This window comes from Brachyhypopomus gauderio, unplaced genomic scaffold, assembly GCF_052324685.1.
Source record: "Brachyhypopomus gauderio isolate BG-103 unplaced genomic scaffold, BGAUD_0.2 sc68, whole genome shotgun sequence".
Lineage (NCBI taxonomy): Eukaryota > Metazoa > Chordata > Actinopteri > Gymnotiformes > Hypopomidae > Brachyhypopomus > Brachyhypopomus gauderio.
In genome coordinates this window covers 794,371-865,669 of record NW_027506889.1, presented here as the reverse complement: position 1 = coordinate 865,669, position 71,299 = coordinate 794,371, and the positions used below count along the sequence as shown (strand labels likewise).

The window sequence follows — 71,299 nt, the reverse complement described above, 5'->3', positions numbered from 1 at the left end:
CCCAGGACACGACGGACAGACAAACAGTGTGCAAGTCAGACCCATAACTCACACCTTTTTAGCTTAAAGTCAGCAGCAGCACCACCAACTGCAAGTATGTGTGAACATGTTACAATAATGGAAGTTATTATCTAGAAACAAGGAGATTAATAAATGAAAAACCAGTGAGACTGGTTGACATATATCTGCAGTATTTGAGGTAATGTACACTGGGCACCTAAATAGAAAATAAAACGAATAAGCACACAGAGAGGCACATGAGGAGGAACAGAGTGGATGGTTGGGTCTGTCAGTACTACCTTTGTTGCTGAAGTCGTCAATCATGACTATCTCTGCCAGGTATCTACGGGGGGTCCTCTTGATGACACTGTGGACAGTCCTCATCAGGGTGGACCAACCTTCGTTGTGGAACACGATGATCACGCTGGAGGTCAGCAGGTTGTCGTCATAGTGCCAGTACTTACATCTGTGCACAGAGAACACGGGCAGCACAGCCAGATCTCATGACCCAGACTCAGAAATGTACACTATGCACTACTACTACATGAGAATTTATACATTTTGCGACAATGGTCGTATTTGTGTGTGTGTGTGTGTGTGTGTGTGTGTGTGTGTGCACATATGCTTATGCCTTGCATAAGAGCACCCATATCACAACTGAGCACAACTGTTTCTGCAGTAACAGGATCCAGGCACGGATATATGTGCACACCCCCCCACTCACACACACACACGCGCACACACACACACACACACACCCCAGCATGCAAACACATGCACACGCAGAGCTTTAGTGATCAAGAACCTGCTGCTCTTGTAACATAATATGTGCACGCACACACACACACGCACACCTCCCTACCGAGGAGGCCATCTGTGCCACAGGAAGACATCAGCCGGGTTCAGTATTTCCTGCCTGTAGCAGTTAGCAATGTCCAGTACATTTCCTCACTACATTCTGCTGTTTGACCAAGCAGTAAGCAGGCAATACTCTCTTAAGCCTGTTTTAATAGCCGTGTACAGATCATGGACAGAGATGGCAGTAAAACCTCAGGGCTATAGTAGCCCATGGCTATTTTTAGCCTGTTTGAGCTCTAACACATCACACCCAAATGTTTCTCACTCAGCAAACAGAGAGATCTCTCTCTCTCTCAAAAGCAAAGAGAGATCACATACAGGATCAGCAAAGAGAGGTAGATCACACACACACAGAGAGAGAGAGAGAGAGAGAGAGAGAGAGAGAGAGAGAGAGAGAGAGAGAGAGAGAGAAACAGTAAAAGTGGTGCTGGGGAGCTGAGGGAATTTGCTGGGGGAGGAATATAATGAGCAGCTTTAGGCGGGGGTGGGGGGCGGGGGGTGGATAGAGACTGACGTTTCTTGTTTACAGAGCTACTTGAGAGATTCCCTGAAGAGCTGGAGTCGTGGTGAGTGGGCCTGCCAGTGACTGCATTAATACTCAGTACAGGGCCTACTTGGAAAAGCTCTCCAAAGCAGTTTGCATATATTCCCTGTGTGTTTGAGCAAATATAAGTGTGTATACACACATTTGCAAATTCTCTGTCAAAACCACTCAGGCACAGGGGAAAGAAGCCCAGGACAGATGCATGTGAATGTAAACGGCCTTGTGAATGTGAGCATATACTATACATAAACACACTGGCAGAGTCAATATTCCCACTCGGATGCGGTGTAGGACCACGCTGTGAGTCCACCACCTCACTCATCCACTGTTCATGTACAGGCTCTTACAGGGAAGTGTCTGAGTGACTCAGGGCTCCAGAATGAGGTACAGCCTCCGATTAATCATCTGATGAAACGGCACCTTACACAGGGCTTTGGGACACAGCGTTTTGATTTCATACCGTTAGCAATACCTGGAATATCACACCCCTGTACAACGCCACACCTCTCCACATTGAACACACCTCTGTCACACACCTCCACAACAACACATCCTCAATACCCAGGTGAGAGAACCACAGAAATATGATTATGAGTTTGGGACTAAAGGGTAAGAAGTGTGGTTACAGCCTTTGTGGTGCTTAACGGGAACACAACTGAGAGCCTTGAACAAAGCACTATGAAGAGACACCAGAACAAATGTTTAAAATAAAAAACAAACAAGGTATAGACAGAGGACAACGGAAAACAGTTCATGCGGTTATACTCCAACTGTGTCCAGCCATGTGCTCCATAGATTATCTGCATGGATCAAAAATCACCAGGTTATTTGGGTATAATACCCCATCATTGCCCATCAAAACTCTTCTGTCTAAACGTGCATGGTAATGTGTGTTCCCATCTTCTCCTAGTCCATGGTGTTTGGGTATTGTGTTTACTGATTTGTACTCGTAGAAACACAGAAGTGACACTAATCACAAATCACTGTGCTGGGATTGGTGCCCCATCCATACCTCCAGGTAGACTAGAACTGAACAGGAATGGAAGTAAGGCAGATGTTCTCATCGGCGCAGGACTGCACCCTGTGGATCTGTAGGCGTGAGTCAGAGATAGTAGTTACAACGCACAGTCAGCCAGTCAGGCTGCAGAACTGGTAGAGCAACTGGCTCACATGGGTAAGGTGGATGAGAGTCCCACGTCAGCCATGAAACACTTTGAGGTTAGGCCTCCATCCAAACAGAGGTGTGCCCCAGTGGACAGAAGACACTATTAATAATGAAAAATGGCTGTCTGGTGTGATAGATAGAAGACCAGACACAAGAACAAAGAACAGGTGAGACTGAGACAGAACAGAAGAGAATGATTCTGCTATCAGAAGAAACATGGCGTCCTTGTCTAGTGTACACTCCACAGGAGCTTTAGATGCAGAAAGGTTAACAAACTTGCTAAAATCCAGCCGAACAAAAGCTGTTCACAAACTCTGCATGTGTGTGAATGCATAAGTGTAAATCAGCGAAGGAAACAAAAAGATATTAGAAAGAGAGAGAGAAAATGGGTTTGTGTGTACATGTGAACAAGTGTGAATGAAAGAAATCAACAGTAAGATGAGAGAATGAGTGTGTGTGTATCTACAGGAGAAGGCTTTGTTTTGAGTGAGGTCAGTAATCTTCCTGCCCAAGTTGTGGCCTTGAAGAGCACCACAGGAATTTTAATGGAGTCCCAGTACATTCCTCAAGACAGCATGCATTATGACTACACCCCAGCCCCCTCCATCACCCCCCCCCCACACACACACACGTCTGTATCTTCTCCATGAGGCCCAAATCACAGCTCTCTTCCTGCTTGCTAGCTAGTGTCACTGTGAAAGGCCAGACAGTTGTTCCCAGGACAGGCTGGTGAAAACAAACCTTCCCTCAGCCAACAAGGCCGTTACCACTACGCAAATCTGAGGAATATCTGGGCCAATCTGACTCAAATTATGTTCTCTGTTGCATAATACATTCCTGTTGGACCACTGACTAGAAAAGTAAGAAAGAAAAGAAATGCAAAAAATATTTTTCACAGCATATTGCTTAGTGCTTAAAGGTAAGTGGCCTATCATAATTGAGATTCCCATTATATAAATGGACATTATTATTTATATTATTATTATTATTATTATTATTATTATTATTATTATTATTATTATTATAGCTAAAGGCAGAGTATACAGGTTAAGACTTTAAGCTGCATGAGCAAAATTAACCTTTAGGCTGCAGTTTGTGAGCACAATTACCCTTATACTCCAGAAAGGAACCTTTTTGAAAACACTGCCATCTTCTGGCAAAGTCAAATGTCCATTCAGGCATTTTCAACCAAGTGACGCACTAGCAGCAGCTGAGCCTGCATGTGTGAGGCCTGGAACAGGTGCAGCGGTGGGTTAGTGGGAAAGGTCTACAGTGGCTGGTGCAGGTCTCCGTGTCAATCCAAGAGCATGAGTCTAGCTTGTAGCCCTTTGTGCTGGGTAGGTAGAGACCCCTGGCTGTGTGACAAACATGAAGCCACATTTCAGAGGCCCCACTCATACAGTACAACATAGTTCACTTACAGCACTGCTAAACTACACATAAAATGCGAAAATCTGCATTACAGTAATATGCTGGCCCATATTTTACACCAAGTATAATTATACATCATAACATTTAAGTGGACTGCCAACAGCAAGCCAATACTGCTAATTTTCCCACTTAACAAGGAGAAAAGTCCAACATATGGGGAAATCATATCCCCTTCTACATATAAGGAAAACATGCTTTTCTGCAGTTCTACATATGCAGTTATATTTTGCTGTTGTTCAGAATATAAAGAGGATTTGCAACAATAAAGAAACCAGATGAAAGTGCAGCTAATAGTCTAACTGCTCAATTAAAAAACCTGTAGGGGTAGTGATGTACAGCAAACAGACGAGGGATGCAAACAGTAAAATGCATTAGACAGCTGAGCCCTTTACAAACCACTGTATTAGACTCCTAAGTGGATTTCACACTGACAGTTTAATACAAATCCCAACATGGCTCGTGTCCAATACTAGTGATATAAAAGCTATTTACCTCTAAGTCACGGGTACTACTTGCTCAGGAAGGACAAGACCCCGCTCCATGGCCACACTGAAGCAGTAAAGGCACCGTGCTGCATCCATGGATGAGCAGTGTGAACAGAGAATTATGCAAGCACAAAAATGGAAATAATTGCAAATATAATGCACATGGGGCGCTAGCTTGTCATTCAGCCATGACATCGAATGAGCAGAACCTGTACAACTGGTCTGATATTATGACAGACACATTTATGAGGGATTAGACCCATGGGAAATCCAAGACGTGAGCCACCGCACTGCATTTACATGTCTGCACAAACTCTGCCTGGCCTTTATGGTCTTCTCAAGTCACTGAATGCAACAGACTCCCTCAAGGAGAGAAAACCTGTATTGACAAGCAGCATGGAGAAATACCAAGGCTACTGCACTTTCATGAAAGGACTTTGTACAAGGTCCATGAAAGGAACTTCTTTGCAAAACAGGTGCGGTCACTTTGTTTGCTGTTATACAGTTGTACCGACAGGCATGTGATTACTACAAAGGAAAGCAAAAAAATGCAGCACAAAATCAGCTCATACAAGGCATACTTATCTAAAAGGAGTTTTCATTGATTTTTACAGAGGGTCACGTTCATACAGAAGAGACCTCCAGCAGACCCAGTGTGACGTACTCCAAACAAAGAAGGCTTGAAGAGCACCAAAAGAAATCAGGCTTTGCTGTAATAGTCATTATGCTCAGAGAACATTAATCAGTGAATTACAAAGCCTACTAATCCAGCACTGGCGATGACCTAAGCAAAACACAGATGGCAGTTACTCTATGAATAATTTAGTGAGTACAACTGTTTGTGGCACATTATGAGTTACTGTATAACTGATTTCTTCCTCTTAAAATTCCGCCAGTTTCAGTAATGCAGTAATTCAGTAATGTAAAATGTCCTGAATTCACAATGTTCATTTATATCAAAAATTATCTACGTGACTGGGTAACAGGAGTGACGTCCTCAAATGGAATGAAACCACTTCTCCTCTGACAGTGCTCAGCTGTGACAAGCTGGAGATCAGGTTCTGAATCAGCCACTCGCTTGGACCTGCATGCTTTCATGTGTAAGGATATGAACACATGCCACATACTGGCCTCAGCAGCATCAGTATGACTCTTAAACACAGTGGATCCACACCAGTGCGACCTGCCATGAGCAGGATCAGAATTGCTGCATTTAGACCAGTAAAATTTAACCACAGTTCACTGTGTTGGTGTTTCTGAAACCCGGCTTTAAATATGGCATCCTTTAAACTCGTGCTACTTCATCAAAATCAACCAATAGCTGAAAGGATGTTCTGTCTCTGACAGGTGTGTACACTAGAACGGGTCCAACAATGTAAATTTTAAATAGTCTGGCTAGCTGGAAGCCAGCCCTCCCCAACCCACACACACACACACACACACACACACTACTCACTCTTCATGACGCAGGTCGCCAACTGTCCTGTCCAGTGAGATCATTTCACTGGCCACCATGTTGAAGCCGAACTCTTTAATGCTGGCCTGAACTGCGTCCTTGTACTCGGCCTGCAGCACAAAGGGCTTGCTGCCCTCACCCGGACCACCTGGGATCCCCTCTGGCTCTGGCTCCTTGGGTTCAAAGTTACCCAGGACCCCTCTTCGCAGCACTGGATCGGAGTAGACATTGGAATGGGGCTTGAATGTCACATATTGCTTTTGTATGATGTTCTGCTGATCCTGGGCCTTGAACTTGGGATTCAGCCTGTCGACCCCATGTTTCTGACGGATGGACTCCAGATCCACCTCCAGGCCTTCAACGTGGGGCCATGGGACGACAGGCTTGAAGTGATCTTCTACATCATTGTCAACATTGGGTGGGAGGTTTTGTGCACGTCTTGCTTCCTGAAATTACAGGAACATGGACATTGTGAAAAGCCTTGTCTGTTTCAGAGGCAACACAACATGTAACTAAATGAAAGCTTATATGATACCCTCCAGGGGTACAAAGTTACAAAGTGTCGAATTCACACTAAAATAACAAAAAAGTTTTAGTTCTTTGTAGACCGCTTAACGAATCAGATCAGAAACACACACAAAAAACTGATGAAAGTCATGTAACCAGTTCCAAGGAGTGCTACTATTGTTTGACACATGCCATGAATAACGACGTGATGTCAAACCTCCGCCACGTGTCAGAATAACACCGGCAAAACGCTGGACGTCGCACAAGATCGATGTTTAATCTTTCTAATAGTTTAATGTTAAACTTTCTATGTGATCTCCTACTTTACATACGACTCATACTTTTTAAGAAAAAAAAAAAAAAGAAACTAAACAATGGCAGTGATCACGGAAGTGATGCAGTAGATTCAAACTCGAGATTAATTAATAAAATGTATCAAATATGTATTTAAAATATGTTTTTATTTGTATAATTGTCTGATTACATGGAAAGTTAATAAATATGTGACACATCTGCACAGCGAGAAGACTTCCGGGTTGTGTTTCCCTAGCCATGCAGATTCATAATGACGGCTAGTGTGGACATTGTTGTTAGCTAGCTGGCTAACTAGCAAACGGTCCAATTCAAGTTAAGCAACACAAGTGTGATATATAATAAAAGCGGTTGCGGTTATTTATGTAGCAGTAACGTGTGAAGATTGTCAAATTGTATTTTGGACAACAACAGTTTGTCATTCATTCCAACTAAAATCGGCTAGCTAGCTATCTCCATGACAACGACTGTGGTTAGCGCAACATGGCAGGCAGCATGTATGCTAGCTGACCCGGGTTAGTGTAGCTGCCCAGCCCTCTACACTGAATAGACAAAACACCAACACCAAACCGCAGCTTCAAGAAATAAAAAAAGTAGTTACCTAGCGTTACAGTAACACAAATTGCCGAATAAAGAAGTCACCCACCAGTTTGGCAAACGGGTTATCGTCGCTGGGCTTTGGAGATAAGGAGGACCACAGCAGAACCAGTCCCAGAAACGTACCCACGACCAATACACTTCGAAGAAGAAATCCAACTTTTAACCTCATTGTGTAATTAGTGCTGGCAGATAACTCGTTAATTGCTAGCTCACGGGAGCTAGCTAGCTACTCTGAAACGCTTTCCCAGCCCCCTCCTGTGTGCTCGGGTCAACGTGCGGTTCCTCCTCCGCGCTGCGTCTGCAGGGTTTCTCCAGCCCAACCTGACGTCCCTTTAACGACACTCTCTCAGGCGCTGCCCTCTCGAACAGCCACGCCACCCAGCCTGCACAAGCTGTTTTACTACAGCCACACCAAAAAGCAACGACTACCTGCCACGCACACACGGATATATTTTTTTTAGAACACACGGATATGCAGAGGCTTACTTGATAGTGATCTGTGTACGACTCAGTTTTACCTGTAGGCCTACCTATTTTATCTGCAAGGTTGTACCTGTTGTAAATTTAAGTAACAACGTGAGAGTACATTGCGAGTATAATGATTTAGAATAAAGAAACAGAAGATGAGAGCACATGTTTCTATTCATTCACTTGTGCGATTTATATCAATGTGGCTTTGAAATCAAGTTATTTTAGAATAAAAATTATGAAGTGGCAAGAGAGAGTCCTATTCGTTGCCTGGTGAAATGTATAAGAGTGTGTGCTATTTTCACTTTGGTTTTAATATACATATATATATTCGTATATTATACACACTCCACTCCAAATTTCTTGTCACCATTCATGGGATGAGATGGTAGTATGCTAAATGCTATTTGTCAATTTCCATGCTGTCTTCCTTCTGTTTATGATCATGTACTTTGTAGAAAAGGGAATTACACTGTTTCACATAAAGCATTCCTTTGGGGCTTTGTGGATCTGAATAATGTTGATTATGTGTGAGTATGTGTCAGGTGAGATCATCAACAAAGCAAGAAACGACCGCTTTTCAGAGTTGTGGCCAATGAACCAGCTTCCTAGTGGTTCCAAACAGTTTGGCATTCCGAAGAGCCTGCTCAAAGCATAAAAAAATTCCTTAACACTCACAGAGTCAAGTCGTCTTATATTAAATTTTATATCTTAGATTATATTAAAGGCCCTTCGTCACCTCTATAAACAAGTGTTTCATCCACATGGTCAGTTTTGTCAACTGCTCAGTAAGGAAATTGGCTGTCCTAAAAGTCGCTAGAAGTCGCTAAATTACGCATAATTTACATATTTTTGAAGCTGTAAAGAAATAACGTTGTGGGTGAGAAAAAAAGTGAGCAAAAAGCACCATAAATATGTAACAAATAGACAGTAACTGAAGAGCATGTATTCATCTCAGAGTCTCAAAAAGTCTCCAGTAACACCACTAAAAGTCGCTAGATGTGTCGCTAGTCGCTTTTTTTTTTTAAGTCGCTAGAGGGTTTGAAAAGTGGCTAAGTTGGCAACACTGCACATGGTTTGTTTGCATTAATTTTTCAGGACTCCTTCACTGTCTGTTTTTTGGTATATCGTTTTAAAATTATATCTTGAGAATTGTGATTTGTGTTTTAAAATATGCTCATTCAAGTTCCTCAGAACAGGTGTTTGCAGAGTACATGTCATGTAGTGCATGTCTTCTCATGGACGTGGACCTGTATTCGGGTCCATACCAAACAGCAAGTTCACCACGTAAAAAACACAGAGTAAACTGTAACTTTAAGAGAAAACAGTGAGATGTTATGGCAAAGATACAATAACGCTGCTTTTATCTGTTCTACTGCAATGAGCATTGTGTAAAATACAGTACAGCTACTTAAACAGAGCTGATTGACGTCAACCCGCATGGTTTTGTCCGGGGAGTGAGCGACACCTAGTGTACACATGTTGGAACATCGCTATTGCTTCGTCAGCAGTTTGGTTCAGTACTGGCTTGTTTAGCTGACATGTAGCGATATGTTGCTATTTTTAACGTAGCCTATACTCATTTTCATACAGGCTTGCTTTGCATCTTCAAACCATTCAGTAAATGTAATTCATACAATAATCAGTAAGTATAATTATCATTCATTATTTGGTTTTGCAGTTAGTTTTGCCCTGTGTGCATTTAAACGTGTCAGTAAGAACAAACAATACATGCACGCTCCATTGCACCATGTGTGTCATGTGTTAAGTAGGCTAATCTATTATAATCTAATATGGGGGAATGATATGAGGGGGCAGAAAGGGAAACCACCACTTTGCTGCATTACGTCCATTTCTCGTTGAGGCTAGTCCTTTTCACTTTTAAATGCTACGTTTTCACTTTGTAGCAATTGTATATTTCAAGATAATAACAGATAATGATACACTTTGTAGTATTATATAAACTAAGCCAAGTCTACTTTGTTTTTTCCCTGTGTTGGACGATAGGCATATACATGGTAGCCTAAATCTACCATTAAATGCTTGATCAGTTACACTGTAGCCTATATTTGGGCAACATATGTTCACAATTTCATTCCGTAGTCATGCTTTGGCCGATTTAAATGACCAGTGGTAATTACCTGTGTGAAGCAGAATGAACAATATTAGGCCTGTACTTAGGGGTTGGAATGCCGTAGATGCTGGAACCCATTTGTATTTGTTAAAGAGTTTTTCTTATTATTCCGGTTCCTCATTGAAACGAATCGCCGAGACCAGGCCTCCTACAGACATGAAACTTGGTCGCAATAACTCATCCAAGCGCACTGCACGTTTTGAGCGCAAACTACGTTTTACCACCAATCTAGCCTCCAGGCATTCAGATCAGAAGAACCTGTTCTTTAATAATTATTCCCCCTCCCAAATCATGGAGTTTCAGCAGTTTCCAAATGACAATCAAAAACATGACTGATAATCCTAATCCTAGACTCTAACCCTAACCACACTTGGTTACCCCTTAACCTAAAAAGGTCAAAATCATTTAGATTAATATGGAACTTAACATACATCTTATATTTGCAAGTCTAGCACATGATATGCAAGAGGGATATCATATCTACAAAAGAGCGAGCGACATTGCGACATTAGCCATTAAGATTTCAGTATACATTTGACAGACTTCGCACGAGTCAATTCACACTAAGATAAAACATACGCTCAATTGCACATTCACATGATTTATGGGAACTGGCCACTGGGGGGCGGTGTTTGTAAACACATTCTCGAAATCGTCTATGCTTATTGAAGTGTTCTCTAAATCTTATAGTTTGTACAATTCAACATTATTTAAAACAGTATTTTTGAACTAGTCCTAGGCATTGCACCTTACGTTCTCAAATGCGGTCTCATTGTTTTCATAGTAGTCTCAAAGCAAATAATGATGAAATCAAAATAATAACTATAGAGTTGATGCTACATGTCAATGGAGAGTCCATCTACACTAAATTGCTTAGAACAGTAGTATGGATAATAAGATTGGTCCCAAATTTAGCAAACGGTAATAACATTACATGAAAGACTACCAAGTTTGGTGCGACTAGGCCTCTGTTTTTTAACTATAAATATCCAAAATGTCTCATGTTTAGTTTAAAATAGAGTAACACTAATTGTGGCACAACGTAAATTATACAACTTACTTCTAAATGACACGTTATCAACTATATTGATTCATTTATATGTGTATTCACTAAATCAGATGACTGTATAACAATACCCCCTCAACCATACTGTATACTTGTCCAGAACAGAACTTGTTCAGAACGAGTCGAATGACTCCCCTGAGCTTGGTCCAATCTGATTTCATGTAACAGTTACTGGACTTTTATGCTATTTTACAATGAATCTCACACCGCCCTAACACAGTCAGTAGTCAACGATTAAACACTGAATCGATTTTAAAAGGCATGACATGCGAGTAAACTGAACAATCAATGTTTAACAATCACAATTAATGGAATCCTGCTTGTATCTTGCAGTCTCCGGAACAGTATCCACAAGTGTGCATAACAGGAGCAGAATCCGTGAACGGTGCCATGCAGGTTTGCCAGGTCCTACAAAAATATCCCGCACAAAGTCAGTGTAAAACACGCCCTTCAGAAGCCTAAACTAGCCCAAAGCCCAAAGTTGTTGACGGGGGGGGGGGGTGTAAAATGGAGACAAATTGAGTATTATATCGCGATCGATTCTTAGTGTTGACTTGTAACTCCCGCGGTAGCCCAACTCAAAAGTAGCCCAAAAAACCGACCCCAGAATTTTTACCCGCGGCTGGATTTTCAAACAAGCCCAATTTGGCGTGAAAACCGCGAACCTGGCAACTCTGGTGCCATGTATTTTATCACCAATGTAGAGTGGACAGTCCTTTGAAAACGCAGCCAGCCACTTCTGCTTTTAATTCATCTGGTGCAGCGCTGAGTTGGGACGCTAGAGGGCGGGTAATGGATTAGTGATTTTCATGACACGCCGTTGGGCAGGTTAGTTTAACTTATCAATGTAATATCAAAGTTCACTGTTTATTGTATATTTGGGCGGTTGGAAATTTAGAATAGCAATTATAATGTCTAGGCACTAAATTAAAATAATCAGAATAATTAGGTGACAGCAGACGGTCGTCACAGTTAAATCCGCCTCCTGTGCACGGAAACCCAGCCTAGCACCAGTGATATGCATGTAATAGAGATTGAGTTATCTAACTAACGGACGAGGTAGGTTTACTTTTTACTTTTTGACATAATTTAAGACTGTTGTGTAAACAAGTTACATATTAGTTCGGCAGTGAGCTTTCCCAAAGCGAAGACACTGCTTAGCTAACTAGCTTAGCTCCCTTAGCTATCTGGATAGCATGTGGTAGGCCAGCCCCTCCAGTTAGCTGGCTAGGGTGACTTTTAAACGCTTTTAAAATAACATGTGACTTATTTCAGCGTTACGGGGTAATCGACTGCTAGGTCTTAATAGAAACACGCAGCTTATGTGGTTTCCATCAGCTAGTTAGCTATGTTGAACTGTAACATGACATGGTAATGTATCCGCCTGCTGGCTGGTTGAGTTACCCTGACACGGATAACGGGGCGAGGGCGACAGCGCTCACAGCTCCTGTCGTTTGTTTTATGGAGGAAACGGCGATAATTCACTTCAAGAACCGATTCAGTTTGGCAGCCCACGGATTTTATCCTTAGACTCAAGTTGGCGTAGATAACCCGCTCGCTATTATCACTGGTATAAGTCGTATAGCTAGTAACGTTAGCTAGCTGGGCTCGTTTTCCCGTTAACCCCGTCAGCTCCGTGTGATCAGTGTTCATTTCTCCCCAGGACTGACTTACACTGCAGGAAGTGTCCTGGAATGGAGGAGGTTTTGTCTTGATATTACAGCAGCCGACACGTTTACCACTTTAAGTTGGAGGGATGGTGAAGTACTTTTTCAACGAGACGGACATAAAAAGCTCATGGGACCAAGTTTTCTCTGCGTTTTGGCAGAGGTACCCCAATCCATTCAGGTATTTCCATCTTCTTTGTAAATTCTGGACATGAATTAATGTTATACTTACTTCAACTAAGATGACAAAGTCGGTACTGTGAGCTTTGATGTTCATCTTATGTTCATTTTTTGATAGCACTGGACCAACTTGCTCCAGGTGTCACAGTTATGTTTGTAAAAATCCAGAGAAAATTTGCATTTTGTCCAAGATTTCTTTATCTAGTTGGCCTTTAAGAATATGGCATTGCATGTATAACATGATTTAGTGTTTAGAGCTTGAGGTGAGAGAAGGGGAACATGAGTATAACACGATTTTGTCTTGTGTTTGTCAGCACACACGTTCTCACAGAGGATGTGGTGTTCCGCATGGTAACAGTGGACCAACGCCTCATCACACGCCGCCTCCTCACCAAGACCAACAGACTCCCTCGCTGGGCCGAGCGGTTCTTCCCCTCAGCCCTGTCACGCTGTGCTTTTATTCTGGAAGATTCTATAGTGGACCCTTTGAACAAGAGCCTCACCACATACACATGGAACCTCAATCACACCAAGCTGATGGTAAGAACACATGCACATACCTCTACCTCCAGTAGCAACTCTTAAACCTTCTGTGTATATACACACACACACACACACACACACTTGTTTCCTGTCACTGTTTTGTTGATATTAAGATCATGGTCAGAACGTATAATTCTAGACAGCAACTGACAAACAGAACCTTCGTGTGACATCGCCAGTTCATTTTGCAGAGTAGCGAGAGCATCTCCAGTGATGTCCTTCCTCTCAGCAGTTCAGCCACACGCGTCGATCATTCCCTTCACACTCCCACTTCAGCCACACACTTTGATCACTACCTTCACACACTCCCAATGCAGTCTGCCTCTCCAATTCACCACACACGCTCTCCTCACTGGGCCCTTTGTCTCTCAGCAGCTCACAGCCACTGCATATGCTCGCTCTGTCTCACGTTCATGCACACGCACACACACACACACCTTCACGCACTCGCACATTCACATCTAAACACTTTACACATTCTGGCACATACACAAACGCACGTACAGCAGTATAGGCAGTGTTCAGGTTGTGGAGTTCCAGGAAAAGCGTCATCTTAGGAATGTTCAATAGTGTGGAAGCCATAGTCTTTCCTGCTGTATTTAAAGAAACATTCATGTCATATTCATGGAATCTAAAGAAATAGAAAGATACAGCGCTCACTGTGATCCTGTGTTTGTGTGTCTGTGCCTGTATACATAGTCAGTGAAGGAGCACTGTGTTTTTCAAGAGTCAGTGGGTCATCCATCGTGGACTCAGCTGCAGCGTGAAGCTTGGATCTCCTCAGAGGTGTTTGGATTCTCCAGAGCCATCCAGGTGCCTCTACACACAACACACACATATCTACACACTACACACAGCTTGGAATACTCTCACAACTATATAAAGCTCACACTTCAAAGACACACCTACCCACCAAACTGCCCAGCACACTCCGCTACATGGAATACACAGCAGAATCAGATTACAGAACCACGTATCACAATAGCAAACACAGCTCTATGCCATGCAACTATGTGTCGTTGTTTGCAGTGTGTGTGTGTTTGCTGTGATGTGATGTCTGTGTCGTGTCTTCTAGGAGTTTGGACTCGCTCGCTTTAAAAGCAACCAGCTGAAAGCCATGAAGGGTTTGGAACATGCGCTGACCAATTTATACGGTACGTTGGTGTGTTTTATATGGTTGGGGTAAGTAAGAGGAGCATCTGTGTGTTTTAATGCATCAGTGTTGTTTTTGTGTGTGTGCGCGTGTGTATACGCACAGTAACTTCACTGAACCACACCAGACTGGCTGAGTCATGTGCTTTATGGCCAAAGATGAGAAGAGTGTCATGCCTGTAGATCACTGTATCTCTGTCCTGGACTCTGCAGTTAGGTACCACAACTGGCTTGAACCTCCGCCATGGTGGTTGAGCACGGTGCTAGTAATACTGAGGGCGAGGCACTGCCCCCTGTGGGTAGAAAGGCTTCAGAAATCTGTTCAGAATTTGAGTCTTTACAAGGAAGGCTCTCTGCATGGCCTTCTGTTTCTGCATTCCTGCAGAGAGCACCGTTACCAGCATGTCCCTGCCGACTGGCTGTCACCGTTGTCTTCTTGCTGATGAGCTCAGTTCAGTAGTCTGTGTTCCCACTATCCTGTGTGCACCCTCGTCCCTGGAGGTGAGGCTGTCTAGACCGGGTCAGTGCTGTCCGCACCCAGAGGGTTTTTCTCGCTGGCCCTGGTTACACCTCTCATCAACGTGAGTCTTGAGGACTGGAGCACGTGTGATCCGTGCTAAGTACAAGTGTAAATGGGGTTGTATGCAGCTTGGAAATGCAGTGTAGTTTGATCACTCGGACTGCATTCAGAGATGATGAGGGGCCCCATCTGTAAATTCCTATCTGTCTTGATGTGGAAGGACACCCTTAAGTGAAAACATGTCATCATTCTGAAACATGGGCCCTGGCTTGCGAACCATAAATGACTAGAGCAATGTCCCCATTATAGCAACGTATCAACCAGCAAAAATGATGCAAGTAGCATGAAATCCCGACACAGATGGTCAAATGTAAATGGCTGCGTGCCTCGTCTCACCACCTCTGATCTGAGACGCAAGTTAATACCAGGTGTAAACAAAGCCACTGACCTGAGCTGTGGTCTTGGGAGTCGGATAATCAACATAAGCTAAACTACAGGCATTAAATTGTGTTTGCGTGCAGCAGGATTATTAGCTCACTCTGTCCTCAGTGTGTCAGACTCTGAATGTGAAATACTCAGCATGGCTCAGCTCTGTCAGTGGTGTAATGGCCTGCAAGGATGATGCAAAACACAGAAATTCAGCGTTAACTATTATTCCCCGCACAGCCAGTGCAGTGCTGCATGCTGTCTCAGCGAGTCAAAGGGACCTTCACAAAGATGTGCAGCGTAATCATTTAATTTTTTTCTTCTGCTTAAGCTGGTGTTGTTCTGTCAGCAGCCTCCCTGACACACACACACACACTGATCTGTAATCAGTGTGTCCTTATGGCGTGGTCTCTGATCTACAGCTCAAAGGGCCTCAGGGACAGCGTTGCTTAGTATGCAGACATCATCGTTCACTATAAGGACATGAGCAGGGTCACCCAATGACGCTGTCCTGGGAAAGCTCAGGATCTGAGGGTCTTCTGCTCACCTCTCCACACCCATAGACTTGGGTCATTTATATTTGTAGTTCAGTTCACATGGTTCAGAACAAAGCACGTAATGATACATTGTTACATTTACCGTAGAACTGAAATGTGTAAATGAAGGTCATATGGCATCATTGCTTTTGGACTGAATTACTTTTATGAAAGATATTTGTGACAAAAACAGTTAACATTATCCAAACTAGAACAATATTTGTTTGTAGTGAAGGGTTATTTTTACCAGTTGAAAACTCTGCAGGAAGTGTATTTTCAGTAGTCTGGCATTTTTCTGTTTTGAAAGACCACATTCTCACTTGCTCTAACCAAACTAAAAGATCAGCTAAGAGCAACCAAGTTTGAACACAAACTTAAAAAAATAGAGGAACAAATTCAGTTAAGAGACTTGTAATTGTGTTGTATCAAGAAAAGTATATTTGACCGGCATAGTGAAGATAAGGTCGGGCCAGGATCTTGAATCCCATGTTAGTGAGGTGTTTGAGGTTCTGAGAACATTTCTGGAACTTAACTCACCCTCAGGCACTTGTTCATTCTCCATCTGCTCTTTCACCAAGTGCGAGTCATTTTCAGGATTGGGGGCAAATCTTTGCTGGCTTTTGCAATGTGGGCATTAAATGGCATGTTTCATGTGACTGCTTACAGTGATCAGTCTCATTCAGCGTGTTTGAGAAATGAAACCTGCTGAGGTCATGACCCCGCCCGCACCGTTCAACACCACTCAAAATGGGCTAAGCTCTTTTCAAACGCTGCAGACCATAAATACCCCTGGATTTCACATAAATGCTGCCAGCCTCTGATATGCTTCTAGTGAAACAGAGCATGTCCGGTCGGACGATGGGAAAGAGATGAAGTAAGTCCTCATGGCCAGAGAGAGGTTGGCTCACTGCTTACGGACTCTGTGGTTGTGGTTTCATTGATCCTTTCCAGTAAAACTCCCATGCAGAAATGAAACCTCAGTTGGTTAAGCTACCTGGAATCACTTGTAAGATTTCTAAGCAACAAAGCGAGACTGATTCTCATGCTTCCTGCCAGACTTTGAGAGAGTGAAGCGTTTGATTCGATTTGAACACTATCTGCTTTAGTTTCCTATGTGTTGTCTCTGTGGATAGGTTCATTATGAGACCATGTGTGTTGTCATGGTTGCACTTTCATTGTAGCAACATCCCACTAAGGCCTGTTGCTGTTCCTCTGGGTACCTGGTCGATCCTCAACACTGTGTGAATGGCAGTCACTATGGTTGAGCTGGAGTCAGCAGAGTTTTCACCTGTTTGTCTTCTGGGTATTGTCGTTTCTCAGGTGACCCGCACCAGCGACCTCCTCGGCCTGCAGTGAGGGAGACGAAGGATGCGTCCAAACACCTGGCCCCTGCGGCTGCCCCTCAGAAACCCCGCCAGTATGTGTGACAGGACGCACACACACACAGGACACAGACAAAGACTGCGTGTCAAGATTTCTACGTGTTCGGTTTGAGCCATACTGTGATTAGCTGTCTGGCTGTGAGGTTACTCTTTTCTGTGTGTCTTGTGTAACTTCACGTCTAATGCGTTTCTCTCTCGTGCTCCTCTGACTCCGAGACTTCAGGTACGATGCCGTTGTTTATCTCTGAAACGAAACCCATGATGCACTGGTCTTCATTGCAGAACAGCGTATGCTGTCTAATCAATTTATGCAAAGAAAATCTGAAAATGTATGGAATATGCTGGAAGTGTTGCCTTTGTGAATCTCTGGTCTTAGTTTGGGCCTGCTGAGAGTTACTGTGTGATTCGAAGACTACAACTGACTCTCTTTCACAGAATTCATGTGTTTGTTTTTAAAAATCACGTTCCCTGCTCCCAGCAATGTCTTGTTGGAGGTGGGTTTGTGTAAGAATTTGCTATTTATTGATTATTGCTACATTTTATAATTGAACTGATTCTGAAGATGCTGTAATAATGCTGAATAATGTTCTTTCAATAAATATTAACACATGACTGCTTATAAATTCACTAACTTGGTATTTCAGATTGGTGATTTTTGAGCAATGAGAGAATGTGGCTATAAAACCGCCATTGCTCTGTACATATGGACCCGTTTTTGCTTGGAGACTCGAATATACATAAATTTAACTTTTGTCTAAAATAAGTTTTATAATTTTACACATCTGTATTAAAAATTCAGTGGAAATGTGAAAAATGATATCTATACTTACTGGCCCTCTTATTAGATCTACCTGCCTTATAGGTCAGATTTATAGGTGTATAATTACACACTGTGTCATGTTCTGCCTTGTAAAATTTGTCAGCCAGCCTCTGTTATAATATTTAGGTGGAGGAGGGGTTTCAGCATAGTAGTGAACACTGGTGAGGTAGTCCTGTGTACTGGATTCACGGTGATCTGTAGGGGAGGTGACGAATACTAAACTATAGAATGATGTCTTAACAAGCTAAAACCAGCAGGGGGCACCAATTAAAAAAATAAAGTACCACTATGTTTTTCTTAAACTCTGCGCAAACCCGTTCAGCCTTTCATTTAGCCTTTGTTGAAAGTTGTCAAATTTACTCCCCAATGTCATTTTCCATAACACTGACATTGCTTTAAAGTAAAATAAAAAAAAAATCTTTGCAAATCAGTGACCTGACACCCACGTGTATAAAACATTTTTAATTATTTATATTACAATGAAAGAATACACAATACCTTTAAGTGTGTGCTAGAACAGCCAGCACCAGGTACATATGTATACACAAACAAACAAAAAAAACGTATAGCACATCTGAAGGAAACATATTCACAGGCCTCTGACACAGAGCCCTCCCACCTCAGGGTCAGTCTGCCCCCCCCCCCAGTGCCCCTAAGCTCCACCTCACTGGCATCTCTAAATGCTTCGCATGCTGTGCGGGCGCCTGGCACACTCACAGGAGGAGTGTGTGGCGGGCACGGCTGAGACTGCCCCGGCTGTGCTGTGGGACGGCCCAACAGAAACATGCTGTGAAAAGGCTGAAGACTGAACTTTTCTAATGTATTTGTAAAGCTGTCCATCTGGAATTACTTGAGATCGTCATCCTCACTCTGAAATGGCAGGTGAAGGCTAGGTGCGGAATAATTTAGAAGCGATCGGATTTAGGTGAAAGGGATCAGGAATGGATCCTTCATCTCACTGAACATCATCACACTGATCCCTCTCTCTCTCTCTCTGGGCCTGTACAACTCAGGCACGTGAGAGCTGATGGGGTTTGTGCTCCTGCCTCATAGCCACCATCATCTGCCATGTGGGGAGGGCGTGGTCTGAATCAGGCTGTTTCAGCTCTTTCGTCCATACTACAGGACGGACTGGGCAGCAGTGCCCCTGACAACTGCTGATGATTCTGTATGTCTGCTCTGGGATGGGAGAGGTCACCTGGGTCACCCCCGGGTCCGGCCAGACACTGCCACAGCCTCACGCTCCACCCACACTCATGTTGTAGTGTTTCAAAAGCTTTTCCCCAATCCACTAAGGCATCATTATCAGATGAAAAACTCTACAATTGTGTTAAAGTTTTCAGTAGCACACATAAAAATAAACGAACTCTATATATATATATATATATATATATATATATATATATATATATATATATATATATATATATATATATATATATAGAGAGAGAGAGAGAGAGAGAGAGATTGTACACAGTACTGGTGGTACGGAGCTCCGTGTGTCCTGTGATGCTACTGAAAACTGAAATCTCATGTCTGGCCCACAAATCTCATTCTGAAAGGTCCAAACTTACAATGGCTAATGGGAGGTTCTGTGCAAGAGGTCTTTTTTTCCATTTAAATTATATTCAGTTGTTCTGTGTTCAACAAACTGAAAAAGGACAATTTTGCTACCAACAGTCACACATTTCCTTGACATGAATGTAAACTCTTCATGAAAAAGTAGCTTTTTGAAGAAAAAACAAACAAAAAAAAACTGCTCCCTCCTTTCAGGACTGCAACAGACTGGGGAGGTAAAACCAAAATAATACCAGAAATGTCAAGAGTTGGTCACAAAGTGCACCACAGAATCCAAGTTCCTGTTTGCACTCAGACTTCACCCATTAAAAACAAAAGCACAGGATGTTTGTATTGCTGTGATTTGCCTCCTGCTCTGGCGATGGAAGATGTTCACACTAATCTGAGTGCAGTTCAGCCAGGTCTCCCCGTTGTGATGGTTACATTTTAGAGCTGGGTAGGAGGAGCCAGTCCTACATCAGTGTCAAAGACGACTAGAAGCACCTCCTACGACCATGGGACTACAAGTCCCATGTTGCCCCTGGGCATACGTTAACACTAGCAAGGGAAGTTGCACTGGGAGAAGGCCGGTGGGGAAGAGCTCCAGCTGCCATTAATGATTGATTATGTCGCTCTTCTCCCAGCGTCTTCCTCTTTATTATTAAGAGAACATAAGCAAAGTGAGACTGCAAGGACAACAGTGAGAGGCTAAGGCGCCGTCACGCCTCGCCTCGCCTCGCCTCCGGGGGGCAGTAGGGCGATGGGGCTGCCCGCAAGACTGGGACAGGCGGCAAGGGAGAGGGAGGGAGTCATCGTTCAGGCCAATGCCTGACTCCCAGTCAGCTCCTCACCCACCCGCATTTGGAAACGGTGTGGAGACAGTGTGGAGCAGAATGGACACTGGGGAGTGTCTGCGAGGAGTAGACCTGAGTAGGGCTCAAGGGAAGGGAGGAGGGGATAGGCAGCAGGGGGAGGAATGGGACCTGACAACAGTCACCAAGGCACAGAATGACAGAGGGAGATCTGAGCAACACTAACCATCTCCCCATGACATGCTTGGCCTCCTGTCTTCTCTATTTCTTATATATATAGATATATAGATATATCTAATTTTTGTCTTTTACTTAGGAACATTTAGGAAAATATAATACAAAATTTAATACAGGAAAGATAGACTACACTTGCTAAAATCACTTTTAGTGACCTATAGCTTTTTTTAATGCACATTTTTGTTTATAGTCTTTTCTTGCTTTTTTTCCAGACCTGTCACTGTAGACTTGTCATGTTTTATTTTTTATTTTTTTATTGTATTTTATTTTTTCTCAGAAGGTTTGAGATGCCAAGCTCTAAGGATTGCAGTAGAGGGAGGTTAAAAAGCCTGTGTTAAGTGCTGTCCATAGTGAATACTGAACACTCTGTATTGCCAATGCATTTCTGAACAAGCTACCCAAACAAATACTTTATACTGGTCTGTTTTGCAATGCCCAAAGCTCCTATGAAATCATTTACATATATTATGTAAAGATAAAGTAAGGTTTAGAAATACAGGAAAGGTGAATGAAGACATGAAAGTATCAGTGTAATCTCTTTCCATCTATAAGCCTCTGCAAAGAGCACACCATTAGAGCTGGCTGTTCTCATAGGGTTGTTTGTTGAATTTGTTTCCTCTGACTCATTCAGCTTTGACCTGTCAACAAAGTGCCAGGAGTAAACCCAGCAAGCGAGCTGGTAAAGAACACACACAGTGCTGGTGTGCGTGCATGTGTGTGCATGTGTGTGTGTGTGTGTGTGTGTGTCTGAGCAGGAGAGAGAGGATCTCCAGTGCATCCCACCCCTCGGAGTCATACACACGCTCGAGAAAGCAACTGCTTTCTGCGTCTATTGCTACATCACTTTGCTACTGAAACAGGGTTAGGGTTGACTCCGGAAGAGCAGGGCCATGCAGAACTCTCCTTCCTGTGGGCAGGTTCCTGCGGTGGAATCTGCAGTAGTGCTTTGGAGTGGACAGAGGGACGAGGGATCCTGACTCACAGGGTGGCTGAGACACACTCCGCCTTTCTTTGGCAACAGTCTACCGTTACGATGTCATGCTGCTGCCTTCGTCACAGCTGCAAGCTCAGAATGAAACGTACGGTGTGCAAAGGGTTGTGGTTCTGTTCCTTTCACAGGTGGTTCTGTTCGTTATGCAGGTGTTTTTTGTGGCTTTGGCCTGCAGAGATGCGTAGTGGATCAAATGCTACTATACTCAGAAGGTGAGTCTAATAAAGAATCAACTTGTAAGAAAGGTTCAATCTAGTCCAGGCCTGTGCCCACACTCACTCACTACACTCCCCTCCCTGCCTGCCTCATTCACTTGAGTAAGTGACTCGCTTAGTCACTCAGGACATAAGTTGACAAGTCAAAGCTGTATGATCACACCACATAAGACCCACTAAAACCACAGATTGCTGTTTGGTGGGTGGGCTGGTGCCTGAGGCAGTACTGGCGGGTGTTAGAGTGAAAGTTAGGATGTGTGAGAGTGAAGGAGGAAGTAACAACAGGACCCCTAGCCAGCTGCTTCCTGGTGCAGGGAGTGGGCATGTGGGCGGGGCCAAAGGATGGGGCCTGTCGGGGGGGGGGGGGGGGGGGGGGTTGGTACGGGGGGGATGGGTTGGACGGTGGGCAGGAGGTGCGGTCTCGCTGGTTTGGCAGGACCTAACAGATGTGTGGCTGCAGTCTGTGGGAATGTGAGTAACGACTGCCGTCACTGGAGCTGCCCTGCAGGCCGTAGGGATCTTCAGTATCACTCACGCTGCACATGCTGTCCCCTTCACACGGTGTGAACTCCATCCCCTCTATATCCACGTCAACCTCTGTGCATTTGCACACACACACACACACACACACACACACACACACACACACACACACACACAGAAGTCAGGATCATGTTTAAGCCTTCAGCAGTCAAATCAGTCAGGAAAAGCTACAGTGAAAATTTTTTGCCAGTTTTCAACGTGTGAAGAGGCCGTGTTGTGTTGGTGGATTAGGACAGGAACCCTGGACAAACACACCTGTGTTTGTGCAAACGTAGCTAATCCTGTCATGGCAAACAACAGATGATGTTTACTACACTGTGCATTAGTAAACAGCCAGAACCCTAACAGCAGAGTGCTGGCAGAAACTAAGCAAGTGCTCTGGCCTGTAGGGGGCGCTGTACAGACTTGCACATACGAACCAAGTACATGAAAGAGTGTAGGCTACTGGAGGAGTCTCACAGTGACAGGTGGTGAGGTGGAGATGTGCGGCTAGATGGACCAAGGCATCCACATTCACCTGCGTATGTTGTAATTATCACTCTACTGACCCTACTTAGATGTTTATGAGCAGGAAGTACAGGAAGTGTGTGTGAGCGTGTGGATGGTGTACTGCTAGGCGGAGGTAGGTGGAGGCTGCTGTACCCTGCTCGGAGTCGGTGGAGAGGGTGGAGCCCAGGCTGTCGGTGCGAATGCGCTCCAAGCCCTGCACCGACAGCTGCTCCAGACGCCGTTTGAGGTAGCGATGCTCTCTCTGCAGCTGTTCCTTCACGTTCAGAGCCTTCCTGTCCTGCTCCTCCAGCTTCTGCAGGGAGACACACACACCGACGTGCACACGGTCAGACCACAAATGTCACTGCAAGCCACACGGGGGATGCACGTAGGATATCAGCAGCACGACGTGGTAGGTGTGTCGTGGGAGGTGACGCTTGGGTAAGTGTGGGGAGGGAGGGAGGAATTTCTCCCTATGGCACATTCAAAATGAGGCAGCACACCCTCACCACCCTGCAGAATAAGAGTCCTGTGGATGGTCACCGCTCACGGTGGGGCAGTCTCTTAGACGTACATTTTGCAATGTCATTCACTGTTGTGAGTCTAGGACATGCATTCGTCCAAGACTTTCACATTCATTCAGGTTGTGGTTCTCCTAAATGTCAGAGCATTTGACATCAGCAAAAAAATCAGCAATCACTGTCTCATTAGCTCAGTGGGGTAACTGATCAGGTTCTTATGTGACCAACACACACTTGCTATCTTTCTGTCTTTTCTGACATTCTGCACCTGGCTGTGGATTAGTTAGTGGTTAGAGTCTGCAGCTAAGACCTGCCTCCGGTAAATGAGAACAGTCATGAGCTACTTCCTGCATAACAGTAAACTCCCTCCACTTCAGTCTGAAGTGGCCTGAACAGAAGAAGCGGAGCCTCTCAGGGGTTGGAGCCTGACTAGATTTGGAGACTCATCACCCTAACCAGGGATTCACCTGATAACCTACTGCAGTAAAGACATACACTACCCCACAGATCTGCAGCCCACATACAGTTACGTGAATACGATCTCATGACCTATTTAAAGCCACATTAGTACAGCTCGGGCTCTCAAACGCAAGCTTTCGACACTTTGCATTGTGTCTGTAGATCACTAGTTCAGCTATGGTCAAGATCCTACAGAAGCAACATGCAACACTTTAAGGAAAATTTCAACATTTTTTTTGTTTATCAAAAGTATGCTTTACTGCACTGTTCAGGTGAAGCTAACAAAGTGACCATTGCACAATGTTGTGTCACAACATTATTGTGTCACTACATTATTGTGTCACTACATTATTGTTGAGTTTCCAGAAGTATTGTTGCCATCTTGTTCCGTGCATGGTGGTACATTGTAGCAGGGCATTTTCACAACTTCTTATTTTATAGGCTTGAATTGATCAACAACAAAAATGTTTTGAAACATTATGATAATAAATAATCTAAGTTTGAGTTATTGAGTTTTTGAGTTATCTTTAACAGGCCTTGCAAATAATGTTCTGTCAATATACATAGCATATTCATAGTCAAGTCGTATAAAATAATTTAATCAAGCATGGGTGGTGTGGTTCACGGGGATATGAAAAGACTGTGTGCCAGTTAGGTTAAGAGAGGATTCAGTACTTATTCAGTGTTTTATATGCATTAGTCAGCCCTGATTTCCAGCTGTGAGAACTTTGCAGGATGCTGACAGAGCGTTTTGCCTAATTCACTCCCACTAGAAGTCAAATTCCCTGAAACTTGAATAATCCACAGTTCCAGCTCCCAACAATCACACAGACTTGGAGTGATAACGTGTTTTGAGGAACTGCTGAACCTCTGCCCTGGTCAGGAACCCAACTTCCTGTTGTGGCCAATCCGCGTTCTAGCAGCACATGGCGTGCTATGATGTGGGAGGGTGGGGCTCCGTACCTTGATGTGCATCTTGGCCCGTTTGAGCAGGCTGAGTGTGGTGTGGCGGCTACTCTCTGGCCCCAAAGGCACAAGCTGCTTCAGCTGCTCCAGGTAGAGCCGCAGCTTAGCACGTCTGTAGTGGAGACATCACACAGAGTTGAGAATGAGAGCACCACACGCACATACATGAAAAATAGCAGTGTTTTTGTTTTTTGTTTTTGATTGTGGACGTGCTTCTGGAGCTTGTAGTGGGCTAAAGCTACATTAGCAAGAGAGAGAAGACTTTATGCTTGAGAGATTAGCATTTAGCTGGTCTCTGTCACGCACACACGTGCACACACACACACGTGCGCACACATGCAAAAACGTACACATGTACACACGTGCACAGACTCACACATACTTGCACACACACCTATGAAAGGCAGTAACATGAGTGCTCTCAGGTGCTTGGCTCTGAGCGATTTGTCACACCCTGGGACGGTTTGAAGGTTTTTACACACAAACTCAGTAGTTGCGTAAGTGTGTGTTTCTGTACATGCAATGCAAGGGTCCTTCACTGGTGCAGCACATGTTTCTTCAGCAGTACAGGAGCACACAGTACAGACTCTCTGCACAGTCAATCAAGATCACAGGATCATGTGAATAGATAGAAGGCTTTGAAAAACCGCAGTACTGGGAACTGCACTGATTGCACAAATTGGGCTTGTCCTCTCTGCCAGATCACCTGACACACAGCTCATGTACCAAAATGTGACTCCACACCACATCTCACCAAACACCATGACCCCACACCACATCTCATGAAACACTGTGACCCCACACCACTAAGATTAAGAATGCTTGGACTTTAAAAAGAACATACCCAACATTCAGCCAACTCTCACAATGTCAACACAGCCTACATGAAGTCAACACTATGATGACATAGCCAACATAACGTCAACAATATCCCTGTGATAATATGCTCAACACTATCCTTGCGACAACATACCCAACATATTGTCAACATTATCCCTACAACATACTCAACGTATCCAACAACATACCGTGTCTCTGCAAGTAAAACAGACCATTGTTGTGATGTAGAGAAGCAATCTGAGGGGAATGTTACATTTTCAAAATTGCCAGTGTCATGTTAGGACAGTAAATTGTCTTGTGAAGTATTGCAGGGTTGACCTAATACACTCCACTGGCCACACTAGGGTTAACCCAACACAGTGTAATGTCTTGTGAACTTCAGTAAGATTAGGCTAACCCAACACAGTGTAATGTCTTTAAACAACACTAAGATTAACCCAACACAGTGTAATGTCTCATGAAGTCATGTCTCTTTAGCCAGGCCAGGCCCCTGCCCTTCCCCCACCCCACATAACAGTAGCTGAACCAGTCACACCTGGTTCTGAGGACACACACACACACACACACACACACACACACACACACACACACACACACACACACACACACACACACACACACACACACACAAACAACTGTTTGCAGGAAAAAGTTATAGGAGACCATTCTTGGGATTATTACAGTAGCCTGCACTACATCAAGGTAGTTTTATATCTGTGTGTGTAGATGGTCGTGTTTCACACACCCCTGTACTCCTCTGCCTTTGGTTTCCACACATACTGTATAACCCTCGTGCTGTCTGTGTATGAAGTGGTAACATGGCAGTGATGTGAGCAGTCTGTGACGTGAGCGGTCTATGATGAGAGCAGTCTGTGACGAGAGCTGTCTGTGATGAGTGTGGTCTGTGATGAGAGCAGTCTGTGATGTGAGTGGTCTGTGATGTAAGCGGTCTGTGATAGGAGTGGTCTGTGATGTGAGCGGTCTGTGATGGGAGTGGTCTGTGATGTGAGCAGTCTGTGATGGGAGTGGTCTGTGATGTGAGCGGTCTGTGATGAGAGTGGTCTATGATGTCATGGCTTTAGAAAGAGCCCACTGTATGCAGGGTGTTCAGCTGTATGCAGCTGTAGCCATAAGCTGACACTCAGGAATTTGAACATGCTGTCAGCCCAAAAAATACACACACCACCCCAGAAAATAACCAGACACACCCCAAACTTTGGCCTGCTCTCCCACCTGTATTCACCCATCATCTGAGTGGTGTTTGTGTAGTGTGGTCAGACCCACTCCCACCTGCACTGCTCTAACACTCAGACAGAGGCCAACCTGTCTGCCAGCAACGAATGAGGAGAAGGTGGGGGCAAGGGGGGGGGGGGGGGGGGGGGGGGGCGCTACAACATTGCAGGGGGCGGAGCTTCTCACACTTCCTGTAGCAGATTCTGAAGCACATTCCACTGGCCACGAATCCTTCATTCCTGTGCACCAACATACTGGAGCTGAAATATTCCAGAGTGCCTTCACAACTGTCAGGCTGAATAAACTCACCAAAACTGAAATGGCTGTGCTCGATAGCTCCCTGCTAAGTATGAATAGAACATATTGCATAAAAATGGTCTTGGTAAAAACATGTTTAATATCCCCATAGCTATTTCTAATAATGTGTAAGCTATTATCACTAATAATCATCTCATTACCAAAATGTGTTTTTACAAAACACATTACAAAGACATTTGTATTAAAAATTAAAGGAAACATTTTGTTTATGAATTTCCTGTGGCAACATGTCAGTGGTGATGAATAAGCTGTGTGGAGCACACGACTCGGTTCGTTAGTGTTTCTTACTGCCCTTTGGTGTCTATTAGTATCTGTGATGTAGTGCCTAATAAGAGTGGGCTAGTGCCCGATAGAGTGGGCTAGTGCCCATTAAGAGTGGGCTAGTGCCTAATAAGAGTGGGCTAGTGCCCAATAAGAGTGGGCACTACATTGTAGCCCAGACCTGGGCAAACCACGGCCCGCGGGCCACACCCGGCCCGTTGTGCGTCCCTGTCCGGCCCGCGAGAGGCCAATCATAAATTTAACAAATATCTATGTCGTGCGTGCAATACAACTGTGACACTTTTATTTTGAAAGCGCTACGTTTTTGTTAATTCCGTGTGGATGTATGTGCGTGTGTGTGAGCTGTGCAAGAAACACTGTAGGTGATCGACAAGTTAAGGCAAAGTTAAGGCAAAATTTATACTTTCGCGAGTGAACGTAGCCCGCGCACGAACCTCCGCGAACGGCGGAACATTTACGTGACAAATTATAATTGTGAATTGTGTTCCAGGTTTGAAAAGTGCTGGAATGTTGGCTAAACTACTTGAAAATGCTTGAAATTGTAACTGTATTTCGATTCACAACAAATAGCTGACTGAACAGGGGGGTATTCCAGAAAGCGGATTCAGTGATGAAACCGGGTAAGTAAACTCGAGCTAACGAAAACTCAGGGTTTTCCGTTCCAGAAACCGAGCTTAGAGAGAACCTGAGTCAGCTGGGAAATATTGAAATGGACCTTGAAAGTGCCGTAGAAGTGCTTTAAAGCTAGGTTTAAGCCTGGTTTATACTTGACGCGGTGCGAGCAGCGCGGGGGTCCGCGCAGCGAAAATGACGTAATCTTGGTGGCTCTGCCCGTGCGCGAGGGCCTCGCGCACTGTTGATTCGCGAGGTCGTGCACCTCTCGAATTTTGTAACTTCGCGCGCGCCGCGCTTCAGCGCGATGGACAGTCATGTTTGCAGGGTTCATTAAAGCAGGGTACGTCACTTTCAAGGTCCATTTCAATATTTCCCAGCACGTTAAACTTAATTAAGTTAAATATTTATACATGTACTCGAAATTATTCAAAATAATTCGCTTTTTTATCACATTATTTAATGGTTGTTTAAAGTCTTCACGTTCTTCACGTTTAAAGTCTCTCATGTTTCATCCTGGAATTACAAGAGGCTCGTATTTGTTAATGTAATACAAGAAAACTGTTCATTCAGATGGCTATTTGTTGTGAAACGAAGTAGTTACAACTTCAAACATTTTCAAGTATTTAGCCTAAATTCCAGCACTTTTCAAATCTGAAACAAAAAGCAACATTAAAATTGGTCAGGTAAATGTTCCTTCCATTGTTTTTGAGGGGTGTTTCTTTATACTAACACACATCGTTTCGGAGAACACTACACAGAATGTGACGCGGCAAGTATAAACGCCACCGTTTGCGGAAGTTCGTGCGAGGTGGGCGGGGCCACCGTAATGACGTCATTTTCGTTTGTGTGGCCCTCTGACACAATTCAGGTTTCTCATGTGGCCCCTTGTAAAAATTAATTGCCCACCCCTGTTGTAGTCTGTAGTCGATAGAGTGGGCTAGTGCCCAATAAGAGTGGGCTAGTGCCTGATAGAGTGGGCTAGTGCCCGATAGAGTGGGCTAGTGCCTAATAAGAGTGGGCTAGTGCCCATTAAGAGTGGGCTAGTGCCCAATAAGAGTGGGCTAGTGCCCGATAGAGTGGGCTAGTGCCTAATAAGAGTGGGCTAGTGCCCATTAAGAGTGGGCTAGTGCCCAATAAGAGTGGGCTAGTGCCTAATAAGAGTGGGCTAGTGCCCGTTAGAATGGGCTAGTGCCCATTAGAGTGGGCATTGGTGTCTATTAGTACCCATTTGTTCATGTTAGTACAGGGGTGGCCAACCCGTCATAGACCAAGAGCCACTTTTCTTACTGTGTTACGGCAAAGAGCCACATCGTACATGGGCGAGTGTAAATTATTAACTGTGAAGACAGTCAAATGCGTGTTTTCCACTACGCCGGTTTTAAAAGTATTAGCGGCTCGCTAGGCTTGTAAACTAACCGCGCACCACGAAAATGTAGCAGTGTGTCGCCCCGTTTGTGCAGGTGAGCCCACGGACCAGCTGGGGAGCCGCATGAAACCAGGCAAAGAGCCGCATGCGGCTCGCGAGCCGCGGGTTGGCCACCCCTGTGTTAGTACATAATAGTTATTGTTAATGTGCTCCAGTACTAATTATTTTACCTTCTGCACACTGTATGCTGTAGGATTTTTATAGGAAACTTGAGTCGCCTCAATGATCTCTAGAAAACCTCTTACAGCAGTTATCTTGGGGTCCTTGCCTCTGTATAAGTTTATCCATCTCTCTTTATCGCTCTCATACTCTATTTCTCCATCTCTTTCCCTATCTTTTTGTTTCCCTCCTGCTCTCTCTCTCTGTTGCTCTCCCCCTTCTTCTCTTTCTTTCTGGCTCTCTTTTTCTCCCTGTCTCTCTCTCTACCCCCACCCTCTCTATCTGGTTGGTGATGTGGATTGCATGATCGCTGGGGTCTTGTTGTTCTTGTGGTCTGCGTTGTCATGCGAACTCTGCATGATAATGTAGGCTGTTTTCATCTTCAGCAGAACCCTCACGCCTGTTTGTTATTCCCCAAGCAGGAGCCACTCACGACATGTTTATAAGCTCCCCAAACCCCTGAGCCCATGGCACATGGCTACGCACACACACACACACACACACGCGTGCATGCACACGCACACTCACACCACACGCACGCGCGCACGCACGCACACACACACACACACACACACACACACACACACACACACACACACACACACACACACACACACACACACACACATACTCCCCGCCCTAACACACATGCACACATAGCTCACAGCTTCTCTGCCCATTTCCTGTTAGGTTGTGTTGCTGTAATAATAAGAGACTTTAGCAGGAAGTTTTCTTAGACCTTAGACATGGAAATATGGCTTTTCGGGTTAACAAACTCCTGAGAAACAGCAGTGTGTGTTCTGCAGGTATAACAGTTAGGGAGGGTGTGGTGCAGAAGGTAGCGCTGTGGGGTTGGCGTACAGGACTGTGTACATGGATATGTAGGGAAAAGTACTTAAGCAGCTCCTGCTGCTCCATAAAACTGGCTTACCTGGTTAGCCTACATATCACTTACCTGGTTAGCCTACATATCGCTTACTTGGTTAGCCTACATATCGTTTAACATAAAAATGCATTTGCTGTTGGATAAAAAAAAAAACTATTCAAAGTCCATTTTTCTGAGGTCTCAAATGTTGCTATGTGCAAGATATAGGCTACATAATAAGTATTAGAAAAACAGAATGCATTAGATGTCAGAGTGAACAGCCATCTGCTCACTGCATCTGAATGGCACAAGCACACCGAGGCACTAATGGCAAAGACCATCCAGAACAAGCAAAACGAGATCAAGCATTCTGATGAACGTCCTCTGCAGCCCCACCTCAAACAATCATAGGCAGACAACCAGTCCCCCCTCCCCCCTCCCCCCTCCCCCAAAGCCTGGCGTTCCCATGGCTGAATGCAATAAGACACTCATGATGTCGGGCTGTGTCCTGCTGGGTCATGGCGACGAACCTTCTCCAAACTCATGTGCTGCTGGGCTCTGATTCCAGCAGAGAACGGCTGCGATACATATGCATGCACGCACGGTCGCTGCCTCCCACCCTCCCTCCCTCACGGAGGGGCCCTCCTACGGCCGTCAGTCACTGCGCTGTTTAACGAGGTTGCCGTGGCGGTGAGCATTCCTCAGGGCTGCGCGTGGAAGAAGGAGCGTTTAGTGCTCGCTGGCTTTGCGCCAGCTCGTTCCATCTGGGTCAAAGGTCAAACCCAAACACCGCTGAGATGTTTTCTCGCCAGGGTAACTGGGTTAGATGTGGAGCTGAGCTGGGAGAACGAGACCGCCCCTCACGGGGTTGTTGTTGTTTTGGCTTCTGGCTTAAGGAAGTGCAGCTTAAGGAACGTCCCTGAATGGGCAACGTGCACAAACGCCTGTAATTCAGTGTCCTGCTCAGTGGAATGAAGCCCCAGGGGAGCAGCCTGAACATGACCTGGGCCATTTGAAAGCAGGGTCACAGATACAGGTCATCGTGCTCTTGGAAGTGAACTTGTCCTCTTCACCCAAAGACAGCAGAAAGAGGCTCAGAACAGTGAATGCACCAGACTGAAATATTCCAATCTACAACACAGACTTCCACAGAAAGGTCCTGTGTTTATTATTCGGTTTAGGATTGCAGCGTTCTGCATTCATGCAGACATTTGTCCCACATCTGGTCAACAGACTGGTGGATAGACTGGGAAGGCTGGTGGCTAGACTGGGAAGCAGCAGTTCCATCTCTGTATAACATCTAATAAAGCATGCAACAGACACCAATCAGCACAATACAATGTGAATATTAATAAACTGGAACTACTTCACTAATTGTTATCAAAATTACAATTTTGGTTGAACGGTTCCTGTTCCTTTAAGAAAGAAGCATTGAGAGTTGGAAAAACAAGTGCTACATGGGCTGAGTGAGCACACCAGGAAACATGTGTCTCAGAGTCGCTGATCGGACCGCACATTGGGCTAATGAGCTAGTCTTGTTCCACCATTCATGACTGTGCTACAGTGTAAACCACATAACCTCTACTGTACTACATTGTAAAACACATACAATATATTGTACCACATTGTAAAACTCACAACCTCTACTGTACTACAGTGTAAAATACATAACCTCTACTGTACTACAGTGTAAACCACATAACCTCACATTACTGCTTACTATCTGACCCTGTGAATAACAATGACTGATCTAATCTTGAAAAGAAAACAGAAGGCAAAGAGAGTCATCTTGAGGTGGGGAGCGGGGAGAGGGTTACTAGATAAAATACCACTTGTCTGTTTACTAGCTATTTGTTTTGCAGTCAGTGGAGGTGCCACACCCACTGAAACAATCTGCTGTCCTTTGCAACGTACAGACCCCAGGCCTGACAGCAAGAACAAGAGCCTGTCTTACATGGCTCGCCGTCCACACAGTGGACACTATTCAGTATTAACCAAAGCACTGCAATGGACAGACGTCTAAGCAACGTCCAAATACAGTCAGCGCAGATCAGCATAGTCCCCTGACTATCCATGTTTTGCTTTGGTCAGATGTCTGGCAGAGAAACATTTTTGTTAAAAAATCTTTAAGGCATAAACCTAAGTCTGACCCCAGAGTCAGACCCCAGAGTCAGACCCTAACCCCCGAGTCAGACCTCTGAGTCTTGACCTGCACATTTGAGGTTAGAGAGTGAAATGTCAGGAGAGATGGAGGAGAGATGCTGGCACTGCTCACGCGGCCGACATGCGCGTTTGCATGGCAGTGAAACATGCACGGCCCACTTTCAGACCAGAGCTCAAAGCTGGTGCTTCGTCTTACAGCTTCGTCTCCGTCCCTCAAAGCGTTATCAATCATGCCAGACTGAGCTAAATGAAACCACCTGTGGGGGGACCCCGTTCCTGAAGAGCCAAGGCCCCTCGAGTTCAGAAAAACACGGCAGAGAAGTGTTCTGCAATAGGCCAGGTCTGAACACATAACTCTGTGAATGATTAACATGAACTAACCAACCCACTGGGACTCTGTAACTTGAGCTTTCCCCTGTGTGCCTTGTTCTGCCTCTGAACTGCCTGTACTTGCAATGCTGACAGTAACCCGCCCCTTACAATGGGCTCTCTCAGCTGAAGCCTTATCTACAGAACCCTGCACAAGCACAGCCACTGGGTGAACCCAAGCATATAAGCACGCAACAGACCAAACCAGTGTAGTACACAACGCTGACACTATGTGCCGTAGCTTCGTTGGGTCACGGGAAATCACGGCCACACCAGGGTATTATTCCTGTATCACCAATGCCCCCCAACTTTATTGCTCTTACACAACTGCATTCCAGAGAATGAGTGTATGACCTGAATTCTCTCAGAGCTTATGGGTCAGATGTTGCTGCAGTCCCCCAAATCTACAGCTGTACAACCCAATGAACTCTACAATCTGACCAATTAATATACATACCCATACGACCCTAAGACCTTACGAACTTACAACCACTCACACCTTCTCCCCCTCTTGCATTTGCTAATGCCATTTTCCCCTGTCCCTTCTTGACTGTCTCCCTGTATCATTTTCTCACCCTTTGTCCATCCGGGCCTGATCCACTCAACACTACCCCTTGTGACTGTTTGTCCTGACAGGACATGAAGTCTTGCAGTAGGTTCACTGACTGGCACACAGGCACACACACGCACACACACACACACACACACACACACACACACACACACACACACACACACACACACACACACACACACACACACACACGGACACGGACACGTACGTAGAGTGTGTGGTGTGAGTACGCCAGTTATGGCACGTCACCAGTTACTCAACAAAAATGAGTCACTTATTACTCTGACGGTAAGTACAGCAGTGTGACAGCACAGGAAGGAGCGTGTCTCTGTGGGAAGGGAAAAGGTCCTGTTTCAGAGAACACCTCTGTCCTTGCTTCATATCACAGCCAACATCGCAACTTTGTTTTAAATGGGAAGGTCTGAAGTTAGAGACTGCCATATTAAACCAGGTTTGGCAAAGGATGCTACTTCCCTGCATCGAGCTGAAAGGATAAATAGGTCTTTCCGAGTCTGTTTGCTTTGTATCAGATGTCTTCCTGTTGAATGCAGGAGTGTTTCAGAGTGAGCCAAGGACTCACCCCACCCCACCTCACACCATCTCACCTCTCTTCAACATGGCTCCAAAAGTAAGCAGAGTGAGAAAAGAGGAGGGAGAGGGAGGCTAGAAGAGAGGGAGAGGGGGGTGCCCCCCTCTCCATTGCACACCACTCTACCCTCCTCATCTGCTACAGTTCTTGCTGATTCAGCAGGACTGTCCTTCTTAGCACCATATAAAGGTGGAGAAGAGCAGACGAGGTCTGAGAGGGAAGACGGGCCTGCTCTCTGCCCTCTCGCCCCTGGGAGATACCCAGGACAGACAGGAGTCTGAGGCTACCCAATCAGCTCACTTTAAGACTGGATTAAGTTAGATTAGACTAGAACCCCCCCCCGAGAGTATGTGAGAAAGAGAGAGACAGGCAGACAGGCAGGCAGACAGACAGAGGGCTTTGGTGGGTGTTTATTAGCATGCGATGGCAGAAACCCAACAAGGCTTTGAGACTGGATGACATTTATATCAATAACAGGCACAAGGTAACCTATCAAAGAAGACAGCGGGTTGGAGTGCTAATTTTAACGCCCTGCTGTTTTTTGATAAACATCTCTTCTCTTTCTTTCGTTGTGTTACTTGAAATGAGAGAGGAAACTTTTTGCTGTGGAACAGACAACAATGTCTACAGAGCTATAAACAACCTTACTAATCCTTTGCCAGTTGTGGGCAAAGCAACTAAATGTCACGGCATCTCTTCCTGTAAACAGGTGTGGGACAGGAAAGAACAGGTTTCAAGAGCAACACTGAAAAGGGAAACCAACAAAATGAATCAGATGGAAGAACTTCTGCAAAAAAGATAGATAAAATAATGAGAGAAAAAACTGAAAGAGAGACGTTAGTGGACAACAGAGGAAGGTACTGATGATTTGTGCTCCAAGGGCCAGTTACCAAGGATAGATGCCCCGTGCTGGAGGACAGAGAAAGGAGTGTTACCCCATGCTGGGGGTTTGAGGTAGTTATCCCATGCACAGGGACAGACTATTACCTCATGCTGGGAGGCAGAAGAGGGGCAGTTAACCCATGCTTGGGGAAAGGGAAAAGGCAGTTACCCTATGCTGGGGAATAGAGGGGGCTTCTGCACTGGGGCAGAAATGGTACAAAACCAACATTGAAGGAAAATATGATGCAAGCTAAATGCTGGACTTTACAGTGTTTCCATTAGAAATAATCCCTGCTGGACCTTACAGTGTTTCCAATAGAAATAATCGCTGCTGGACCTTACAGTGTTTCCAATAGAAATAATCCCTGCAGGACCTTACAGTGTTTCCAATGGAAATATTCCCTGCTGGACCTTACAGCGTTTCCAGTGGAAATAATCCCTGCAGACTGTAGTGTCACCCAGTCAGACAAGCTCTGACACAAGTCTATGAAAAGAAGCAACACACACATACACACACACACAGCCTCTCAGATAGCCTCTTAACATGTTGGCCAAGTCTAAAGCCTGACAAACACATGAGACAGAGGAAGTAAACAGCTCGCACCAAGGGCCAGCACCCCCTCCCCCATCAGCAGATTTGGCTAATGAATCTCTCCACAGCAGTCCTGAACCAGTGATTATACTGGCAGAGTGAGTCACAGCTAAAATAAGCAGCACTCCTTGCAGGCAGTGTCTGGGGTGTGTGGGAGAGCCGTCTGTCTAAAAAGTGATACTGAGATTTCAGATTAGAGAGAGAGAGAGAGAGAGAGAGAGAGAGAGAGAGAGAGACAGAGAGAGAGAGTTATGATGTTTCATAGTGGTCACACAACTGGTTGGCTGGAGTGGCTGATATATGCTGGTTTTCTGGGGAATGCCACCAGTACTGCCTTAGCTCAAATGGTGAACTTGGCAAGCAATGCTGTGCTGAAACATACAGTATTCCCGTGTTAAAAGACGAAATCACCTGGATCCAGATTTTGACAGGTAAGAGAGCACTCAGGTATGAGAGCACTCAACATGGTGAACAAATGTGAAAGCATTCACCCTGGTACACAGGTGAGAGATCACTGAGTCTGGTAGAGACAGGTGTGAGATCACTGAGTCTGGTGGACAGGTGTGACATCACTGAGCCTGTTAGACAGTTGTGAGATCACTGAACTTGGTGTTCTCAGGCCTGTGTGGTTCAAGTTGTCATTCTGTTGATGTATGGACCTGCTCACTCAGCATGGCAGAGTGACATAACCACAATTAATCCATGTAGACTCCTGTGACACATTTAACCAGAAGTTGGAATGCTTCAATTTTATTATTTTCCCAGAAATCCACTGATAATTCACACATAATGAGAGGTTGTTTCTTTGTTGAGACCAATTGGAAATTACCACATACTGCATAAGAGTCTGATCCTAAAAACGGGTCAGGTCTTGTGTGGTCAGGTCTGGCGTGGTCAGGTCTGGCGTGGTCAGGTCCGGTGAGGTCTGGCGTGGTCAGGTCTGGTGTGGTCAGGTCCGGTCAGGTCTGGTGTGGTCAGGTCTGGCGTGGTCAGGTCCGGTCAGGTCTGGTGTGGTCAGGTCCGGCGTAGTCAGGTCTGGTGTGCTCAGGTCTGGTGTGCTCAGGTCAGGTCAGGTCTGGTGTGCTCAGGTCCGGTCAGGTCTGGTGTGGTCAGGTCCAGTCAGGTCTGGCATGGTCAGGTCTGGCGTGGTCAGGTCTGGTGTGGTCAGGTCTGGTGTGGTCAGGTCTGGTGCTGATGGGCCAGTGTTTCAGACACATCTGCAGCTTCCTCTTGTCTTACTGCAGCTGACAAACCTGTGAAGACCTTTCAGCAGATCAGACATGCGTTTCTACTCAGCTGCCACTCTGAGGAATGTGTCTATACATGCCTACCTACCCCCACCATGCACACATCCCCATCCACACCCACACCCACATCCACACCCACACCCACATCCACATACACACCCACACGTCTTTTCGTGACACTCAGGTATGGACCGGCCAAACCATGAGCTCACAGCTGGAGTGAACGAGTGTCATGGATATAAATGTGAGCACACACCCACAACCACACCCACACTCCTCCTCCTCACACTCCCCACAACACCGCAGGTCTTATACTCACACTCGGGCTTAAAGCCAACAAACCATAAGCTCACAGCCAGGATGAAAGAGTGGCTCACACACACGCAAATGTGCACTCATACAGACACACCTTCACATACACACACAATATATTGCACACACAGCATTAAATTAATTATTACTATTAGACTGTTTCAGCACTTCCCGATTAGCTCAATTACAGGCACTGAGGTGATACGTTGAGATCTGCTTCCATACGGCTGTCTAAATGTAACCAATAAGGCTCAAGGGAACATGGCTAGTGCTCATGGGCCAGTTAGGAAACTACAGAGGTAGAAGCATCTTCTACTGTATGCTCGTGTGTACAGGAAAATGAAACTATAGCAAGGTCTTCCCTGCAATACAAAGCAAAACAAACAAAATGAAATGGAAAAAAAAATCTAATAAAGGTATACTTTCACTGTGAAATCTTGTTACTGAAGGTAGCTCCGTGTACGTGCAAACGCAGAGTTGCCTTATATGATGCAGTGTGAAAGCTGGGAAAGTTCCAGTAGGCAGTGATAAAGACATAGCAAAGCAGACTGTGTATGCACAGCAGGTCCAATCTCAGAGTGACCCAGACAAACCCGAGCTCGCAGCATCAGGGTTAGCAACACTGGGGAGAGGGGTGGAATATGACCGCCATCTTACCTGTGTTTCTCCAGCTCATTGTGTGAAGATCTGGAAAATAAACAGAGGCAGGGATGAGCGGAACAAATCGATTCAGCAGGTCACCGTTCTGCTGGGAAGAGAGAGGTTAGGGCACAACAGAGCGTTAGGCTGAGCGCTCAACACAACGCTCCGACAACTTAGAAGAGAGATGAAATGAAGATGAGCAAAGCCGCTGAAAACGAAACTAAACTGAACTGGCCGCCATATGTCTTTTGTGGCACGTTCACTGTTACACATGAGCCCGAATGAGGTGAAAGATGCATGTGTTCTCTTGTTTCGGGCTTCGGAGTGGTCTGTCTCGCTATGTCCTTGTACACTGTGCTACACATGGTGGCTCTGTGTGTGTTCGCAGCATTAGCAGACTTGCTGTCACAGGCCTTCTGCACCAGCAGCGCGCGCGCGCACACACACACACACACACACACACACACACACACACACACACACTCGTGCACCGTTGGCCGAGACGTGCAGGCCCAGTGCTAAGTGGATGGAGTGTTGTAACACTCCATCTCTAGAAGAATCGTGTGTCTGCACACAGAGCCTGAAACCCACATTTAAACATAGCTGAGAAAAATCTGTTGTCCTTCATCAAAAACCTGATGAATTTTAAGGAGCACCTTATCCAACCGGCTGGCGTGTGGAGGCTGCTACTAAAAAATGCACTGCAGGTGTTGGCTGCACAGATACACAATAAGGTCAGAACATATCCTGCTGTGTAGGAAGAGAACAGAAAGAAATGACAAAAATAACCAAGGAGAGAAGGAGAGAAGGTCTCTGGGCAGTGCCCTCACCCACTGGGTGGGCAGAGTACCCCTCACCACCCTGTCATGCCAAAAAACACAGTCTCTTTTTGTGTCTGCCTCTTAACAGAGAGCAGGGAGAACTCCATCATAGTCTCTGTTCAATCTTCCTAACTAAAGATAAAAGTACAACAACCAACACACACACACACACACACACACGTGTATGCACTCTCTCACACACACGTGTGATGCACATGTGTGTGTGAGAGAGTGCATACACGTGTGTGTATGTGAGAGAGTGCATACACGTGTGTGTGTGTGTGAGAGAGTGCATACACGTGTGTGTGTGTATGAGAGAGTGCATACATGTGTGTGTGTGTGTTGGTTGTTGTACTTTTGTCTTTAGTTAGGAAGATTGAACAGAGACTGTGATGGAGTTCTCCCTGCTCTCTGTTAAGAGGCAGACACACATCCCAGCAAAAAGGGACTGTGTTTTTTGGCATGACAGAGTGGTGAAGGTTGCTCTGCCTCTTAAAGATAAAAGTACAACAACCAACACACACACACACACACACACACTCTCTCTCTCTCTCTCTCTCTCTCACTCACTCACACACACACATGCACTCTCTCTCTCTCACACACCTGTGCTTGCACTCTCTCACACACATGTACACTCACACAAGCGTGTGTGCACTCTCTCTCTCTCTCTCTCTCTCTCTCTCTCTCACTCACACACACACACACACACACACACACACACACACACACACACACACACACACACACATACACATGCATAGCGTTGCTGGGACATTTCAGCATGCTGCAACACATGTAGTTATTTCAGGCCTGAGTGAGTACAGGGTGGGCAAATTACATCCGTCTCAAAACAAACACACTGTTCATAAAATCCTGGGACCAGGGTCTATGCAAATATCTTGAAAAGGCAGCTAGACACAAATACATTAGCTGTGGCAGCAGCCATGGGCATCTAATGTGCTGCCCTCTGGCAATGGCAATGCGTAGGTTCCATTCTCACTGTGCATAAGGGCCAGGTTAGTCACACTTGTAATGCACGACTGCTGATACACCCACATTCGTATGGATGCACAAGCTCTGCTGCTGCAAAGCTGGCTGTTTGCATGGGCAGGGCTCACTCAGGCATCCAGGGGAAGAGCTGCATCTCTACAGCAGAACAGCTCCTATTCAAGCCCGTGCAAATTAGGGACAGCACAAGAAAGCACCAGGAAACAGACAGGAACACAAGCTCCACCCTGCCATGACATCACAGGCTTATTATATAATGTCAGACAAATGCAAATGGTTTTGGATGGGTAAATCTAACCCTAGCCATATTAATGGCACTGTGGCAAACTGGATTTAGCCCAGGACACTGTATAGGACTGTGTACCCAACAGAAAGATAATAAAATAACTTGTTAGTGGTGCCTAACCTACATCAAATGATACAATCTGTATTTGTTACAGCTGTGTTACTACTGGTCTTTAAGGTCAGGACTGAAACTCTACTCACATGCTCTTTATGGCTTTAAAGCTGGTTCAATTAGCACAAGTTTACAGATTTTGGTTTATGATTATTTGTACCATGAGCCATATATATATACGGACATAAATCTCCCAAAAGAAAATGCCCCTTAGCTCAGAATAAACAAAGTCTCTATGCCTGTACAGCCTGTGAAGTTCAGAACCCAGCAGAGCAAAGGGAAAAAGGATCTGTGTTGGTGCTTTGGCACAGAGAAATTTTTACAGTCCCCGTGGTACGTTTTCTTGACTGTTTCCTCAACTTCTAGTGATTTGTGTGCAGATGTGGGGGAGGGGAAGTAGTTGGCTTGAGAGCAGAAAGTCGAGGGGAGAATGCTTTGCCTCTGGAAAGCCAATCCGAGAGGCAGGTTGTTTATCAAGTTTTCTGGTCAGATTCATACTTCAGGAGGTAATTAAAGAAATACTCTGATTTCACAATTGAATGCAGCACTGCAATGCCGACTCTTGTGAGACTTTTGAGTAATGTTTGGGTTAACTGGTTTCTGGGGTCCACCTGCAGCTGAGGTAGTCAGGTGCTCGGCAGCTCTACCTGTTAACAGCACCTATACAGAGCCAAATCTACATTAACCACCTTCACAACACAAATGCAAAGAAAATGTTTATCTGTGTTTAATTTAACACTAAGTTATTGCTCAAAACAAAAATATTTTTCCCATAAGAAAGTTACAAAATAAATAAATATGCTATTGCTCATCACACCTTTGAAGAAAACGAGGGTGACACACTACAATTGCTTAAGTTTGTTTGCATGTTTTACCTCTTGCCCATTGTATTCTTGAAAAATGGCTTTAAACAGTTATGAAACTACAATGCAAACTTTGCTTTCTCCCAACAAATATCCAGCGACTGATTTGTTGGTTCGTGCTGCCTCCTAACACTAAGGTCAGGCTCTGTTCTAGTCTTGGAGCGTTTGGATCGGCCACTCCAGCAAAACAAGGCCTTGGGTCTATTGAGTGCCCCGGGTTGGGCTAGCCTACTGCTCCTATTTACAGCGGTCCGTTTCTGCATTGGATTCGAAGACATACGACTATATGTTTGCGAATTTTCTTACATATAAAAAAAATTGCTGACTATTTAAGAAATGCTCAAGTGCACAGTCGAGCCAGCGTAGTGAAGAATCATGAATTTACATTGCGAAGGTTAGTGTCAGAAGCGAAGAGCGAGAAGTAAGTGGGAAGCAAGTTGATGCTGTACGCGTGGCAGTGTTTATACGAGATCAAAACAGCCAAGCCCAACAAGAAAAATGGCGAGAATGGAAGTGAAGGAACAGATCGGCTGAAGAGCAATCGCTATACCTTTAATAAAATCACAATATTTACCTATTGTTCTGAGTTTTTCTTGAAATTGGCGTCGCTTTCGTTTTCTTTCTGGAAAAGTCGCTATTGTACGGTAAAACAGAAGCGTAACCATGTTCTGCCTCTATTGACAAAGTAAACAAAATCAACATTTAATAATGTGCTTATGAGCTCATGAACAGGAATGTTCTGTAGGATTATCAGAAATTGACACTACTGTCAAGTTTCATGTAGGCAGAGGTATTTCAGCAAAACATGTGATTCAGTATGACTAGCCAAATCCATCAGTCTCGCAAAATTAATAGGACAGTGTCAATGATTTTGTCTTATCTGGTGACAAATTACAGCAAATAAACACACAAAAAAGACACTAAAGATGTTTAACAAACAAGTAAATTATTTAATGTTAAGAATAGCTTTCTCCTGTGACCCGTGTCGGGACTTGGAGTAGTCTATGTGAGCTATGTCATCTACATTTGCGAACCCTTTTGTGGCTTTGACTAAACTATGCCCGTTTGCACGAAGAGCCCAGCCGGCTCAGTAAAATAATGTCAGCTTCTAAAGTGACATCATACCTGCAGAGCACGCTCTACAATAAAAACGCTGCACACAACCGGGCACTTCCCTTCAAAAAAGAAACGGTATTTTAGTTTTTTGTTTATCCAAATAAGCACCATTTTATCACGCAGACTAAATACCTCTGTCTCTTCTTTCCAAGTATTCTGCAGCCTCAAGGAGGATTAGAAGAGAATTTAGTTCCATCCCGATGAATTTCTACAAAAATATAAAATAAAAAAATGTATGTACAAAATATTACAGCTTCTGTAAAAGAAGACGGAAAATAAAACAAAAACTAAAGTTGGTGACGCCCGATATGCACAGCTATGTTCTCTGAGTCGTGGGGACTCCCAGCCAAAATCATATCAACTGCGCCTAAACTAAATCCTACAACTAGACGGATGGTTCTTCAAACCAATCGGACAACAGAGGAATATAAAAGGTGGGATTTAGGTAAATGAATTGTCCAATCAAATTTGTTGGAGAGTTGCGTTCACATGAGAAATGTTGATACATTGCGAAATGACATGTGATTGGTTAGCCAGTGATAGTAACAAAGTGGAAGCTATACCCTAGCAACAGTGCGTGTGACTCAGCCCCATAATCGTTCATTGGCCTGACAGATACCTTACTGGCTTCTGATTGGCAAACGTAGCTAATAGGTGTGTCTTTATAAACTTCCTTTCAAACATTGAACTTGACTACGTTGTCAGGGTTGCTGGTGAAACAACTTCGAAAAAGTGAGCGGAGTCGTGAAGGAAGTCACGTTTATGTTTATTAGATGAAGCAGTATCCCGTATTGAAATCACATTGTTATTAGATAGCAAACCGATTAAAAAAGTTATTTATAATATTCACAACTATTAAAAAACAGATTTTGTATGCCCATTACAGAAAATGTGACTTTAATATTCAAGAGGCTAAAATGAAAATATATGTTTTAAACTGATGCGGCTTTGTCATAACACTGAGACCGGTGATGTAAAACTCCCATCTTTGTACGGATAAAATTTATGGTACAACATTGAGTTTTGCGGTGTCGCCACGGGCGGGAGAGCGGGAGCGCGCGAGAGCGGGGAAGAGCACGAGGAGGACTCCCAGGATGCCGAGCGCTTCTCGGCAGATAGTGATTATTGTGCATGTACTGGTTCTATCTATTGTTCCAGTTGTTGATTTGAGGTTGTATGTGTGGACTTTAATTAGTGGTATCCTTTTCCTGTTTAATAATATCAGAGTTCTTGCTTACTTTGTGTTTTTGTTGCCACCCATCCCCTTCCATTTCTCGTGTGTGAGGTTTTTTTTTCTGTGGATGTTTGCGTCTTTCTGAAAGTGCATGTTTATTTGAAACTTGAATGTGATGTTATTTTTTTCCTTAATGTTACCCACTGCTTTTACGTTCACGTTAAAGCTTTTCAAATTAAGCTGCAGTTTCCCACCACCATGGCAGACATGGAAACTTTTAAGAAGAGTCATTTGTTGGATAAAATGTAATGGGGATTTATTGGGGGTATGGAGTTTGGTTATTTTTTTTTAGGGCCAAGGGATCATAAGGAAGAGCAAACGGAGCCTCGTGCTTGTTGGCTTCCCCTTTCCCACAGTGTGTTGGTAGAGAAATACAAGAATAACCGTTGTCACTTGCGCAGGCAAATAAGCGCACACAAATGCAACCGGCAAGGAGTGGAATGACTATAGACTTTATAACTCGCATTCCCCATCACGTTGCCAGTGCGTTTCTGTCGGTAAATGTTGTCATTAAAGGGGAAGTGGTAGGCAAGATTTGGTCTGTAAGTACATCTGCGAAACAACTGCAGAGCGCAATTCGGGCTTTCTGTTTCTGTTTAGACGTTCTGATACAACGCTGTAAAATCCAGAGTGACGTCCACGTGTCCTTCTCGTCACTTGCTCACGTTAGTCTTAACAACGGCAACAACAGCGGTAACAACAAAGTTTTCAAAAATTAGCATTTATATGAATAAAGTGTGTCAGGAGTGTGCTATGTTTTCCTCACTTACTGTAGGTAGACAGTGTGGGTGTTTGCGGTACTGCGAGCAAGGCCGCCTGTTTGACAGCTGCAGATTCACCTGCTGAGAAAATATGTACTTACAATTTGTTGGACAAAATATTTCTGGCCTAATTTAGAGTGTGATAACCACGTTGTATCCTGTGTAGATTTATTTTGTAGCCTTTGTATGGAATTTTAACGGTTGTTGTGAATATTAACACGCAGTAAGAACAATTTCAGACGCTAGTAAGCTGTTGACTGAAATCATGAAGCTGAAATATGAAAAAATACAGCTTCTGTTTAGTATTGATGTTACTGTAAGGTCGACTATGATTCATAAGAAAAGACCACTGTTTGTGTTACTTCCGTTCTGAGATGGTGAATATTTTATCATTAGTGTCCACACCACCATATGATGTGCTCATTTAAAGTCATGGAATAATTTGTCTACATGTTGAAGCTTCCTTGGCCATGTGCACTGTTAAGAGATAAACATAACCTGCTTTCAGTGTCTGTCTGTGGCATAGTGCCGATTCAAAATTTGTTCAGTGCTCAGACAATACAAGAGCTTTTAGTGATTACAAAATGAATCATCTGAAACCCAACAAGATGCAGAAAGGCTTATGGGCTGTCATCTGTGATGGTATTTGGGTGTGTAAGTTGTGGAACTGTGCTGGTCTGTTGCTGTAAGCCTCCATGCTGTTACCTTTTACTTATCCTTGTGCACAGACAGTCTTGTAAGCTGGCACACAGGTATTGTGTTGGCTTGTGTAAATGCTGTACGTTATATGTTCATTACTTGTTTGTGTGTTTCATAGATTTAATGCTGGTGTGAGTCTCATGCACATTCAGTGCTTGTGTGTTTTGTATGTTTGATACTGCATTGTGTGTTTACTAAGGTGCTATTGTGTCTAATAGGGCAGTCATGGCCTAGCGGTTAGGGAACTGGTCTTGTGACCAGAGGGTCGCAGGTTCGATCCCCAGACCTGAGGCCATGACTGAGGTGCCCCTGAGCAAGGCCCTTAACCCTCAATTGCTCACTTGTATAAAAAATGAGATAAAAATGTAAGTCGCTCTGGATAAGGGCGTCTGCCAAATGCCGTAAATGTAACAGAGTATTGGTACTGGTGTGTGTTACACAGGTTCATTTGTGCTGGTGTGTGTTACAAAGGTTCATTGGTGGTACACCTAAGCTATAGATGCTCCTATACTGATTATTGCAGGTCCTGTGGGTGAAAGAAGACAGTTCATAACTCACTGAAATAATGAATTATTCATGTGTGCTATGTACTTTAAACAGATAAACCATATGTGATGACAGATATCTTTACATCTTACAGAGAGGAGTGTTCATACATAATGGAATCACATGCTAATCATCTGATCTGGGCTCTGTCTGGATGTTACTTCGTTCTTTGGGTTTTCCCTAACTTCCATCAGCAAGGCAGTCTCAGGCCTGCACAGTCTAGGACAAGGCCTGTGTGAAGCACATGTGCACAACTAAAGGCAAAGTAGAATGTAAACAGCCTGTAGACTGGATGAAAAAAGAAAAGATGTACTTCATGCAAATAGAATAAAGGAAAAGTGTCAGTGCAAAAATGCTACCACATAAAACAATTTAAAAGGCCTGCAAAGGAGCACCTAGTTTTGTAGTAGGTTTCTGTATTGTAACCTATGTACTAGATTAACAATAGTCTCACAGAATATGGAAGAGCTGTCGGTAATGTCATTCCATGAAATGCCTTTCTTTGTGTGTGTGTGTGTGTGTGTGTGTGTGTGTCGGGGGGGGGGGGGGGGGGGGGGGTTTAGAGAATGGTGGATGTGGTTTATGGCTGCAGTGATAAGACATGTATATTCTACAGGGGAAGTAGCAATACTGACTCATGCTTTGAAAGGACAGCTATGAATACAACTCAAGTTTCAGAAAAGTGTCATGACTCAAATTTCACGGATTTTTACACATTTTAATAACAATGTAGCTAATATTAATATTATTATATTATTCCATTGCAATCATTTTTAAAATACTATCATTATAAAAAATGTTGCAATATTGTAGGAAAGTACAGTAATCTTCTGAAAGTTTCTGTATTAATAATAATTTACAGCTTCATAGCAGGTTTGATGCTATTCAGGATAGCTGGTCATAGTCGCCTGCAGCTCTGTACTGGTGTACAGGTTGGTGTTATTTGTGGCTGTGTTGCTGGGTGCAGCTCTCTGTGTGGTGCTCTGAGCAGTTCTTTCAGTTTCCTGTGCTGATGCTGATGGAACATTCTTCATGGGGTGATGTAGCTCACTCAAAAACACAAACAAGGGATAAAACACCAACAATAAAGAAACCAGTACAGAATATAAACTTAAAATTTTTTTGTGGGTTCTAGATCCTGAAGGTTGTTGTTCTGGGGTCCTGCAGGTTATAGGTTCTAGACCCTGCAGGTTGTGCTTCTGATTTCTGCAGGTCATAGTTGTGTGTGTGTGTGTGGGGGGGGGGGGGGGGGGGGGGGTGTGTTTAGGATGCTTTCAAGTGTAAATGTGTTCAACTATGGTACATTTTTGTTCCTTGTTTTACATCTCCCACCATTTTGCAATGTGTTTCTGTGTGGAAGGCCCAAGCCAGCTCAAAACGACCTGTCTGTCACCTCTTCAGTCACTGGCTCTCTAATGCATCTATGATGAAATGGGGAGGAGACCATGTGGCGCCCCCTGCAGTTATAGCTGCATTCGGTCGCTGTTGAGCCTTCTCTGCTCTCTGTGCCAAACCTTTTTATCCATTTCCTGAATGTGTGCAGTTTGTGGTTTCTCATTTGTTGATAATAACAAGGCTTTAGTACCATGTTAAGGCTAAGAAATGATTGTGCATTTCCTGTGAATGATAAAAACTGAGCATTTAAACGCTAGACTCAGAACAATGAACAAAGCATTCTGTTTCATTCTTTTCTCTGGTTTGGCGTCTGTCATTTCAGTATGTTTTTGATATACCAGAAGGAAACATATGGATGTTTCAGTTAGTAGTCTTTTTAACTTAATAAATATTTAAACACTTTACTACCTAATCAAAACAATCCGAATACAGCATGATGTTAAATTCACATGAAGTGAATGTTTCACATCAATTCCACCTCTAGATAAAGAACAACATCATTTTGTGATGTTTTTCTAGAAATATAAATGGGTACGTACATATATGTTGCTGTAACTCATCATCAGTGTGTGTGTGATCTAACTGTAAAAAAGTTCAGGTTTGAGAAAGGTGCTATATAATTGTAACTACTACTACTACTACTACTACTACTACTACTACTACTAATAATAATAATAATAACAACAACAATCATTATAATAACATCAATAATTAAATATAAGTCATACATCTATTATTACCCTGTATTATGAAATTCTAAAATATTTAACTTCAGTCCAATTTTGGATGTTTAACACAACAAGTCAAGCAAGTGCAGTGTGGGGGTGGGGCTTTCCAGCAGACATGTGCACTGATCTTAGGGTGGTGAGCCTAGCAGTTTGGACTGGAACTGTTCCATCCTTTATGCTGAATCACTGAATCTGGAACTAAGCAGGTGATTAATTGTCATGTCAAGATTACAATACTCAGCATTGTTTGTGTGTGAAGGGTGAGTTAAGGTTATAAGTTAGGGTCAAGGGTCACAATTCTGTGTGAATGGTTAGTCAAAGTGCCAGTTTGGTTTCAGCTTTATTCTGGATTATTCTCAGATCAATGTCACATGTTACCTGTGATTCATGACCCTTTATATTATAGATGAGAAGTGCAGTAGCATAAACATGGCTTAGTGCAGCTGTGGGGAATTACTACTGTCACGACTTGCATGAGTTGAGTCACCCTGGACCTTTTTAGGCAGTGGAATGGTCCTGTACATTTTGGGCAGAAATACAAGCACAAAGCATGGCCTCTGAGGCGTGGTCCTCTAGAAGTAATGCTGATGTTACTGTCTTTTCCTCTTACTTCAGAGAGCTGTGATGAAGTCATGAAAAATTCCGCTTCTCTGACAGAGGATGTCCTGTGAGCAGCCAATGTGTTTGGGAGTTAGATGTGTCTCGTCACGAAATGGCAGTCGTGTGAATTGTTTAGTCACTCGGTTTCTCCATTTCCTGCCTGCATCACCATGGTGTTTCACAGAAGTGTGTGTACGTGCAAACATGTGTCAGCGCGAGTGGTTGCACTGGGTGTGTTGTAGTAGGTGAGCACTGAGTCTGCCAGAGTGAGCTGTGTGCTGATAACACAGACGCTGCCCTTGGCTCCAGGAGCATGTGACACAGGTCTTAGATCTGTCTGAGCAGCATTGCCCTGTGTTTCCAGTGTCTGAGTCACACCACATGCATTTGTTTGAAGACTTACAAAATCGTATTAATTTGTTATTCAACCGGCTATAGACCATATTAGATAAGTCCTGTACAAGGTGTTTGTTATTATTGTGGAAGGATGTGTGATACATGACCATGGAAGACACTATTTGTGTAGACAGTAAACATTTTTATTTCTTAAAAGAAAAACCATAGATAATTTCTTAGTCTATAATCTAGGAGGATGTTATACGGAGCTCACTTGCCGTTCCTCAGTAACAATACTTATTTATTTGATGCTTTACACAAACAGATACATCATTTATCCATCAACACACACAGATTTTGTTCTCTAAAATGGACACAAAAATACACAATATATAGGATTACAGTGCTAAAATATTGTTGAAAGACCAGTTGATCACTTTATTTCTCTTTTTCTACCTCACTCTCAGAAATGAGTGAAATATGAAGACAATGCATCCCAATACTCCAAGACATTCACACACCCACCCACCCACACACACAGTTGCTCTTATAACACCAAGATTGGCAAAAATGTGGCATAGAGGCACAACTGTGACGCTGAGCTGACAGTAATAGCATTTGTGAGTGTGCGGTTGGTTTTGTGTGTGTGTGTGTGTGTGTGTGTGTGTGTGTGTGTGTGTGTGTGTGTTTGTGTGTGTGTGTGTGTGTGTGTGTGTGTGTGTGTGTGTGTGTGTGTGTGTGTGTTTCTGCTTGTGCATGGGTACTAGGTCACTATGTCTTATTGTGTCACTGTTTCAGGGAGCACATGGAGTGGTTGAAGGTGAATTTGTGAGCCTGTGTGAACAAGACCATATAAACAGGAAACTTAGACAGTTTTATTTTCATTCCAAATTTGAATCCATACCAATATAAATCCCTACCGATATCCCTGTACATACTTGGGTCCACATTCCAATTATTCCAGAAGGCAGACACACTCTGTAGGCACACACACACACACACACACACACACACACACACACACACACACACACACACACACACACACACACATACATTCACCAGCAACTTCTACAGCTTCCTCTGAAGCCCCAGCAAGGGAGATGGCATGTGTGAACTACAATGCCATGCTGCTAGTTGTTTGCATTTACTTAATTATAAGACCACACAGATTCTTTTCATGTGCATATATGTAGAAGACACTTTTGTAAAGCACAGTAAAGTGTGCTTAACTAGTACAAATATGTTGTACAAGAGTGGTAAAGTACAAATGTAACACAATGCTACAAAATGACAGCATGACAAATGACAAAATGACATTTCTGTGGTAAAAACAAAACATTTCAAGATTTTATAAGTGCATGAATCAATTACATTTGAGCACTTTTCAAAGAAATGAAAGTTGTTGTTTGAAAACAGTGAGAGACTCTGCTCTGTGACTTAATTCCACTGATGACGAGGATGAAGAATGTTAATGCTTCTCTTCCATGGACCTTAAATGCTGGGGGGGGGGGGGGGTCCAACTGTGCATGAAGCTTGCAGGACTAGAGGCAACAGAACATGTTTCGACTGTTGTCGTGAAGTAGGAAGGAACTGGTCTATTTTTGGCTTTGTAGGGTTTAAAGTTTGATATGAACAGCTACAGGAAGCCAGAGAACTGAAAGTATCAATGGAGTGCCATGGGACTCTGGACGACCAACCGTGCTGCACCATTCTGGATCAGGTACAAAGGCCGGGTGACATGCAGAGGAAGACCTGCCAGGAGTGAGCTGCACTAATCAAGCCTGCAGATGACAAGAGACTGAACAAGCACCTGAGGTCCTCCCTAAGGAGAAAAGTACAAATTCTCCAAAAACTGAAAAGAAACTTGACTGAGCCAAGTTTGTGACATGATCCACAATTACACCAAGGTGGAGATGGAGTGACCAAAAGATGATAAAATCCTTGCAAAGACCAGTGGCTCTGGGGATGCATATTATTGGTGCTGTTGGGCACATGATGACATTCATGTGAGATGTTGACCAAACATACTGAGATGCAGCTAGAAAATTGTGGTTCATGATGTCAAAGGCAGCAGAGAGGTCAGCATTACTGTACCTATATACCAGCATTACTGCACCTATATACCAGCATTACTGTACCTATATACCAGCATTGCTGCACCTACATACCAGCATTACTGCACCTATATAAAAGCATTACTGCACCTATATACCAGCATTACTGCACCTACATACTAGCATTACTGCACCTACATACCAGCATTACTGCACCAATATACCAGCATTACTGTACATATATACCAGCATTACTGCACCTATATACCAGCATTACTGTACATATATACCAGCATTACTGTACCTATATACCAGCATTACTGCACCTATATAGCAGCATTACTGTACATATATACCATGCATTACTGTACCTATATACCAGCATTACTGCACCTATATACCAGCATTACTGTACATATATACCAGCATTACTGTACCTATATACCAGCATTACTGCACCTATATAGCAGCATTACTGTACATATATACCATGCATTACTGTACCTATATACCAGCAGTACTGCACCTATAGTACTGCACAACTTGACAGTGACAACAGTGGGAATACAAACAACAAGCACTCACCTGGATTGTGTGTGTGTGTGTGTGTGTGTGTGTGTGTGTGTGTGTGTGTGTGTGTGTGTGTGTGTGTGTGTGTGTGTATATATATATATACAGATGTGGAATATCAGGGGATCAACAGACAGCAATAAACATCCGGCCACTGATGCTGGGATTACCGCAGTTCCCTAAGGCAGGCAGCAGAACACTACCTGTGTGTGTGTGTTTGTGTGTGTTTGTGTGTGTGTGTGTGTGTGTATATGTGTGTGTTTGTGTGTTCTGACAGCTCACTTATTTTATTTTCTTGCTTGACAGAAATACCCAGTTGAAAACTGCAGGGTTTAGACCACATCTACTGTAAATAAAACCAGATTTGGGGAGGGGTGGGGGTTAAGACCAATGATCTGTTACATAGATGATGTATTCACAGGCAGCATCAAACATGATTAGGATATCTAGGTTATCTATCCCCTCTCTGTATGATGTAAACATTCACCATCTGGTTCCCTCTGTTTGCGTCCTACAAGCAGCATTCCTCCTGTGTCAATTCTCTCCCATACTTTTTCTAGGGCTCCTCCTCTCCCTGTATGCTGGACTCTTCACAAGGCCGAACCATCCTTGAGTTCCTCCTTTGCTCCTCCCCTTTCCTCCCCTCGTCTCCTTGTGTCGGGTATGCTGAGCTCCTCCCTTGTCCCGCCCCTCTGCTCCCTACCCAGCCCCATGCTCTGTATACTGGGCTCCTATACAGCTTCACTCCTGTCTGTGCTCTGTGTGTTGGGCTCCTTCCCTGTAGAGGTAGAGTGTGTGTGTGTGTGTGTGTGTGAGACAGACAGGCTGAGAGAGAAAGAGAGAGAGAGACAGAGAGAGAGCACAATGTTCGTGACAAACACATTAACCCAACAATTGCTGTCAAAGTCAAGGTAAATTTTTTAATGTAGTGCTTTTTACAACATACATGTAGCACAGCTTTACAAATGCATGGGTCCAGATCCCTAATGAGCAAGCCAGGGGTGAGAGTGACAAGGAAAAACTCCCTAGGCGGGGATTAGGAAGAAACCTTGGGAGGACCATGATTCAAAAGGGAACCCGTCCTCCATTGGGCTGCCCAGCTAGTAGCAATCCATGTTTACAGTTCTATATCTAGACCGTGCAGTGCCTCCAATGTGGATGTTGGGCCTCAGGTGGGTGACAGCACTGGCACGTGTGCTGGAGGCATTTTCTGGGTGTTTTCTAGGTATTTTCATGTGGAAACATGTAATCAAGATACAAAATGCAGGTTAAATATGTAAAGACTTATCCACAAATATATATATATATATATATATTGATTTAAGGCTGAAAGATAGAACAAGCTTAACTTACAGAGCAAGAAATGGACAAATTCACCAGTAGGATTAACCTGGATGTGGTTGACTATCCCAAACTAAATATTGATTGAGGAATGTGATTTAACTGGGAAGGGTAGAACTGAACACAGGTTGTGCAAGAATAAAATGTTTTGAATGATCATGTAGAATATGTGTATTGTGGGGTCCTCTTGGCATGATAATGTCCTTCCACCTGTTTTTAACTGTTTCTAAAGTCTATCATTTATGCATATGCAGTGTTTAGCAGTTTTGTTTATATGTTTTACTACATTATAGTGGCTGCACACAGACAAGGCAAGATACATTCATTTGTAAGCATGCTTCACACACAGAGGTAATTCAAAGTGCTTTATGTAAATAAAAATAAAAGTCTTCATGGCTTAGAAGGGGGGAAAAGCAACCTTAAAAGGACATTAAATTTAAGTGAGATCTTCTGTGAGTTTGTATTGATGGTGTCCAGCTCAGCAGCTGCAAGCTGCCATGCTATGCTTGCTTCTAATTCTAGTCACTAATAATCCCCTGGTCTCTATTGATCTTAGAAGCCTAGTGGGTTTGTATTCTTCTAGCAAGTCAGAGATGTATTTTGGTCCTAAGCCATTTAATGATTTAAAAATAAGTAGAAACACACTGAAATCAATCTTAAAGCTTACCAAAGTCCAGCAAGCATAAGGGCCTGAGGACTGGGGTAATCCACTCTCTCTGTATGTCCAGATTAGCATTTTATTCATAGCGTGTTGAATCAGCTGGTCTTTTTTCATTGCTATATAGCCAAATCTGTGATAACACATGTGACTGCATGGGAGACAAGTGTTAGAAGAAATAGCAATATCAACAGTGTATGTTTAATATTTCCTCAAATATTAGATGAATTTATGTTCAACATTTATTTGAACTGAACAATTGCACCTAAAATTCATTAAAGTATCAATGAATTAAAAGTTAACATGTGTGGGGATTTAGCAGTTTTGCACTGGAAAATATCTATGTACAGTGGAAAATAAAAAATTGCTCTTCAATGATGTAAGTAATCAATAATTGTGCAAACACTCATAACCATTAGTGGAGTACTGGTTCTTAAGTTTAGTAGTTGAGTACTAGTTCTGTAGTGCAGTGTTGGCACTTTTGGTACTGTGGTGCAGTATTTGGGTACTGGTACTGTAATGCAGTAGTGAAGCACAGGTTCTGCAGTACAATAGAGTAGGGCTCCTTAGTTCAGAGATGAAGTCCTGGTACTGGAAAGTAGTGAAGTAGTAATACTGAAGGGCAGTAGTAGTGTACTGGAACGGAGTGCTATGCACATACTGGTTTGTGTGTGTGTGTGTGTGTGTGTGTGTGTGTGTGTGTGTGTGTGTGTGTGTGTGTGTGTGCGCGCGCGCGTGTGTGTGTGTGCAGGTTGGAGCACATGAGCATGGAAGCAAAGCTGTTTTCAAATGAAACCATAGAGGAAGCACAGATCTGCTCTGTTCAGCAGTCCCACAACTCAGAGCACGAACCCTGTGGGGGAGTTCTCCTTTTACACATGGGGAACTGAGAGAACAAAGACATGAAAACAACTTGAGAGAAAGAGAATGAGGGAGACAGAATTAGAGAGTGAGGGGGAGAAAACATAGATGTTACATGCATGTATGCACCAGATGAGAGAGGTTGGATATGTGTGTATGAGGCATGCAGTAAAACCATTATTCTCATTATTGCTGTGTTTATCGTTTTTGGGGTATATGTTGTGATGGGGATGATGATGTTCCTGCAACACTAAACTAACACAGTTCTGCACACTGCTGTTCACTGCCAAAAACCCCACAGCTGTTTCTAATCAGGAACTTAGCACCCACCGCTGACCTACATTCTGCTGATCGCCTCTGAACCCAAGTATCCCCTCTCTCTCCCCTTCTACATCAGACTAACAGCAGAGAGAGACAGAGAACTCTGAGAGGGAGAGACAGAGATGGAAAACAGAAATTACTGATGAAAGACAGAGAGAAGAGGGAAGGCTAAGGAGAAAAAAGCAAAAAAAGGAAAGAACAGAGAAAAGAAAGAGCGGTGAGAAAGAGGGAAAGGGAGAGTGAGGAAAGGAAAAAGAATGAAAGAGGGAAAGAGCAAGAGAAGGCAGGGAGAGAGAGATAGGGAGGGAGAGAGAGAAAGAGAGAGGGAGAGTGCAGTGGGCCCCAACTCTTGCTCCTCTGGGAGTGTCTCCACAGCTCAGTCACAGCTGTGCATCTCCATCGGCCTGCGGAGAAAGAGAAAGAAAGGAGAAGCCTGTCTGGCCTGCTATTCTCCTTCGATAGACTTTTGTTTTGCACCATTGGGTTAGAAAATCCTCTTTTTTTCCAAAATTGCCTTTCCTGCTAGAACAGCTGTGGACCAAACGCTGCCAGCATTCTGCTGAGGGAATGTGAATGAGTGTCTCATTTCAGCACAGACAACAGCACAGGAAGCCCAGATCAGGGTCTGTGGTGATGAACACAGCAGCAAACAGGCAGTGTCTTCACCTTACACTGCCTGTTTCCACCCAGAGATTGAAAACAGAAAAGAAATATTATGAAGACATTAATTGTTAGCTTTAATCAACATTGTCAGCTTTAACTTTAAAAAGTTTGATGGAGGAAAAAATTGAAAATGGGTCAGTGTTTCCAGAGCTCCAAAAGCAGAAACCAAACAGAAAGGGAGGGTGGAGCAGGCTAGAGATGTGTTAGAGGGTGGGGCAGACTGAACACATGTTAGGGGGCAAGGGTAGTTACAGACATGTGGGCAAGGGGTTGGCCTACAAGCATGTAGGAAGGCAGGGAAAACTACAGACATATTACAGGGTGGAGCAGGCAACAGACATATTAGAGGCTGGGGCTGTCTACAGACATATTAGAGGCTGGGGCTGTCTACAGACATATTAGAGGGTGGGACTGTTTACAGATATATAAGAGGGTGAGGCTGTTTACAGACATATTAGAGGGTGGGGCTGGCTACAGACATGGTAGTGAGTGCCGGAAGATTTAGACATGATGACCAAATTTTACTCTGCTAGTCAGGAATTTATGGAAGGAATGATAGAGGAAGCAGACATCTCAAAGAGTGAAAAGAAGAAAGGGGTTTTGTGTTCACTCTCTCCTCTATACTCACTCTTTCCCCCACTCTCTGCTCTATGATCACTGTATCTGCTCCACAGCTTCAAAGAGGACTGCGTCATGGGATTATAAGAGCAGAGTGGAGTAATTATGGAAGTATGGCATAATGGAGTGATTATAGGAGTATTGCTGAGTGGCTGTATGGCAGAAGGAGTGAGTATGGCAGAGTATAGTGATTACTAGAGCGTGGAAGTGTGGAGTGATGGTAATATGGAATGATAAGAGTATAGCAGATTGGAGTAAATATGGTTGTATGTAATAGTGGAACTATTATGGTGATGTGGGATAATTATGAATATTGCAGAGGGGGTGATTATGGAAGTATGGTGCAGTTATTGTGCTTGTATAACATGATTTTTTTTCAGACAAATGTTTTGCAAAAAAATCTAAATCCATTAACATTTTATAGAATGTGTACAAATACTGAAAACATGTGAAAGTTGTAAATGCTGACAGAACCCAGCTGGTCATGATTTGTCAGCTGTGTGTGTGTCACATACGTAACAAGGTGCCAAGGTGCAGTAAGATGGTTGCCATCTGGCCTGGTCATGGATAAGCAAGTTGTTTTTATTGATCTATTTTTGGTTTATTTATTTATTAATAATGAGCCAATTTAGTCTTACATATTTTCATACCCGTGTAAAGTTTAGAACATCACCACAGATGTACACAACTATCTGGTACTAATTGTGCACAGTGGCCCAAAATGACCCAGAGAGTGCACTATGAGCAGACTGTGTCATATGTTCACTACGTTACGCTCTGAGCTGACTGTGCAGATTTGCACGCAGACAGGCAGGAGCGTGTTCACACACACACACACACACACACACACACACACACACACACACACACACACACACACACACACACACACACACACACAGGGTTTTCCTGTGTGGGCTTTGCTTTTCCATGGTCCTTTTGAGATGTACTGGGGCTCTCTGCTACTTTGTGGAGGTTTGGGACAAAGGGCTTATGTCAGTAAACACACACACACACACTGAGACAGAATCATGGTTTGATATTTATGTCTTAAAGGTGTGGAATTACAATATGCTCTGCCCCCCAAAATTTCTTTCTTTCCCCTTGTCTCTGTCTGTCTCCCTCTCTGCCTGTCTCCCTCCCTCTCTAACCCAGACCTTCTTCGTTTTATCATTCTGGCTTGCTTATGATCTAGTGCAGTCTGCTGAGGCTGAACTGAGCCTCTCTGGGGATTGGGGGGGTTGTCTAGGTAGTCAGTCCCCACTGTTTTGTCTTCTACATTCTGGGCTTGTGTATGTGTGTGAAATGTAAAGAGGGACTGATTACAAGACACATGTATACAGCACAGCTATACTGATACATACATGTTTTATATATATAGATGTGTGTAGTCTGCTGTACGTTTGCTCCTATTAGAATCTGCTCCCAATGCTGTGGACTGTCATACTGGGATTGTACCAACTGTGTTTGCTGAGTGTGTGTTCTTGTTTCCTTCAGACTAAGTTAGACACAGCTGACTTACCAGGGCTTGCCACGAGTCCCTGGCCCTTCTCTTAGACCACCCACTTCTGTGTGTGCCAGGTATATTTGTGGCTGTTTCTGGTTGTGTTTGAGTTCCTTCTTTCACATACAACCAACCTTCTCTGAAAATGCTGGCATTAAGCACTTGAGAGTCTGGTCTCTTTAGATCAGTCAACACAGCGGAAAGTTTTTGTCAAGTCAGTCAAACACATGCAGAGTAAGACTGGATGAAATATTCATATAGGCAGAATGAATGAAGAAAATGCATGGGACCTGTGATGGATCAGCACCAACAACAGTGTATTAGCACATTCAGGTCTGGAGTTTGCTCACAGACAGTTGACCCACACCACAGTGTTGGGTATTTTCTACTACTTCATGTCTGCATTTTCCTGTTTGCACTAATGGAAACAGTGTGACAAGCAGGTGATCTTTTGTCTGAACTGTGAATTATTCTTAACAAATGAACAAGGTTCAACACATCTTACAGACATGTTCAGTGTACATGTTTGTATGTAAACAGCTCTAGAACAGAAAACAGCTCACATTTAATTTAAAGTAAAATTCACTGTCAGCTGAGATCTTGCCTATTCTGACATTGTCACTTTGCCTAACCAAAGTACACGAGAACAGTGATGTCCTTCAGTGACAATATGCTTAAGTTACTTTATGATTTATAATCAAACATGTTCATTTTGTGAAGCTTCCACAGAGTAATCAGCTGTTTCTCTGCTGTTTGATGGTGGTGACAGTGGCTGGTTTACTTGCTCCCAAGTCTTAAATAGCTTTTTTGTCAAATTAGTCAAAGTAAAAGTCACAGGGCTGCTAGATGTCCCCATATTGACAGAAACTCACACGGACTCCAAGCACAGACACACAGAACTCGTTTTGATACGGCTAAGTCGAAAGCTCTTTTGGAAGCTCATTCAAGATTCTGCTGGCTGTAGGTTTACACCACAAGCCTTGGGCAACTTTGCTGTTGCCCCAGCTAGTCATCATTGGGCGAAGGAATTGCTTATTTACTGTTATTTTCACAAATTACTCCTTCACTTATCAGTTACATTTCAGATTTCTTGGGCAAAAATTCAGATTTCTTGTTGGGGCTAGAACTCCGTGAAAACATAGAATGACTGGACAAGTATGCGTGTGAGACAGAATGTGGTGACTGGACAAGAGAGACAAGCAGCCGTACTATGAAATGTACTTTTTTATGGTGGTGGAGGGTATATATGCACTAGGCTCCACTTGTACTATCAATGTTGTTTCTGGCATTCGATTTAGATCTTTAGTAATATATTAACTTCCTATGAATTTACAGCTGTTCTTCTTCTGAGAAAACTGAGTGAGTGAATTCTGTCCATGCATTGCATGTGAGGACAGACACTCCAGTGCTGTGGGAAAACAAGCCCAAACATTCCATTGCACAAGCAATAAAGATACCATGATGCCCAATGCCTGAGAGAGTAAGGTAACTGATTTGGTCATGGAGTCCTCGGGCCTTCTCTTATGCTGGACACCCTCTCTGTCACTGACGGTTATAGACACCTAGCAAATACACACCCACATGCATTTAAGACATGCTTGCGAATAACAATATAAATGACCATGCAGATATGTGGTATCGTAGCCTGCAACCGATGTGCTACATGTTATTGTATAACTCAGCCACTAAAATAGCCGCCACAAAAGTATCAGTTATCATTCATTCATCCTCATGCATTGTCTACTGCATCAATTGCAAGAGATGTAATCAGCTGTATGTTGGAGAAACCAAGAGAAGGCTTGCTGATCAGTTTATTCAACATTTTTTGACTATTGGGATTTGTTTATTTCAGTGTCAAGGCCTTATAATACTAAGCGACATATGTTTGCATTGCCAGTTGTTGCTATTGTAGCAATGAAATTAGGAAATTCAAAGAAAAAAATTGACTTTACAAACTTGGAACTTTAGAACCCCATGGAATTAGTTAAATATCTACTTTTTCAAATATAAACTGGTTCCTCCTACAAATTCAGAAGCAGTTTGCTTGCACAACTGATGAAGGACCTCTGTCTAAAATGTCCTGTTTCTTGGGAAACTGTGTAATACTAGATTGTATCTGGTAACCTGGTATTGTCATTCCAATATTGCTATCATGAATTAAAACTGAACTGAGAGAGACCTCAATTCAGTCATCAGGTATCATATTTTTGCACGCTCCTCGCCCCCATATGGATAGAATTTGTATTACACTGCTTCAAGCAAATGTAGTGTATTCCCATTTGACGTTCTTTGTCATGATTCACTATTACCTTGGAAGGCCATTTATGTTCCTTATTTCCTATCAAAAGACTTTCACTGAATTTCTTTCCGCATGTCCAGTCTTGTTTTGATTATCTTTCCAACAAAAACTCAAACAAAGGGGTTTGATCAAATCAGTTGTAATCTTCATTTAAGCAGTTTTCTATATCTGATTAAATTAAAAATTACCATTAACACCACTTGTGGGTCAGCCACCATATCACAGTTTATTAATAATACAAGCCGTCAAATTATTCCATGTGCTTATTAACGATGTAAGCTTTTCTTAATCGAAACAAGCAGCCACCGTTACCTCTGAACTCGTAATTATCTCTAAACTATCTGAAGCTGGTACGCGCGTCATATGGACTGGGAGACACAGCAACGTGAAAAAACGGAGCTATTTTGTTTCATACTACACTGTCTTCTACTGGTAAGGAAGTGACTCTTTTGAAGTGCACTTTTGGATCTTTCCAAAGTGTTTTTCATACACTGGGGGACGCTCCAGCAGGAACATATTAACTTTGAAAGAAAATGTGGATCAAATTTTGACTGACATTAGAGATGTTTTAGAGATGTCACATACTGTTGGTATATACAATTTTCTATAAATACACACAATTTCAAATCGATGTTTGGTCCCTTAAAACAACATTTATTTGAATCAAGCAACATGGAGAACATAGGAGACGTGGAAAAGTCCTAGAAACGCTAATAAAGCTTTCGGACGATTCAAAGAAATCACGGTCAGTAAAGTACATTTTGACAACAGCGACAGAGGCAAGTTGAGTAAGTTAATGAACGCGCCTTCTGTATTAAATAAATAATAAAGTATGCCTACGCCTATCTCGTTATTTTACTGTTGTTAATTAGTCTAAAAGCACAATGTATCTTAGCTGTCAACAGACTACCAAAGCATCCTTATGATGTAGCTACAATGATGTCTGTACCTCTCATTTAATCCACTCTTCGAAAAGTCGTTGCCCAAGGCAGAGCTGCATCTCAGCATCTGTTGCTAAGGATAATAAGGCTACAGTGTAAAGATGGACGAATCTTTCCTTTCATGCGACCGTTTCGCATTGGCATAATCGCGACATTAATGGCATCACGAAGTTATGTTTCGACATAAGCGTTTGTTTAAAAATGAAATCAGTGTTGTTTGACTACGTAATTTACTCTTGTAGAATAACCCTTCCCATTTCGGATTGGCCAGGGCATCGCCGTTGCTGTCGTCTGATGTTGTATAGATCTTGAGGAGGGGGCGTCTGTTTCGGGTCCAGAATGGCGGATGCGGTGATTTTATGTTTGTGGGCAGATATGGAATGTAGAAGACCATTAAACGGGTTCCCTGCTAATTCGCTCTTACTTCAGCGGTTTTCAATGTTGTTTTGAAGTTATGGGTTCAGGCGTTCACTGAGGTGCTGGAAAGCGTGCAGGTAAGTTCATGTAGTTCACATGCAGGTCACAGTCTGTAGGATACGTTTAGGCTGAGATAGATTATGTCGTCGCTAACGGTGCCTTAACTGAAACGCTGACTGACATCATAAGATTTGACAGTCATGCCGATTTAACCTGGGGGAAATATGCATCTCAAAATGTCGCTGGGACTTGGCTGTACTGGCTACATGGCTTGATCGCATATTACGTGATTTGATTCTCAAATATTTACAGGACACTGCAAAATGATTACACCTGGGTTGGAAGATAGGAGTTATAGCTGCAATTTATTTGGCGTTTAACCATTTTGTGTGTTCATATGAACAGTACCACTCAAATATTTCACTTTGTGTTGGTAGTCAAACGACCTCTTTTGCCCTGCTGCGTATTTAAAAAGTTTTCCGTTGAGCATTCACGAGCTGCACATTCACGAGCAGAAGTTACACGGCTTTTTTTCTTTTGATGTTTTTGTTTATAATTCTGCTTGACAGAAACAAACATTAAACACTGTAGTAAATTCCCGATTGCTGCCAGACATGCCTTTCGTGATAGGACAGCTCTGATGAATGTGCCAGTCGGGTTCTCTGTATTAAAACACGTTAATGTCGTGGGATGTGGTAGTGGATGTTAAATGTTTGTGTAATCATAAGCGCTTTCTTAACAGGGGTAAGCGCATAACCGGGCCTGTATGCAGCGGTGCTTGGCTGGGTCTCTCCACCGCAGCCACGCTTTGGACACGTTGCTCTTACCACAGCCAGCGGCTCACTGCGGTTTCTGCGGTCCTGCGCCGGTGAAGCTGCTCACATGCTGGCGTTCCTGGGCTAAACTCTCAGTGCACTGTGGTTGGTGTTACAGAGCAGAGGGGGAGGGGCAGGGGCACTCGAGCACACTCCACTGTGGGCTTCGAGCCAGGCTACATAGCTGGGCTGCGGGGAATTGCAGCCTGCTTTTGCTGGTCGTGCATGGTTTGCACTATCCTAACCCAATGACGATAAGCAGTGTTTGCTGTTTACTTGTTTACATAGGCTCTACAGCCTATAGAGTCCAATTGGTGTTGGTTTTCACTTCATGTGTAAACACATACAACACAATAACAGACAAATAGCCCCAACATGTTTCTATGAAAGCGACACATTATGTCACTGCTGATTTTTAAACAGGCTGCAGCCACAAGTGTCCTCACTGATCTGGAACTCAAATTAAGGGTCCGGTCCAGAGTTTCAGAAGACTCTGGGAGGGCACTAATGCCATTGTGTGTAGGTGGGGCTGTCTGTGCCCTGCAACAGAGAGACTCTTCTCCGAGCTGCCTCGAGTGTGAGCCAGGGGCTGTAGGGGTGGGGGTAGCGGGTGGTGGCAGTCCTACAGATCAGCATTGTACTCCCTCCAGTGTGCAGTCTTTTCACTGACTAGTGATGCATGCTGACCTCTGACCTGTAGGTGGTTATGGGTGCATGTGAGGGTGAGTTCATACATGACCACAGTTGCTCAGTGTACAAAACGTTCTGTTTTAACAAAGCTTGTTTTGTGTGCAGTTGGGTCATTTTTGGGGCTGTTATGTTCTTAAGTGCAGACCTGTTTCCCAGAACCAACTAGTCAAATTAATCTAAATAGGACATGATGCCAGTTCTGTTCATTGAAAGCATTAGGTGCCACTAAGGCTTGTCTCCACTGGCCGTGAGTGCAGCAGGCTGTAGAGATGACTACAGAGTATTCTGGACCGGTGTGTGTTATTGTTCTGTAGCTGTTTTGATGGAAGGGGTGGGGGTGTCTGTGTTTGTGTGTGAGTGTGTGCCTGTGTGTGCATGTACATGTGTGCTTGTGTGTGTGTGTGCGCGCATGTGCATGTTTTTCTGTTTAAGTGTGTGTCGAAATGAGTGGCTCTTTGGCTATATATGTCAGGTTGTCCTCTACAGAACCTTTGAAAGAGAAGGTCCACAATGAAAGAGTTATTGTGCTACATTGGTGGGGACACTGAAGTGGTTGGGTTGATACGTGGATAGACAGGAAAGAACAGCTGACCTTGCCCTTCCTTGTGACTATCAGTGTTTAAATGGAAACTGATTGAACAGGTGCGTAATTTAGGCGTGAGTGATGTATGAAATAAAAATAGTCAAGATTTTTTCAGCATGCATATATCATAGAATCCAAATCATTACCCAGCATTGACCTTTACCCCCTCATCCTTGTGTCTCTCTCAGACTGTCTGTCTCTCTCAGACTTTTCATCACTTTAATTTCACTCTTTTTATAATTTTCCTGATTTATTAATTGTTTATCATTTTTATCATGTCATAAAACTGGGGGATACTGGGGGAGTCATGGCCTGGCGGTTAGGGAACTGGTCTTGTGACCGGAGGGTTGTGGGTTCAATTCCCAGACAGGCCATGACTGAGGTGCCCTTGAGCAAGGCACCTAACCCCAACTGCTCCCCGGGCGCCAGGGCTAGGGCTGCCCACCGCTCTGGGCACGTGTGATCCACAGCCCCCTAGTAACCACTAGTGTGTGTGTGTTCTGACTGCACAGATGGGTTAAAAGCGGAGGACAAATTTCGATTGGGGTGTAAAAATCACAATTGACAAAATATGGTACATTTTATTTCATTTCAAAAGGAATTTAGTGTGTGACTTTATGTACTTACAGGTCACTGCAGCTACAAAGGATACGGACATGGCAAGTTTGCACAGGGTAATATATGTATCTATTTTTGTATATATGTATCTATATATATTTGTGTGTGTATGTCTCTAGTCTCTCAAGGGCGTTATGATACTGTAGTGACTCTGGGGTGTTGTTACAATAGTGATATGTAATGTCTCTCTAGTGTGTTATAATAGTAAGTCAGTAAAAAATAAGTAATGTTTATTTGTATAGCGTTTTTTACGACTGTTGTCACAAAACAACTTTTCACATGTCCAAGTCCAAGCCCCCAGTGAGCAAGTGGCAAAGAAAAACTCCATAGAGCATGAGGAAGAAACCTTGAGATGAGCCTTGTGAGAGGGAGGGGGGGCATCGGGGGGTGTTGGGAGGCACGTAGGAGCTGAGACAGGTTGAGACTCAGTAACAGCAGGACGTCAGGAGTAGGATTACCTCAGCAGAAAGAGAGAATAGATTATTAGGCAAGAACAGAGGAGTGTAAATTAAACACCTTTTACCTAAGAAGGGAAGTATTTTATATAATGCTTTACTATATTGAGACTGCATCTGATTCTCAAACATTGACAGGAAGGTTATTCCATAGGATGGGAGTTGTTTAGGAAAAAGGCTCTGCCCCCTGTGGACAGTTTCCTTATTCTAGGTAGTAATAAAGAGCCTGCACCTTTTGATCTAAGCAGACGTGGTGGGTCATAGTGCAGTAGAGGTTTGCTGAGGTACTGTGGAGCAAGACCATTCAGTGCTTTGTAGGTCATTAGAAGTATTTTACAATCAATATGAAATTTGACTGTGAGCCAATGGTACTGTAGAGACTCTGGGGTGTTGTTACTATAGTGATATGTAATGTCTCTCTAGGGCTTTGAGTATCAAGAAAAACCACAGACCACATACAGCCCCACTTTCTGCCCGGGAGTGAACAACAGGCCTCCATATTTGTGTGAGACGGGTTACTGCTGTGGAGAAAGTGGCTGCTGCACCTACTATTATGAGCTCTGGTGTGAGTACATTTCCACACTGCCCTGTGTGCTAACGTGTGATTTAAGATATAATCATGAATGAATGAATGCACATTAATGAATTAACTAGTTCATTACATGGTTGGTAGTGACACAAAAATGCACTGTATTCACTGAAGTTTAAATGTGTGTATCTGAATGTGTGTCCATGTGTGTTTGTGTATGTGTATATGTACGTGTGTGTGTGTGTGTTTATGCGTGCAGGGTTCTGGTTGCTCTGGACAGTTCTGCTTCTGTTTAGCTGCTGTTGTGCCTACAGACACAGACGGGCCAAGCTCCGCCTCCAGCAGCAGCAGCGACAGCGGGAGATCAACCTGATGGCCTATCACAGGGCCTGCAGCTACCCAGACCCCGCCCTCGACCTTAGTATGCTTCTCTTCCTGCTCTGTTTCCCAAGAGTTGCCTGCAGTCCAAAATAGCTGTTTGCACTCTTAAGCCAGTGTACTGTCAGACTGAGATAGTTAGACACCCCAGCTGGAATCAATAGACTTTCGACACAGCAGTGCCTTCAGTGTATGAAAGGTGCCATAAAAACATTTTGTTATGGAATAAGCTTTTCTCTACAATTCCATTAACAATCACCTATATTTAGGTATTTAGGTGAATTTTGTATGGAAAGTCCCCTTTTTGTCTGGATGATTCTTAAAGCATGAAGGAAAGTAAACATACTTTTTTTCCTGCCAGGTCTTCTTGCTGCCTTTAAACTTCCGTCCTATGAAGAAGTGGCAGCACAGCCCAGCACCCCTCCCCCACCCTACAGTGTAGCCTTGGCCCTGCACGGCAGCGCTCTGTATGCTCGAGCTGGCCCTAGTGGCTTGACTTCCTCGCACAGCTCAGGGAACTGCACTTCCTGCTCGTGTGACTCGTGCTCCCTCTCCTCCCCCTGTAGCACCTCCTTCTCTGTGCAGGTGACCGATGAGGCTCTGACCAGCAACGCCACCACGCCCAGCGATTCTGGACACACCTGCAGGGCCTCTCCTTTCCCCGGGCCACATCCCTCCTCACCCACCCCTGCAGAGCAGAACACTCCCACCCAGCCTGCTCCACCCATCTCTGTGACCCCCGTACTGCTGCAGTACCCACAGGAGGCGGAGGCTTGTCAATCTGGGGAGGATCCGACCTCCAGAGTCACACACTCTCCTCTCAAACACACCCTTTTCTCCTCTAGTGTATGTGTATTTGAGCCTGATGGAAGAGAACCCAGCATCAAGTGTTCAGAGCAGTGCGGTGAGGACGATCTGAATGAGAACCACTTTCGTCACCGCAGTCTGACGGGCGACTCCGGCATTGAGGTGTGTCGCTGCCAGGTTAGGCATGAGGAAGATGATGAAGAGACTGAAAAGTGTGCAATAGAGGGCGGAGAACTGCCTGAGGAGGTGGGGCTTGTCCATGATAGTGTGGACTGTTCACACCGAGCTCTGTCTGTCCAGTCACAACTCCCGACTGGGGACAGCAGCCAGTCACTGGCTGGGGATAACAGGCAGTCTGGCCCCACCTCTGCCAAACAGAGAGGTGAAGACTCTGTTATCACTGTGCAATCCTCTTGAGACCAGCTAAGATTTTTGCAAGCAGCAACATGAGCAGTCCGTCATCCTAAAACACTGTGTGTCTGATGCAGTGGGATGGTCACATCGCAGATTTTGCTGTGCACACTGACAGCATGACATTTCTCTGCAGGAAAAATATTTAAAGCACTACTGAAAAATTAAGAAATGACTACAAAAGCTCTTTTCTGTCTCTCAATTTAAGGGTCCAGTCCCCCTCTCTTTCTCTCTCTCTCTCATTCACACACACACACACACATACACACACACACACACACTAGTTTCTTAATTGTAGGATTGAGGCCCCCTTTGTATTTTTGACATGTGCTATCTGTGCTCTGAGAATCTCAACTGTGGCTTCAGGGCCCGTGAGATGGTCTCCGCTCTCCCCACGGCTCCTGCTCCTTCTGGCCAGCTCCTGCTCTACCTGCAGCGGCCCGGGCCGCCCTCCCCCTGGAGGATCCGCCCCCTCTCCTGGAGGATCCGCCCCCTCTCCTGGAGGATCCGCCCCCTCTCCTGGAGGATCCACCCCCTCTCCTGGAGGATCCACCCCCTCTCCTGGAGGATGCGCTTGTTGTTGCACTTTACCGATGTTTAAATGCTGCTTACTACCACCACGCTTGCCAGTCCCTGAGCAGTAACGGATGGTGTGATGATGATAACAAACTCTTATACTTTGTACTGAAGACCATTTTATGAGCATGGCTGAAGGTGGCTGTTTTGACTGTGGTCATTGGTGTGGCTGAGCCCTGATGATTGAATATCTCCTGTGGACTGCATGAACTCTGGTTGACCACATGTCTTCTGTACTGTGTATTTCCTAGAGACTAGCTGGTGATTGTGACCTCTGACCTCCTAACCTGTGGGTGTAAATGTAAATCCTCCCTTTAGCAGTAGCTGTGATCTACAAATGGTGCACATGTTAGAAAGAAGCAGGTGGTGTATACTACACTGCAGACTGCTTTACAGGATCTTCGTTTATGCTTGAACCAAAGTGCCATTTTGATTTCATTTTTTATGTTCATGTTTAGTGTATAATTGTGTATAATATATTTATTTCACTCTGGAGCAGGGTTTCTGCTATTTCTTTATCTAGGAAGTCAAGACTGTTGCTGTTGATCCTCAATACCTGTAACAAAATCTGTTAGTCAAGATCTCTTCAGCTGGGAGTGAAGCCATGTAATGAAAGAGAGGAAGAGGGGGATCTCAGTCTCTGTGTGCCTTCACAGTGTATCTCCAACCAGCTCAACATGTGTGGGACATGTTTCACTGTAGAGAGAGTGTAAATGTGTGAACCAAAAAGCCATTTCTAAAATAGGACTGCCCTTGTAAGCATGTTGAAGCAGTAATAAACATTTGATTTTAACAGTATGATGACTACATGCAAAAGTGCTTTATTTGGTATGAACACAAAACAACAAAAAAAAGTCCACCAAAAAAATGTGTTCATGCTTTTGTGGCATGTTAAATTAGATGTGCTTAAAGAGTTCAACAGACTCCTCTGTCCATGCATAAATGAAAACGAATGAAGAAACAGTGGAGGAATGTTTGAATAGTGAGACTCTGTGACTGGCACAGGCTGTGAGCTCATCAGGAGAAGCACCCCAACTCTCCCACCCTCTCACTCTGTGTCTCAAACACACACACCCACCCACACACTCATGTTCCCTCTCTCATGTGTTCTTGAACAAGAGCGGTCCTGCCATCTCTCTCTCTCTCTCTCTGTGGATGCATTTGGTATTTTATTTCATAGCCTATACCATTTTGCCATTATAATGAAAACAGTCTGGGGGTGGGGCTATCTGCAGCTCCTGTGTGTACTGTGCTGCAGTCAACTGACGTAGCACACTTGACAAGAGGTCATTATAAATTTGTTTTGCTGCTGTTTTTTATTTTTAAATAATTGTTTAACTTATTCTGAGAAGGCTGAGCGTGTGTCCAGGGTCAGCTACCTGTGCTGCATCTGTACTAAGTGCTAACCTACTCTGTTCACCTGTGCTGGGTGTTGTTTCATTCACCTGGTCATCTGTGCTGTGCTGGGTCTGGAGCTGTGTTTGCACATGTGCAGCTGGAGTTACTGTCTTTTAACTGTTATCATTATGTTTTATTTTTCATACACAGCAGAATGTCTCACATTGCAATGAACATGCCATTGATGTAGTAGACATTGGTACCACACTTGTACCTGTCAGGCAGTGCATGGTGTCACTGTCACTAGATACACGATGTAGAAGGAAAAGGATTTGTAAACATTAAACTTAACTTGTGTACAAAGCATGCGTTTCTTTTAGCCTGGTCCTTTAACACTGTTGCTGTCAGACTGAAGTAATCCAGCCGTGTTTAAATTGAAAAGCAAGACGAAGGCAAGGAGACTTTTCCTGAGTGGTGTGAAGAAGAGACACAACACTGCATATATAGAGATAGAGCTGTACTAACATGGTAGATGGTGATAACAACAAATGACACCAGTCTGTGGTTCCCAGAGATTAATCGGTTAATTTGCAGAGATTTTGTTCATGACATTGGAGCAAGTCAAAGGTACTGAGAACATGAGTGTTTATATATTTGTTGTACTGCTGGTTCAACAGATGTAGGAGACACTAGTCTGTAGCACAATGAGAACAAAATGTTTACTTGATATGTAGGTGTGCAGTGTCTGCTTTCAGAGCCAGAGCATCTAGTGCAGCAGCTACTCTTTAAAGAGCAAGATAAAAGTACCACATCCTTGTTTTTACAGCATCACCATGGGACGTTACTTTTCATTTTGATATTATAGACAAACACTATTGGAGTTCTTCCCTCTGGAGGACTGTTTAGTTTATTCACTATAAAGATGTATGTCTTAGAAGCAGTGGCGTCCACAGACATTTTGTGGGGCAAGTGCTCGGGCGGGCGGGGGGGGCACTTTTTAGCGCACTTCATTATTAAAAAATTACAAGCACATGTTGAATGAAATTTGACTTTTATTTGTAACATTCTCTAAACGTGAGTTTTCAATGGAAAAAGTCACACCGCCAACTGATAAAATCCATATCCAATATTAACTATATTGTTTTTTATATTAACAATATTAACAGTCATTGTTAAGTCCTTCAGTTAACGGTACGATTTTACTTGATGTGTATGTAACCTGGCTGGTGGGGACGGGAGAAGAAATCTATCTGTGAGCGTGCGTGCTGTGCTGAAGACGCTTCCCACTCGCTGAACTGAACTGCTGCTGCAGCCAGGGTTGCCAGGTCCTACAAAAATATCCCGCACAAAATCAGTGTAAAACCCACCCTTCAGCAGCCTAAACTAGCCCAAAGCCCAAAGTAGTGAAAAGTAGTCGACGGGGTGGGGTGGCGAGTGTAAGTTGTAGACGGGGGGGGGGGGAGTGGCGAGTGTTTAAAATGGAGACAAAATAAGTATTATATCGCGAACGATTCTTTGTGTTGACTTGTAACTCCCGCGGTGGCCCAACTCAAAAGTAGCCCAAAAAAATAGTTGGATTTTCAAAGTAGCCAAATTTGGCGTGAAAACCGCGAACCTGGCAACTATGGCTGCAGCGCATCTGGTGTGTTAAAGGAAGAGAGAGGTCGGGTGTGTGCGAGGTGGTGGCTCATTTCAGGGCATTGTTTTTAATCGCTCAGGTTTTCAAAAGATCAATTCAAACCGACCTAAGTAAAATGTTAATAATAATATTTTTTTTTAAACCGAAGTTTCAAAAGGGCACTTTCGTTGATAAAGGGCAGAGTTGGTGGTGCTTTAGCACCACCTGACGTCTATGTGTGCACGCCACTGCTTAGAAGAGTGTTTTACACTGAGCTTTCAGGACTGAAGGGTTTGGTTCACTCCATCTGGATTGTCTAGCAGCGGTCCCGGATACAGTTATGTTTACTCTGCTTTGGAACACCTGTTCCAGCCCATAAAGAGTTTGATAAAGAGCTGAGCAGGATCAGGTGTGCTACAGAGCAGGAAAACTACTATGCAAAGCAATTGTGACACAAGAGTGCAGGTTAGCAATTCAATTGCATTTTTTAAATCTCTGGCTCCATCACGTGGCTAAAAGTAGGATTACAGAACATGAAGCATATTGCAGGCTGTAGAATAATTTTCACTTTGACCCTGAAAATATCATCACTAAAATGTATTGAAATTTACCACACTATTTTGTTCTTTGTTCAGGCATTTTACTGTTAATAATTATAATGTCAGCATATCCTTAAACAGACATTGCCAGGCTTACTGACCCCCACACAATACCCTGGGCATCTTGGGTGGAAGCCCGCTGCCCTGCTCAGGTGGTTGACTCCTGTCTTTTTCTGAGTGTCATGCAAGCAGAATATTTTCAATGAAACTAGCCAACCACATACACCCACAGGCAACAGACCAGAGATGGTGGGGAAAACAGTGTGGTGAGGCTCAGCAGAGGAACCTGTCTAGCGACCGGAAGCAGAGAGATGGCAAGCATCTCCTTTCCATGTTAGAATGGTGAGGGTACCTAAGAATTATATTTCACAATGCAGCTGGATGGTGGCTGCCATCCATTAAACTCAAGTTAGTCACCAGTAGCCAAGTTGATGTTATAATGGATCCCCATCACAGTGAGGGGTCTGGACCGAGTGCACAAGTTCTGGCTTAAACCTTTGCAGGAAGTGTGTGCTTGGTTTGGTTTTCCTCTTGGTGGCCGGGGGCCATGCTAGACATCAAAGAAGAGATGCCGTACTTTCTGCAGCAATTAGTGACAGAGCCAAGGCGGAGAGTCAGTACCCATTCACAGTCAGGGCTCCCTGGCAGCCTGGCCTTGTTGTCTATGGGGATATACTGCTGTACTGCCGTGCTAGAGGAGCTAAACCCGCAGCAGCAGTCCTGGCTGTGGTGGTGGATCCTCAAGGGCCTTGGGAAGCACACTCGAACAGCACCCTCGGAGACATCATCGACAGACAAAGGAGAAACATGGAGGGCAGCAGCGGCCAGAGAAGAGAAGGTCTGTGCGGCACTGGAAGTGGAGCATGAACTGTGGCACTGGAGTGGGTTGGACTTAACAGACGACCGGAATCAGCAAGCACTCCGATACAGTGACTTCTTTGTGGCCACAGAGAAAAACTATACATAGACAGACAA

The 71,299-nt window shown here is 44.0% G+C and overlaps 4 protein-coding genes across 13 annotated transcripts in view; 2 read left to right on the top strand and 2 right to left on the bottom strand.

Annotated features, from left to right (window-relative positions):
- The window catches only part of galnt7 (UDP-N-acetyl-alpha-D-galactosamine: polypeptide N-acetylgalactosaminyltransferase 7), a 14,016-nt gene extending 6,229 nt beyond the window's left edge, over positions 1–7,787 (bottom strand). The window contains exons 1-3 of one of the 2 annotated variants that reach the window (XM_076989555.1): positions 7,405–7,787; positions 5,940–6,385; positions 300–466 (exon numbers count right to left, since the gene is read on the bottom strand). In XM_076989555.1, the coding sequence (XP_076845670.1) occupies positions 300–466; positions 5,940–6,385; positions 7,405–7,527 (736 nt within the window). In that variant the 5' untranslated portion in view covers positions 7,528–7,787. The remainder of the gene's footprint in view (positions 1–299; positions 467–5,939; positions 6,386–7,404) is intronic. The other variant, XM_076989554.1, reaches the window with a different exon arrangement.
- Positions 7,788–9,330: 1,543 nt separating this feature from the next.
- prelid1b (PRELI domain containing 1b) lies at positions 9,331–18,059 on the top strand. Of its 3 annotated transcripts, none has more exons than XM_076989535.1 (6): positions 9,331–9,471; positions 12,690–12,874; positions 13,188–13,413; positions 14,116–14,229; positions 14,492–14,570; positions 17,371–18,059. In XM_076989535.1, exons 2-6 carry the CDS (start codon positions 12,783–12,785, stop codon positions 17,475–17,477), a joined length of 618 nt encoding a protein of 205 aa, XP_076845650.1. In that variant the 5' UTR covers positions 9,331–9,471; positions 12,690–12,782; the 3' UTR covers positions 17,478–18,059. The 3 variants fall into 3 exon arrangements, with proteins under 3 accessions (XP_076845650.1, XP_076845648.1, XP_076845647.1); XM_076989533.1 differs by lacking the exon at positions 9,331–9,471 and adding an exon at positions 11,720–11,854; XM_076989532.1 differs by lacking the exon at positions 9,331–9,471 and adding an exon at positions 11,861–12,085.
- A 4,385-nt stretch (positions 18,060–22,444) lies between these two features.
- mxd4 (MAX dimerization protein 4) lies at positions 22,445–42,722 on the bottom strand. Its single transcript, XM_076989477.1, has 6 exons — positions 42,491–42,722; positions 41,817–41,916; positions 38,166–38,195; positions 25,040–25,154; positions 23,250–23,409; positions 22,445–22,661 (listed from the first exon to the last, which is right to left on the bottom strand). Exons 1-6 carry the CDS (start codon positions 42,552–42,554, stop codon positions 22,504–22,506), a joined length of 627 nt encoding a protein of 208 aa, XP_076845592.1. The 5' UTR covers positions 42,555–42,722; the 3' UTR covers positions 22,445–22,503.
- A 12,910-nt stretch (positions 42,723–55,632) lies between these two features.
- LOC143490938 (WW domain binding protein 1-like) lies at positions 55,633–68,473 on the top strand. 7 transcript variants are annotated; one of them, XM_076989521.1, is made up of 6 exons: positions 60,852–60,984; positions 61,650–61,827; positions 63,625–63,669; positions 64,492–64,633; positions 64,857–65,018; positions 65,337–68,473. In XM_076989521.1, exons 3-6 carry the CDS (start codon positions 63,652–63,654, stop codon positions 66,197–66,199), a joined length of 1,185 nt encoding a protein of 394 aa, XP_076845636.1. In that variant the 5' UTR covers positions 60,852–60,984; positions 61,650–61,827; positions 63,625–63,651; the 3' UTR covers positions 66,200–68,473. The 7 variants fall into 7 exon arrangements, with proteins under 7 accessions (XP_076845633.1, XP_076845632.1, XP_076845637.1 ...); XM_076989518.1 differs by lacking the exons at positions 60,852–60,984; positions 61,650–61,827 and adding an exon at positions 55,633–55,914; XM_076989517.1 differs by lacking the exons at positions 60,852–60,984; positions 61,650–61,827 and adding an exon at positions 59,871–59,981.
- The last annotated feature ends 2,826 nt before the right edge of the window (positions 68,474–71,299 follow it).

Coding starts and splice junctions, on each gene's coding strand:
- mxd4 (XM_076989477.1), bottom strand. CDS start 42,554: ATGGAACTAAATTCTCTTCTAATCCTCCTTGAGGCTGCAGAATACTTG. Junction 38,196..41,816: donor AGAAAAACTCAGAACAATAG/GTAAATATTGTG, acceptor TTTATTTTCCAG/ATCTTCACACAATGAGCTGG. Junction 25,155..38,165: donor AATGAGCTGGAGAAACACAG/GTAAGATGGCGG, acceptor TCTCCACTACAG/ACGTGCTAAGCTGCGGCTCT.
- LOC143490938 (XM_076989517.1), top strand. CDS start 59,913: ATGGACTGGGAGACACAGCAACGTGAAAAAACGGAGCTATTTTGTTTC. Junction 59,982..63,624: donor TACTACACTGTCTTCTACTG/GTAAGGAAGTGA, acceptor ATGTACTTACAG/GTCACTGCAGCTACAAAGGA. Junction 64,634..64,856: donor CTACTATTATGAGCTCTGGT/GTGAGTACATTT, acceptor TTATGCGTGCAG/GGTTCTGGTTGCTCTGGACA.
- prelid1b (XM_076989535.1), top strand. CDS start 12,783: ATGGTGAAGTACTTTTTCAACGAGACGGACATAAAAAGCTCATGGGAC. Junction 12,875..13,187: donor AGGTACCCCAATCCATTCAG/GTATTTCCATCT, acceptor TGTGTTTGTCAG/CACACACGTTCTCACAGAGG. Junction 14,230..14,491: donor GATTCTCCAGAGCCATCCAG/GTGCCTCTACAC, acceptor CGTGTCTTCTAG/GAGTTTGGACTCGCTCGCTT.